The 72,089-nt window shown below is 47.1% G+C and overlaps 2 protein-coding genes across 2 annotated transcripts in view; one reads left to right on the top strand and one right to left on the bottom strand.

The window, feature by feature from the left end:
• LOC138758876 (ubiquitin domain-containing protein TINCR-like) overlaps positions 1–5,968 on the top strand; it is a 34,318-nt gene extending 28,350 nt beyond the window's left edge. The window contains exon 2 of the mRNA XM_069928399.1: positions 5,663–5,968. Within this exon, the coding sequence (XP_069784500.1) occupies positions 5,663–5,677 (15 nt within the window). The 3' untranslated portion in view covers positions 5,678–5,968. The remainder of the gene's footprint in view (positions 1–5,662) is intronic.
• A 12,763-nt stretch (positions 5,969–18,731) lies between these two features.
• LOC138756834 (mitotic interactor and substrate of PLK1-like) lies at positions 18,732–54,574 on the bottom strand. Its single transcript, XM_069923225.1, has 6 exons — positions 54,553–54,574; positions 54,043–54,428; positions 30,298–32,377; positions 24,817–24,938; positions 23,434–23,472; positions 18,732–19,569 (listed from the first exon to the last, which is right to left on the bottom strand). The coding sequence occupies exons 1-6, from the start codon at positions 54,572–54,574 to the stop codon at positions 19,480–19,482; spliced, it is 2,739 nt and encodes a 912-aa protein (XP_069779326.1). The 3' UTR covers positions 18,732–19,479.
• Between the last annotated feature and the right edge of the window lie 17,515 nt (positions 54,575–72,089).

Genomic DNA, 72,089 nt, shown 5'->3' with positions numbered 1-72,089 from the left:
TGGCATAGGGAATACTTAAAGTGGTATGTGAGTGGAAAGTAAAAGGTTGGGAACCACTGGCTGCCCGCCATCGGTTGTGGTTGACCATGGGGACTGTGCCTCTGGTGGCCTCTCCAGGGCGCAAGATCTGTCCCCCATCCCCCCATGCCAATAAGGAGCGATGAAGGTCGATGCAGTTTGGTGGCAGCAGCATCGCAGGAGTTGCCGAGCCGGGACTGAGTGCAGCAGTCAGCTGCCTTCTGGCCTCCGGATTTATCCACAGGGTTCACTCCCAAAACCTTTCCCATGAGAGGGTATGAGAGAGAGAATCCCGTGATAAGACAGCGGAGGTTTCCTCTCCTTGATGAGTTCCCATCCGTGGTTAATGAGCCCCATCTGCCTGGTGCAAATGGTTTCAAGGTGCCAGTGGCCTGCTTTTGCCCTTTCTCCTGTAGACTGATCCTTGTGAAAGGAGGATAGGGGTGGTGGAGGGGAAGATGTGGCTGGTTATGGGATCACACTGAAGTTGGCAGAAGTGTTGGAGGAAAATGTGTTTGTGGGGCCTGGTGAGGTGGAAAGTGAAGTCTAGGGGATCTCTGTCCTTGTTCTGCCTGAGGGGAGGTGAGGTAAGGGAAGAGGTACGAGGAAAGGAGGAGATATGGGTGCGGGATTTGTCAATGACTGTACGGGGGAAGCCATATTTATTGGGCAGACTAGGTAGCATTGCAGAGCTGATACAGCACCAGTGCCCCAGGTTGTAGTCCGCTGCTGTCTATAAGGAGATTGCACGTTCTCTCTGTGTCTGTGTGGGTTTCCTCCCACGGACATAGGGGGTTGGGAAATTAATTGGTCACATTGGTGTAATCGAGTGGCATGGGCTCATGGGCCAGAAGGGCTGTTACTGTGCTGTGTGCCAAACGTTTCTTAAAAATTAAAGAAAGAGGACATTTTGGATGTCCAGGAGTGGAGGGCCACATCCTGGGAACAGGTACAGCGGAGGAAGAGGGATTTTGAGAAAGGGATGAAGTCCCCACAAGAGATGGGCTGGGAAGAGATGCAAGGAAAAGGCAGTTGGTGTCCCCGACCCGGATCCTGATGAAGGGTTCAGGCCTGAACCATCGGCGGCTTTTTTACTCTCCGTGGATGCTGCGTGACCTATTTTGTAGGTTTCGTTGTTTACCCTCAGGGAAGAGGTGTAAGGTGGGGACATGGGATTGGAGAGATGGAGTGGTGGGGGTGAGGGTGGAGACTACTCTGGACAGAGTGATGGGGGTGGGATATGGTCAATGAATTTAACCAATCGATGTATTGTTTTCACGTGATACATCACGGAGAGTGGGTGGCAGTCTCCACAGCCATCCGACTCCGAAATCTACCTCTCCAAGCACGTACATTTAGACAGAGATAACAGGCTGTTACAGAAAATAGGATTCCATCAGCTGGAAACTACATCATGGCCTTTATTACAATTTTTATACATTAAAATCTTAATTTTGTCTGAGTTTGAAGAAGAATGTGTTGATAACCACAGTTGGCATCCTTGGCTATGGTTAAGGCCACAACTTAACCTAAATAATATCTTGCCCAGCAGGTGCTGCATTAAAACCAGCTTTTCGCCAATCTTGTTAGTGACAGCGTCAATCTTTCATTTCTTCCACACATCCCTCCGTGTTAACGCTTTGGATTAACGCACCTAATCTATTTTCACTCTGATTCACCCGCCCTCATTTACTTACACTTAGGGTCTGCATTCTACAGGTTTAGTGAATGCATGCCGTGAAAAGGGGTGATTATAGGGGGGTGGCATTGCCAGATAGATATTCCTCTTCATTTCTCATCCACATTGGTTTGATTGATCCTTCCCGGGGAAGGTGGCTTGTTTATTGATGGCCCCAGCCCAATTAAGAATAAGGTGCCTGCAGTGATAAACCACTAGCCGACTACAGGGAGCGACCTGCGTACCTGCAGAAGAGCACTGGAGGACAAGGCAACACCTGACTGGCTGTCAATCAGCCGACCTGAAAGGACCAAAGTCCCACCCAGTCAGCTGCCAATCACCCTCCGGGATATAAGCTACATCGGGCCCCCCTTGAGGACAGTCTCAGAGCCAGCACAGCTACTCTCACAGCCAGCTCTGTGGAAGTTTATGTCGAATAAAGCCTGTTGAACGGACATTATATTTGGTGTCTGCCTTTCTGCTCGATAGCGCACCACAATGCCCTTTATCCAAAGGGTTATAAATAGGCTCAACCCCCAATTGCATTTGTTGTTAAAATCGCTGCTTGCTGATTTCACTTCCACTCTGGATTGTTCGCACCTAGCATATGCTTCCTTCACTGGTGTGACCTAATACTACGCTAGGGGGCTGCTTAGATTTATTATAAACGAGGCTGATACCATTCCCGGAAGGTGGTGAGAGGGTACCCTGCTGAATGGATTGGTGTGTTTGAGAATTTAGCCATACTACAACATCAGAAAGGTTGAATGGAACTGGGCGCATTGGGATCATACCTCCCGATGCACTGGGACAAATCGACATATCCAACAGCTACTGAGGCTCTGTCTTGCAGCGTACAAATAACTTGTAGAGGGAAATGTATTCTTAGGGATCTCCTTTTTTCTATTGGTTTAGTGTCAATCCATTGGGCAAGTTAGGGGCACCACATCAGTTTTTCATACAGAACCACTTTCTCCTAATTGAAACATTTTGACCATCAATATTATGACCAACAATCTAACTCCCCACATTTTGCTTCTAAAATAAATGTACCAATATAATATAGGTGTAAATAAATATATTGTGATAACGAATTGAAGGATCTCTTATTTTATCGATTTCATTATGATGTAGTTTGCAATCTGGTGGCGTGAATCCAGTCAGGTTTCTCCTTCACTTTCACAGACGTTAACAGCACCAGGTGGGACCTTTCCACGTCGGATAGGAGAACGAATACACAACTAGGTGCATCACCCCCCAACCACAGCTTCCCATGTGACTGGGTCAAACCACCAGAGATGAACCCATGGCGCTCATTAAAAGTATAAATTAAGGGCTTATGTTAATTTGGAATTCCCAAGGCAGGGGGAGGCAGCACACCATCTTTTAAGGAATGGAAAGCTTCCTGTCGCTCCAGAGTCCACTGAATCTGCCCCAGCACACCCCACAACTCTGATATTCTCAGTACAGCCTCCAACTCCCGATAGTTGGATATCCACTGCCAAAAGTATCCTACCAAACTAAGAAATGACAACACGTCTCTTTTGTTAGTCTGTAACGGTAGAGGAAGTATAGTTTGCACCCACGCTGGGGCAAGTCGTCGCGTGGCCATCCTGGCACTCGAATCCCAGATATTGTACTTCAGCCAGACAAACCTGATGTTTTTCTTATGAACAACCATGTCCTTTTGCAGTTAAACATTTCAACAAGGTAAGAGAATCTTTAATACCCATATCCAGGTTAAGCGAAGCCACCAGAGGGTCATCAGGAATCAGGGTTTACCGTTTGTTGCGATAAGTAAAGGCACACACAAATGCTGGCTGATCGGGTGAAATGGTAGATAGAAAAAGGCTGTGCATAAATCAACGATTGTAAAAACCGTGGCTTCTGCAGGGATAGCAGAAAGTATAACGGCTGTGTCGGGAACCAACAAAGCGCTAGGCACAGCTAACCAATCACAGGTCCTCCTCAACCCACGATGGGGTTACTTTCCAGCCAACCCATTGAGAGTCAAACAAGAATACCATTTTAAAAAATAATTAAATTTTGAATACCTTTATTCCACACTGAAAAAAAAACCCATTAAAACCAAACTACACTGGGCACGAAGAGAGTTTGCTGGATGGCGAGGAGGTAGGGATGCGAGAGAGCGACGTACCGTGTATCACAAACGCGGGAACAGATTGGAATTCGAAATTGAAAGTACAGATTCGAACCATCGGAACTGGAAAATCGTAAGTAGGGGAGCACCTGTAATCACACCGAGGTCTTGCACAAATCGCCACTCATTCTTTTTACCTGATTTAGGGATGGGCAAAATAGGAGTATATGTGTGCAAATGATCACACCCTGGTTTATCAAAGCGTTAATCACAGGAGAAATACCCTCCTTGGCTTCAGGTGCTAATCGGTATCATCGGTTGGTAGGTAATTGAGCATTCTTCTTGAGGGTAATCAATGCAGCTCTGCCGAATAGACCGCACTTGCGTGGTCTTTAAGAGCTGCCCACAAATCCATAGGTTGAGTGGCAGTAGGGCATTGCCGTTGGTACAGGCTGGTCAGTTGTCACTCCCCCACCCACACATATCCTTCTTGGCCAGTGACAGAAAAGTTGGAGAAGGAGGGGGTGGGTTAACAGATGTTTCCGCTGTGCCACGAGGTTAGCATAGTCCAGCGCTGTTACAGCGCCAGCCACTCGAGTTCAAATTCAACGCTGTCTATAAGGAATTTGTACATTCTCCCCACGTCCTCATGGGTTTTCCCTGGTTTCCTCCCACCCCTCAAAACGTACCGGGGTTGTAGGTTAATTGGGTGGCACGGCTCGAGGGCCAAAAGGGCCTGTTACCGTGCTGATCGTCGAAATTTAAATAAATAAAGATCTTCAATCCCAAGTCCCACACGCATAGATGAAAAAGCTGGCCGGATCATCAGGGGTGATATCAGGCGTATAATTTTGTAGCTGTTTATATCGATCTTTCTGATGATCATTGAATTGTATGTGTATCCCAAACCCTCTGGCCCGTAAAAATATTTTTAAAGCAGTCAGAACCTCTGAGCAGTTTATGTAGGACTTGAAGTGGGTGAATGGGTAGACTTCGCCACGCAATGTGTAACACTGAGTTCCTTAGAGACCCCTGTTAAATGGAAAAGGTGAACTTAGTCAGGGTCGGTAGATACCCATTGGTAAAGTTCATCTACAGCAGACTGGTGAGGGTCTCCAGGACCTGCCAACGAAACTCCATGGGCGCAGAATCTGGCTTATCGAACTTGCAAATTGATTTGCTGCACTCTATGGTCATTCCAGAAAAATCTCTCGGGTTGACAGTACAGTGTGGCTCCCAACTTGCACAAAGTCTGCTGACCCAATAGGGGAAGGGGGTGTTGTTTGGGATATAATATGCTCTATGTCTAGATAATGGCAAGGTCTTGATTAGGAAACACCAGAACATTCATCCTATTTACTCTTTGTCAAAAATAGAAATCCACCATTGCCTCTCCTGGATGCTGCAAAGTCCCAGTCCCAGTCACCTCTCCAATTTCCCCAGCCTTGTGGACAGCCTGCGTTATTGATTGCTGTCCTCTGTCCGCCAGCCAGTGAACCATAGATTCATTTTCCTGTGCCATTTTCTCCTCAATCCCCGTCTTCCCCTGGGGGAAATGGAGAACCCGTCCTGCCACCTGGGCCATAAAGCTCTGTAGGCCCACCACCAACATGGTTACGTCCCTGGGTAAGGGGTTAGCAATATTACAAATCTGGCTCAGCCTCTTACAGAAGGCATCAGATGCATTTAAGGGACTTGGGGCTTCTAATCTTGGTGTGAGTCCAAGGCGTCAAGACTGGTATGCAGTCCATCATCGCTTTGGGATCCACAGAGGGCATCAGACTCCCGATCAGAATTTGGTTTGTGACCTGCTTTTTACTTTTGGATCTGTTTTTTAAACAAATTCCTCTCTCTCTCTCTTCCAGGGCTTGTCTTTTTAGTTAGTAAATTTGAATCCTGTTCCAAGAGGGATTCTGCCGACTACGCCAAGTCTGTCAACAAGATGAACCCCTTGGAGATCTCAAGTATCGTTTCACCGACTTTATTTCACGATACATCATGGAGAGTGGGTGGCAGTCTCCACTGCTATCTGTACATGGAATTAACCCGTTGAAAACTACATCAAGATCTTTGTGACAAATTTAGTATGTTAAAATCTTAGTTTTGTCTAATTTGAAGAGGGTCAATCCCTCATAATATTTTGCCACTGAGGGTAAGGGGTGAGTGACAGGAGGAGATGGGGAAAGTGAGGTGCAAGAGTGATAGGGGAGTAGGGGTGAGGGGGTGGGGTTGGGGTTAGGGGGTGGGGCGAGGGGGTGGATGTGGGGATGTGTGATGGAGTGATGGGTTGGGGGTGAGGTGTGAGGGAAGTAGGGTGAAGGGGTGGTGGTGAAGGGATGGGTTGAGGGTGAGATAGGGTGGAGTGACAAGGTGGGGTTAGGAGGGTGGGTGATGGGGTAGGGGGTGATCAATACAGTAGGGGTGAAGGGGTGAGGAGATGGGCTGGAGTGACAGGGTGGGGTGAGGGGGCTTCAGCTTCTTGTCCAGCCTCGTGAGCTGCTGAGTTACTCCCTCCACAGGGACGGAACCATTTCCCCGCTATGTCTGCGAAGACTGAAATCCTGGAACTGGAGAGAGCAACGGGATTGCTGTGGCCAATTGGTGATGTTGTGGTATGTGGTGATATGTAATTACATCACTAGGTCACCAGGGGTCATCCTGGTGACCTTGTATATAAAGCAGTCCAGAGTTACAGTCTAGCCTTCCAGGTTTGTCTTGCAGAGAGACAAGACCTCTTAGTGTACATATTAGTTTATTAAAGCTGTCTTATACTCGTACTGCTGTTGTGGTTATTGTCAGTACAATTTAATAAACTAATATGTTCCTTTATCTTGTGAATGGGGAGAGGAGGATAGCATAGTTGAGGAAGAGGTACAGGCTAATAGGTCATAAGTGGATATAGGTGGGAGGGTAGAAGAGAAAAAACGATTGGGGAAGCGAATAGCTCTCTGATGGGAGAAGAAAAGGGGGTGGAGAGCTGGAGGAAGAGGGATAGGGATAAAGGGAGAAATTGCCCTCTGTTTGCCATAAGGAGGGTGTATTGATTCACCTCGAGTTCTCCCCCAGCTTCTGCAGCCGCACAGATCCATCGGCAACCCGAGCTCCAATCCAAACCTCTGTTACTATCAGGAAGCCTTCAACGCCTGAGGCCCTTCAGGATCCCCTTCTCACCCTCAACACCTTCTTGAGTCCCCAGTCCTGATACCTGGTCCACGTGAGGCAATCTCTAACAGCCCATGCGGGTGGCCTGACTGTCGGTTGCCACAGCCGGTGTGGGTCTTTCAGCAGCTGAGCCCTTCGCTGGTCCGCTGCTGTGGTCTCCTTCCCTGTAGGGTCATCTCCTCTGCTTCTCCATCTCAGTGGGGTGGGGTGGGGGTGGGGTGTGTTCTTCCCATGCCTGGCGTCCTGCACAGGTCCGCTGCTCTCGGGAGTCTGCATCGCCTTGTGGCCGCTGCCAAGAACAGGTGCTGCTATTTCGGGTACAGACCTCTGCGATCACAGGATTTTTACTGACAAGCACTGGGGGCTCCTTTAACAGGCCATTTAAAGCCTGTACGGAACCATGGACAATCACACCAGATGGTTGTACCCTGTGAAGCAGTGCTCCGCTCCACTCCCTGCTTTCCTGGGTCCGCACCAGTAGCAGTGCTGCCATTAAGCAGCTCTGGCAGCACCGCCACTTTTATATAGATCGATATTTTGAAGAATAAGGGAATTAAGGGATAGGCCGTAACTATTGGGGGAAGGGACAGGCAGGTAGAGCTGAGTCCCCAGCCAGATCAGCTGCGATCTTGTTGGACGGCGGACCAGACTCGATGGGCCAGTTAGCCGAGTCCTGCTCCTTGTGATCTGATGGTTCCTCACCTGCAGTAATGCTGAATGAAGCAGCGAGAGGAAGATACAAGGTCACGTCCAGACTGTTGTTGCTCAAGCTGGAGAAAATTTACTGCATTTTCTAACGTCTGTAGAGGTTAGCTTTTTACTATTTTCAGGGTGTACTTTCAGTGCATGTGCTTGATAACATATTCTGTCTAGTTGTCTGGTACCACATGATTTTTTCCCCCTGGCCACCCTGCGTGCTCCTGGTTGTGGCAGGATGTGTCCTGGTAACGCTTACATCCTGCTGTGATGGGTTTCCCTTGGGGTTCAACAAGAAAATCTGTAGATGCTGGGGTTGAGTGCAATGCCCCAACATGCTGGAAAAACTCAGCAGGTCACACAGGATCCATAGGAAGGAAAGGGCGACCAAAGTAACGGGCCTGAGCCCTTCCTCGGGAACAGCCCGGAGAAGAATGGGTATTTTGGACATGGCGAGGTCAGTGGCAGCTCATGGAGAGAGCAGTCTAGAGTGAGTGAGGGGGTCCTCTGGTATTTATGCATGGAGATGTGGGTGGTCTGTAGAATTCAGTGAGAGAGTGAGGGTCCGCTGGTGTCTGGGAATCCAGATGGGGATGGTCTGCGGAATCGGAAGAGAGCAGCAGTCCAAATGCTGTGTATGTACCTGAGACCCTTGTGGGGGCCCAACTCACAATCTCCATCAGCACGAGAGCATCACAGGGTTGCCCTTGCTCTACTCGCTTTACACCTATGATGGCGTGACTCAGTACGACCATTTAAACATTTACTGATGATAATGGGTTGTATAAGAAGGGACGATAGAATACAGGAGGGAGATTGAAAACTTGGCTGAATGTCGTGCCTGTACGAACAACAACCTCTCACTCAATGTCACCAAAACCAAAGAGCTGATTGTAGACTTCAGGAAAGGAAAATCAGAGGTGTACGATCCAATGATCACTGGGGGATCAGAGGTGAAGAGGATAAGAAAATTTAAATTCCTGGGTCGCTATCTTTCCTGGACCCAACACACTAATCACAAGATCACAAGATAAAAGAACAGAAACAGGCCACTAGGCCCATCGGGTCTGTTCCGTGACTATGCTCTAAGCTAAACTAAACTCACCACTAGTTCCAATTACCAGCCTTTTCCCCATAATCTCTTGATATGAGATACTTATCCATTTCCTGTTTAAATACTCCTGGTGATCTGGCCTCCACTGCTTTGTGAGGCAATGAGTTCCACAGATCCACAACCCTCTGACTATAGAAGTTTTTCCTCCTTTCTGTTTTGATTGGACAACTTCTAATTTTAAGACTATCACCCCTTGTTCTCGACTCACCCATCAAGGGAAACATTTTATCCACATTCACTCTGTCGAAACCTTTCAATATTCAAAACATCTCTATGAGATCGCCCCTCATTCTCCTACACTCCAATGAATACAGCCCAAGAGCTGCCAAACTCTCCCTATATGCCAGCCCCTACATTCTAGGAAACATCCTGATAAATGTCCTCTGGATCCTTTCCAACAACATCACATCTTTTCTAATATAGGGGGTCCACAACTATACACAGTTCTCCAAATGGGGTCTCACCAGTGCCCCATAGAGTCTCATCATCACCTCTCTACTCTTAAACACTATACCTCTCGAAATGAACGGTAGCATAGCATTCGCCTTCTTCACTACCAATCCCTCCCGGGCATTAACTTTTCGATTATCCTGCACAAGGACGCCTGGATCTCTTTGCACCTCCGAGGATTGAATTTTCTCCCCATCCAGATAGTTCTCTGTCTGTTTATTTCCGCTGCCAAAATATAGAACTGAACACTTCTCAATATTCTACTTCATCTGGCGTATATTTGCCCCGTCTCCCAATCTGTCTACCCTTCTGCAATTTTGCGGTTTCTTCATCAGTTCCTGCTCCACCACCTATCTATCTTGGTGTCATCCACAAATTTGGCCACAATCCAAATTGTTAATATAAATTGTAGTGGTATCGTGAAGAAAGCACGTCAGCACCTCTACTTCCTCAGGAATTTGGCATGACTTCGGAAACCCTGCCAAATTTCTACAGATATGTGGTGGAAAGTGTACTGATGGGCTGCCTGGTACCAATAGCTCTGAATGAAAAAGGTAGTGGACACACAGGCAGAACTCTCCCCACCATCGAGAACATCTGCAGGGAACACTCGTGTCGGAGAGCTGCAGCAATCATCTAGGACCCACATCACCCAGCACATGCTCTGCCCTCGCTGCTGCCATCAGGAAAGAAGTATAGGAGCTACAAGATTTGTACCTCCAAGTTTAAGAACAGTTGCTACCCCTCTACCATCAAACTTGTGACTGACCGTCTCATTCTGAGACTAATTTACGGACTCTTACTTTGCACCTTATTTATTACTGAATATTTGCACAGTCAGTTTGTTTAGTTTCTTTCTTTCTTTAGTTGAGTACAGTTTACAGTTAACCATTAATTAGAAATTCTGCCTGGCCAGCAGGGCTGTATGTACTCTGACAATAAATCTGAACTTTGAACCTCATCTTGGGATTGTGTCTCAACTGCTTAGATTACCCCTGAGCCATTTTTTGCTCGAGCATTAACTACTTTGCAAAGCATTACTTGGGTAATCTTCATTATGAACAAGGAAATCAAATGCAAACAAACCCAATAGGCCACTGATGTTCAGACACAATTAATCGAAATAATCCCGACGGCAAAAAAGTCATTTAAATCCAATAGGTTTAAAAGTTCACTTTGTTCTTGACGTGATTAATGACAAATAAATTGATAACTAGCTTATTGATTGATTTTTTTCTTTTCAATATTTTTGTTAACATTAAAATTTCACATCCAAAAATACATGGATATATATTAAAATTCAAGAAGATACGTTACGCTTAAATCATATCATTTGATCCAAGATTCTCCACATTTTAATCAAACAGATTATACTGTATTGATATTTTATTATTAAAAAAAAGGAAAATCTAAACCCACAACCAAGAAAGAAGCTGTTTGACCAAAGAAAGACAGAATTTCCATCAGAATCACGTCATTGGTCAACATTTCTACCTTCGTAACAAATCAAAGATCATAAAGGTAACTCAAAGAGGCCCCCCCACAGTGTTCGAAAATTTACATTCAAATCGGAAATTGAGGATGCCTTTTAAATAAATAACCACTGACCAGCTTCAGGATATACAAGTGATAAAATGATCTGACCCCAGTAACGAAATAAATTAGTGACAGACTAAGGCATAAATAATGCAGGGTTGACTGATTAAGTTCCACCACAGTTAGAACACTAGTATCTACCTGTCAATGACAGAAATGGCTCAGGTGTGGGAGTGCGAAGAGCAGGTCAAATCGTCCCTGTTATCAGTGATGGTGTCACCAGATCGAGTTCTGGTGAGCCTGCGCCACCATTCAACAAGATCACGGCTGAGCTAGCCCTGCATTCAGCTCCAATGACCCTTAATTACCCTACTATATAAAATGTATCCAACTCCCTCTTAAATATATTTATTGAGGCGGGCAGACTGCAGTCGGGCCCACGGAGGGAGAAGGGGAGACACTTCAGTGTCAGAAGGTCCGGAGGAGGGGAACATCCCTGGGGCAGGATGGACACGTCTGAGCATCACGAAGAGTTAATGATGAAGGAGACACTGCCCCCTCTTCGTCCGCATGAAGGATCCATCTAGGCCATGCGATGTCAGGAGACACCTTTGGAATGAAAGGGTGAGTCCGGGGAGTTGAGGGTAAAGCAGAGGATGCAGCAATCCCTTGTCCAGTGATCTCCCCTCAGTGTTGCTCTCGAGACAAGACATTGGCAAGAATGATATCAGGGAATGAGGGTATAGATCCCTGAGATCCAACAGCCAGGTTTTTGGATACTATGAAGGCCTCCCCAGGATGGGAGATGATTGGGCAGGGAGTGGGGGTGGAGTGATCTCGAAAGGTCTTAAGAACAATCGTGAGGTGATGGTGGGATCGTAATAATCTCAGGAAGATAAAACCATTCATGACCATGGACCTCAACCTAATGACTTTGAACGGTTGGGTCAACACTGGTTGGGTGGTTATGAGGTTGCTAGGAGATAGAGTCATAAAGACTGCGCCACTCAGCAGGGAATCTATCCCTTCAGCCCACCATGCCCGTGCAACCATCACATACTGCCCCCCTCTAAACCCATCTCCACCTTCTTAAATGTTGCGTGGATCCTCCTCCTCCTCAGTCTGTCCATCCCAGGCTGCAACCACCCTCTGTGGAGAAAAGATCTTCCTCAGATCCCCTGTAACCTCTTCCACCTCACTCTGGCCTGATAGACCTGTCCCGGGGAAAATCTCTTGTTGTCCACTCCATCCATGGTCATAAGGTCATTGATTTATCCAGATCAACAAAGGAACATCAGGCCAAACTCCTGCTGACCAAGTTTCCAACCTGAACTTCATCTGCAAACTTACTAACCATCCTCACCATCTAAACCATGCCAGCCATTCTAACCATCCTAACATTCTAACCACCCTAATTGTGGGGGCCTTCAATCAGGCCAACCTGAAGAAGTCTCTGACAAACTATCACCAACATGCCACATGTGAGACCAGGGGAGCCAACACAGTCGACCACGGCTACACCACCATGAAGAATCCATACCGAGCCATACTACAACCACACTTCGGCAAGTCTGATCACCTGGCTGTACTTCTACTCCCGGTGTACAAGCAGAGACTGAAGACCACAGCACCAGTGGTGAAGATGGTGAAGGTATGGTTGAGGGAGGTGGAGGACCTTCTGCAGGACTGCTTTGAATTGGTGGATTGAAACATATTCAAGAACTCATTCATAGACGTCAATGAATATGCAAGAGGTTCACCAACTTCATCAAGACGTGTGTGGATGAGTGTGTGCCCACGCGCAAATACCAGGTATTCCCCAACCAGAAGCCCTGGATGAATCAGTGAATAGGCAACCTGCTGAGGGCGAGAACAAGGGCGTTTAAGGCTGAGGTTCCAGATCTTTATAGAAGTCCAGGCACGACCTGAGGAAGGCCGTCCTCTGAAGCAAAGTGATAATTTTGGAGGAAGCTGCTCCCATGCTCTTTGTCCTGGTCGATGACTACAGCATCCTTGTTGACCTCTGCTGCCACCTTCAGGAATCTTTGGATTTGTACTCTAAGGTCCCTGTTTTCAACACTCTCCGAGGTACTACTATTCACAGTTATACTTTCCAAAATGCATCACTTCACCCTTGGAGAACCTCAGCAGGTCAAACAGTGTCCTTTATGTAGCAAAGGTAAAAATACATCACCAATGTTTCAAGCTTGAGCCCTTCATCAAGGTAAGAGAGAATGCTGGCAGATGTCCGAACAAAGGTGTGTGGAAAGGGGGTGGCAAAGGCAGGAGATGATACATGGAGAGGTGGGGGGGGGGGAAGACAGAAAAAAAGGTGTTGTTCCTCTAATCTGCGGGTGGTCCTCGTAAGGCCATGGACAATCTGTCTGGACACCCTCCAGCCAGGTGGCCATAACATTGACTTCTCTGCTTTCTACTAAACCTGCTCACCTTTTCTTTCCCCCTTCCCACTTTCCTACCCAGCCATCCCCCTCCCCCTCATTGCTGCTGTCCCCTCCCTCCTTTCTTCACCTATCATCTCCTGCCTTTTCCACGCACCCCCCCCCCCCCACTCTTTAGTTTGAATGCCTTCTGGAATTTTCACATTCTTTGATGAAGGGCTCAAGCCCGAAACGTCGATTCTGTATCTTCACCGTTGCTACATAAACAACACTGTTTGACCCGCTGAGCTTCTCCCGCATTTGATGTTTTTACTTTAACCCCGGTGTCAACAGATTTTCGTGATTTACCTTCACTTCCCACTTATCTGGATTAAATTCCATTTGCTAACTCCTGGATGAGTCAACCAGTGAAGGCATGATGGTCTGAGTTCCCCACCAGTTTCACACCAGAGATCAAGAGAAAGCTGACCGTCCTCAATAACTACTGGCTGGGGGCACTGACATCTTCCATGATGATGTGCTTTGAGAGGTTGATCATGGAGCAGATCAACTCCCACCTCAGGAAGGAGCTGGACCTACTCCAGTTCATCGATTGTCACAACAGGTCAACAGGAGATATCATCTCACTGTCCCTCCACTCTGTTAGATCATCTAGACCAGTGGTTTTCAAACTGCCTCCCTAAACTCACATTCCACCTTCAGCAATTCCTATGCCCTAAGTGCTCTGCGATTAGAAAGGGATTGGTGAAGGCGGGATGTGGGTGCAAAGAAAAAGTTTGAAAACCACTGTTTTAATCGTCCCTAATGGACTCGTTATGTGCACGGTTTCAAAACTCCAAAGGAAATGGGACAATGACAAGTTTTCTCAAGCAAAATATTTCAGTAACATTTGGGTCTAGAGCAGTGATTCGCAATCTTCCCTTCTCACCCACATCCCACCTAATCACAGAACACTTATAGCATAGGGATAACTTAAGGTGGAATGTGAATTTAGGGGACAGTTTGAAAACCACTGATCTAAACCATAGGAACACCAACATCAGTTCATTGACTACAGTTTGGTGCTCAATACTGTCACACCAACAAACCATGACCAAATGCAGGGATCTGGGACTCTGACTATCCCTCTGCATCTGGATCCTTGACTTTGTCATTGGCAGAGCCCAATCAGTGTGGATCAGCAACATCTCCTCTGTCCCTCTGACCATAAACATGGGGGCACCCCAAGGCTGCAGGCTTAACCCGCTGCTCTATTCTCTCTACACCCATGACCATGTAGCCAAGTTAAGCTTCAATTCAATCTACAATTCACTGCCGACACTACTATAGTTGGCTGAATAACAGGAAATGAGGAGTCAGAATAGGGAATGGAGATCAAGAACCTGGTTGGGAGGTCCCAAAACAACAATCTTGCTCTCAACGTCAACAAGATCAAGGAGCTGATTGTTGATAGGAGAGAGAGGCTGAGGGACCAGCACATGTTTGTATTGATGGGACGGAAGTGGAGGGCATTGGTTCCTGGTAGCACACATATCAGAGAGAATCTCTCCTGGACCCAGCACATTGAGGCAACCGTGAATGCCTCAACCTTCTTGGAAGTCTGAGGAGATGTGAAACATTGACGGATACTCTATCTTCCACGGGTGCACTGTGGAGGGTATACTGACTGGCTGCATCTGGAAACTCACCTGCCCAGGAACGCAGAAGGCTGTGGAAGGTAGCAGACACAGCTTGGTCCATCAGAGGCTCCGACCTCCCAACCGCAGACTTCTATGCGAGGCGCTGCCTCAAGAAACCAGCCTACATCATAAAGGAATCCCATCACCCTGGTCACAACTTCATCTCACTGCTACCTGGACAGAAGGCACAGAACCCTGAAGGCCAGCCCCACTAGGTTCAGGAAGTTTCTTAAGTTATGGACTATTCCATGTCTAGCCAATGCCTCTAGATTCTTCACACATGATTGCACTCTTCTGAGCAAGGGACCAGGGTTGGAGGCAGGCCAATGAGCCGAATGAATTTCTCGGGTTACAGAATTGTCACCACAGAGTTGGCTGCTACCTGCTGTTTGGTCAGTGATGTCCTAATGTGATCAACCATTGTGGAGTTGACTCATGGTTGCAGAGTACAAAAACAGGCCCTATGACCCACTTTCCCCTGCTAACCAGCATGTCTTCCTCCATTTGACCCCTATCCCATCCTTGAACCTTCTAAATATCTTGGAGAGGTATAATATGATTAGGAATAGTCAACATGGCTATTGTGAAGGGCAGGTTGTGCCTAATGAACCTGACTGAATTTTTTGAGGAAATGTCTAAAAACATTGATGAAGGAAGTAGTTGTCGTGTAGATGGATTTTAGCAAGGTATTCGATAAGGTTCCCCATGCAAGGCTTATTGAGAAAGTAAGGAGGCAGGGGATCCAAGGGGAGATAACTTTGTGGATCTGGAACTGACTTGCCCACAGAAGGCAAAGACTGGTTGAGATGGGTCATATTCTACATGGGGGTCGGTGACCAGAGGTGTTCCTCGGGGATCTGTTCTGGGATCGTTACTCTTCGTGATTTTTATAAATGACCTGGATGTGGAAGTGGAGGGATGGGTTAGTAGGTTTGCTGATGGCATAAAGATTGAGGGGTGTTGTGGATAGTGTGGAGAGGTCACAGCAGGATATTGATAGGATGCAAAACTGGGCAGATGGAGTTCAACCCAGATAAGTGTGAAGTGGTTCGTTTTGGTAGGTCAAATATGATGGCAGAATATAGTATTAATGGTAAGATTATTGGCAGTGTGGAGGATCAGAGGGGTCTTGGGATCTGAGCCCATAGGACACTCAAAGCAGCTGCGCAGGTTGGTTCCGTGATAAAGAAGGCGTCTGGCATATTGGCCTTTATCAATCTTGGAAGTGAATTTAGGAGCTGAGAGGTAATGTTGCAACTCTAGGACCCTGGTCAGACCCCACTGGTTCTGGTCACCTCACTTCTGGAAGGATGTGGAAGCTGTAGAAAGGGTGCAGAGAGGATTTACAAGGATGCTGTCTGGTTAAGGGAGAAGGCCTTATGAAAACAGGTTGAGTGAACTCAGCTTTTTCTCCCGGGAGTGTCAGAGGATGAGAGGTGACCTGATAGAGGTGGACAAGATGATGAGAGGCATTGATCATGGGGATGGTCAGAGATTTTTTTCCCAGGGCTGAAATAGTTGTCACAAGAGGATGTGGGTTTAAGGTGCTAGGGAGTGGGTACAGAGATGTCGAGGTTAAGATTTTTTTTACATAGAGATTAGTGAGTACCTGGAATTAGCTGCCACCAACGGATAAGATAGGGTCTTTGAAGAGACTTTTGGATAGATACATGGAGCTTAGAAAAATAGAGGGCTATGGGTAAGCCTGGTAATTTCTATGTAGGGACATGTTCGGCACAACTTTGTGGGTTGAAAGGACTGTATTATGCCCTACATTTCTATGTTTCTAACCTTTGTAATTACACCTGCTTCTTCCACTTCCTCTGGTGGCTTGTTCCACCCAAAAGGTGGTCCCCAGGTGCTTTCCCTCTCCCTTTAAATCTGCGCCCTCCACTTTTACACTCCCGCCCTGGGACAAAGACCTTATTTATGCCCTTCATGATTTTATAAATCTCCAGAGTACGACTCCAAGGAAGCCACACTGAACCTGTGGTTCTCGAACTTTTTCCTTTCCACCCACATCCCTCCTTAAGCAATCCCTTACTAATCACAGAGCACCTCTGGCATAAGGATTACTCAAGGTTGGATTTGAGAGGAAAGAAATAGTTTGAAAACCACTGTATTAATCATACCTAATTAGCTCATTATGCGCAAGGTTTCAGAACTCCAAAGGAAATGGGTCAATGACAATTTTTCTCAAGCAAAATATTTCAGTAACAATTGGGTCTAGAGCAGTGATTCTCAAACTTCCCTTCCCACTCACTCACCACCTTAAGCAATCCCTTACCAATGAGCACCAATGGCATAGGGGTTACTTAAAGTGGGATGGGAGTGGGAAGAAGAAGGTTGAGAACCACTGCCCTAACTCTAACCAGCAATACTTCCCATTTCTAAATGCACAAAATGCATTTGCTTTTCTCTGCCTGTGATGCCACCAAGAAAATCAAGAAACCCCATTAGAAACATTGAGCATCTATTGTTTCCGCCACCTTCTTCAACATCACCACCTCCTGCAACCTTTGTAACCCCCGATGCCACACGGCCTCTTGTCTGGTCCAGTGGCGAACCCAAAGTCCGGCCATACGAGTCTCACTCTTTGGCCCCTGGTTCCTGACCCTTGATACCATCAGGGAGCTGTCAGCACCTGAGGCCCCCTTGCAGATCCCAGTCCCAACATTGGGTTCCCACGAGCTGGTCTCCAGCAGCCCACGGTCTGGTGCGAATCTTTCGGTCACTGAGCCCCTCGCTGGTCTAAAGCCTCCTGCCTTGAGGGGTGTCCTGTCCCATCCCTTGCTGGTTCCCTGTCATGCTCACCTGAGGGATATCTCCCAGGCATCTCCTCAGTAGGGGAGGGGTTGGTGAGGGTGGGGAGGTGTTCTCCCACTCTGCTTTCTGTGCTGAACAACCGGGGCAGTCAGACCCCATGAGGGAGAGTGCTGGGAAGATGTGCCTAAACTTCTCCTGTTCTCCACTAACAACAACGAGGCTCTTACCACCAACATGTCAGGAATACCTTGACAGGTGCTCTGTGGAGAGTACACTGGCTGGTTCCATCTCCACCTGGTTTGGGAACTCCTGTCTAGGAACACAGAAGACTGCAGAGGGTAGCAAACACAGCCAGATCCACCATAGGCTCCGACCTCCCATCCAGTGAAAACTGTGTGTGGCACTGCCTCCAGAAGGCAGTCAATAACCACAAAGGGCCCCATCACCCTGGTCAAAATCTCTGGACAAGGTCTTATACCTGCTGCATTTGCATTGCAAAATAACATTTTTTGTTGTATCCATGGTTTGGCAATTTGATTCTTTGTTCTTTTCTATGCTATGCTATGCCTTGCACGGAGGGAGTTTACAGGAAGAATTGTGAATGATATCCATCCTGGTATTGTATGGCCCTGTCTATTTTTAATAATCTCCTTGGTGACAGATCTAATAGGAAGTCTGACACAAACTCTCCTTACACACAAACTTCACAGTACCTTCCAATAATATTCCAGAATGCAGGAAATTCCTCTGTGAGGAAGGACATTCCAATCCAGTGAAGTATCCTGATTGGAAAGTTTGCAATATTTAATAATATCAGAAGTGAAAGTCTGTCAAGACAGGTGCACGCACGCACACACAAACACACACACACACGGACGCACGAACACACACGGACATTGAACACACACAGACACACGAACACACACATGGGCGCAGGTGCACACACACGGACACGAACACACACAGACACACAAACACACACAGACACATGAGCAAATACAAACATACATACAGACACATGAAAACATGCAAACACACAAACAAGGACGCATGTATACACACACACTCACACACACACAACCCCACCCACCCATCGTCAAGGGAGTGGCTGCAGCAGTAACCCAAACGGTGCTCACTGTGATCCAAATGCCAATTTAATGTTTTTAAATAATGGGTCACAAGCATCAATTAGTGTTATTGTAAATAATTGATTGATATCAATGGAAACAAAAAAGCAAGGGCTTTATTCATAGCTCTTCAAGAGATTCAGGGTTTGACGACAAGGTAAGGTCTGGTGATGACGGGGAAAGAGGCTGGAAACCCAGCTGTGAAGGCAAAATATTCTGTTCCCTCCGTGACCACAAATGACGGCTGTCAAACAAGGGCCTGTTGTTAATGATATTGGGTCTGGAGCTGGAGATCAGAGACGAGACTACAACCCTGCTGATGTGTTTGCTGAACAACTGAGCCCATTGATCGGAGAGGAGGGTTCTCGGCCCGAAACGTCGACTGTCCACCCCCTTCCGTGGATGCTACCTGACCCACCAAGTTCCTCCAATACATCGTGTGTTGCTCCAGTTTGCTGGCCTCGGCCGACTTCTGGTTCGTTTCTTCATTGACTGGTAATTGGATGATTCGGCGGGCGGCATCTTAAGCCTTGTTCAATTTATATCATGAACGAGCTGGGGGAGAGAAGGAGCAAGAAAACTAGCCCTCAAGAAACTTTGTTCTGGACATTTGCAGGTCCCAGCTGGATAAATATCAGCGTTTACTCAGAGAAAGAAATCATTCCATAGTGCTACAAAGAACTTCATTTCTATTCCACAGCAGCGCTTTGCAGAATGTTATCATCAACACGGACAAGTATTGAACTGCCGGCTTCATTCATCCTGACGGTTATTGAATATTCCTGCTTCCCAGCGATGGGCCAGGGCACTCTTGTGGCAGGTGACTCTGGTCGACTGGAGTACCTGCAGGCAAGAAACCACAAGTCAGGAGAACAGGAAGGTACAACTGAGAGTGGTGGCCCTGGCATAATACAGGACACATGATCTGGAGCGCCTGTTGACAAGTTAACAAAGCTCTCACGGAGAGAAGAAATCAAAGTCAACACAGCTGAAAATACAGTGGCAAGCATCTTCAACAGCAAGGCAGTTAGTGCAACAATATTGCAGCACTAGCGACCTGGTGACCTGCATGGGTCTTGACCGGGTGCTCCAGTTTTCTGCCACGTTCCAAAGACGTATGGGGTTAGTAGGTTGACTGGCCGTGTGGGTGTATTTGGGTGGCACAAGCTCGTCCGGTGCTCTTTCTCTATTTCTAAACCAGGAAGAGAGCAGCACAAGAGCGCGTTGAGAAGGGAAATCATTTTAAGAAATGATGGGAAAGTGTTGTGCCTTTTTTTGACCCGAGTCTGGAATCCCACCCAGTCTCTGGTCCCTTGTCATCGTGTCACCTGACCAGAACTGGGAGGATGTTCCAAGGGACGCCCAGCAAGAGGGGCTCCGACTTTGGACCCCCTGCCAGCTGAGGTCAGCAGTCGGTGGAGCTCCTTTTTACTCGAGTTACCTCCAAGCTCATGTCCAGCCCTGTATGTAAGTGATGCTTGACAGTCATTCCTTGCATATGGGGATATTTGGGGGAAAGAATGGCCCCATACAGAAAGGTTTGGGACTTTCTGGGAGCATAGAAGAATGAGGGGAGATTTAATATACATAATTATGATGGGTATAGACAGAGTGAATGCAAGCAGGCTTTTTCCACCGAGATAAAAAAAACTAGAGGACATGGTTTAAGGTGAAAAGGGAGAGTTTAGGGCAGTGGTCTCACCTTTTTCTTTCCACTCACAAACCACTTTAAGTAATCCCTAGGCCATGAGTGCTCTGTAATTAGTAAGGGATTGCTTAAGGTGGTATATGAGTGGGAAGGAAAGGATGAGAATCATTGCTCTAGACCCAATTGTTACTGAAATGTTTTGCTTGAGAAAAATTGTCCTTGGCCCACTTGGAGTTCTGAAACCATGCACATAATAAGTCAATGAGGTACAATTAAAACAGTGGTTTTCAAACTTTTTCTTTCCACCTATAGACCACTTGAAGCAATCCCTTACAAATCATAGAGGACCGATGGCATAGGGATTACTTCAAGTAGTCTGTGAGTGGAAAGAAAAAGGTTGAGAAGCATTGGTTTAGGGGGAAAAGAAGGAGGAATGTCATACAGAGGGTGGTGGGAGCTTGGAAAGACGTGCCAGCTGAAGTGGTAAACGCAGGCTCAATTTTGACATTTAAGAAAAATTTGGACAAGAACATGGATGGGAGGGGTATGAAGGGATATGGTCCGGGTGGAAGTCAATGGAACAGGGCAGAATCATAGGTTCGGCACAGACTAGAAGGGCCAAAAGGACCTGTTTCAGTGCTCTGGTGTCCAATGGTTCAGTGGTCTTGGATTGGAGACAGTGTGGAAGGTTGAAAATGTCATTGGGTACTAAGGGAGTGCGAACGGATGGGGTTTGTTTCACCCAGAGGGGAGGAACCATTTGACGTGATAAAGTCTTTGTTTAATGGTTGGGTTGACTCTGCATTCATGGGGAATAGTGAGGAGTGTTTGGTGAATTCTAATTCAGAGTTGTGCTGGATGGGAGGGGTATTGAGCAGTGTACGGACTGTGTTTAAGGTTGGTTAGGGATTTCCGTGGGGTGTTTGTGGAAACTGAATGGTGCAATAGGTGCAATGTCTATATGGTGGGGCAGCTGGGGGAAAACAAGGTGAAGGGGAGTAGGGGTGGAGGGGAGTGGTGGGTAGAGTGGGGGTGGCGGGGAGTGAGGGGCAGGGAGGTGGTGGAGAGGAGTGGTGGGGTGAGGGTGAGAAAGGGGTGGAGGGGAGTGGGGGAAGTTTGGCGTGGGGCTGCAGGAGGTGCAGTAGAAGTGATGGACTGGGGAGGGTAAGGGTGGGTTGTGGGGTGGAGGGTGGGAGTAGGGGGAGTCTGGGGTAGGGTGTGGGTAGTGGAGGTGTATGGGAGTGGGAGAGAGGGGGTTGGGGTGAGGGGAGTGTGGGATTGTGGTGGGTGGGGGTGGAATGGGGTTGATGAGGGAGAGTGGGGTGGAGGGGAATGGGTGGTGATGAGAACTGGGTGTGGGGGATGAGGGCGGTGGGGAGTGGGGGCTGGGGTGGTGAAGAGTGGGGTGAAGGAGACAGGGTGGAGGGACTGGGGGTGGAGGGGAGTGGGGGTGGTGGGAGTTTGTGGTGGGGTGTGGGGTGGTGGGGAGTGAGGGTTGGGAGTGGGAGTGGAGGGGTGTGAGTGTAGAGGGGAGTGAGAACTGGGCTGGTGAGTAGGGGTGATGAGGAGTTGGGGGTGGAGGAGAGTGAGGGATGGGGGTTGTGGGGAATGGGGGTAGAGGGGTGTGGGGGTAAAGGTGAGTGAGGGTTGGGGTGGTGGGGAGTTGGGGGGAGTGAAGTGAGGGTTGGGGGTGGTGGGGAGTGGGGGTGGAGTGGTGTGGGGTAGAGGGGAGTGAGAGCTGGGCTGGTGTGGAGTGGAGGTGATGAGGGGTTGGGGTTGGTGGGGAGTGATGGGGAGTGGTGGGGTGTAGGGGAGTGAGAGTTGGTGGTGGTGGGGAGTTGGAGTGGAGGGGTGTGGGGATAGAGGGGAGTGAGTGTTGGGTGTGGTGGGGAGTGGGGATGGGGTAGAGGGGAGTGAGAGCTGGGCTGGTAAGTGGGGGTGGTGAGGAGTTGGGGGTGGAGGAGAGTGAAGGTTGGTGTTGGTGGGGAGTGGAGGGGAGTGAGGGTTGGGGTTGGTGGGGAGGGGGGGTAGTGGGGAGGTGGGGTGGAGGGGAGTGAGGGTTGGGGTTGGTGGAGGGGTGGTGCGGAGTGGAGTGAGGGATGGGGGTGAGTGAGGGTTGGGGTTGGTGGGGAGTGAGGATTGGGGCTGTGGGGAGTGGGGATGGAGGGATGTGGGGTTAGAGGGGAGTGAGGGTTGGGGGTGGTGGGGAGTGGGGGGTGGAGGGGAGTGGGGGGGTGGAGGGGTGTGGGGGTGTAGAGGGGAGTGAGAACTAGTGGTGGAAGGGAGTGGGATGTGTTGGGAAGTGGTGTTAGGGGGCAATGCTTTGCTGAGGGGTCACAAATGGATTGTACTCATCCCCACTGCTGAAGCTCTGAGGGACAGAGCAGCAGGTGGGGGGATGGGATCTGTCGAGATCCTGGGGCAGCGACAACCACAGAGCAAGGAGTCACACCGGAGACTGGAGGCTCTGTCCTTGACCACTTTTGATACCCTCATGGTGACACTTGATCTCACTCTGTCCCAAAGTCACAGCCAATCTCCTTCACTCCTCCTCTGAAGGCTATGACCAGTCCTTGTTGGGAGAGCCAGACCAGCCAGTGTCCACTCCCTGTTGTAGGGTGGATGTCAGTGCTGTTCCTGTGCTGGAACAGATGGTGGTATGGCCAGACGTGGTCTAATTCTGTGGCCCTCTCTGAGTGTAGTGCCTCCGTTTCCTGATATCACACCACGCAGTGGACGGGATGGCACAGTTTTGCCGCTCCATCAGCACTCCTGGGTGCTGGGCACGCAGCACTGTGGAGAGCACATTCTTCCCCCAGACGGCCGGGCTTCACCCTCTCACTGAAGGGTAGCCAGTGACCATCCTGTCGAGGTGTCCACGTGACTTTGAGGAAGCCAAGCTGCAGGACTGGGTGGGAGGAGAACATCATTAGTGGGCGCAGCATAGCTGCGTGGGGCAGAGGAGGTGATGTTGCTCAGGGGCCATTGTAGGGTAGCAGCCAAGCAGTTAGTGAAGCTGGGCGATGTTTTGACTTTGGCAAGCAACGGAAGATACAAACCTCAATGTTGATGTCATCAGAAGCCTCGATACCAGCATACTGAAGTTAAAAAAGAAATGCATCAACAATTTAAGTGTTACAAAATAAACTACAGTTAAAAGCAATAAAGATTGATCCTCATGTTAGAAACACTCTAGCCCCTCCCTGTCTCTGAGATGTTCTGCACGGAGATGTTTTAGCTATCTATGGTGATGGTCTCTGCAGCTCCATTCCACCTGACCTTTACACTGGGAGTTGAGGAGGTGGGGCTCACCACATCTAAAATTTAGAATTTGGACATACAGCACAGTAACAGGCCCTTCTGGTCCACAGCTCCACGCCACCCAAATGCACTCATGTGACTAATTAACCAGTCTCATTAGCGGGATGGTGGGGAAGGGGGACTGTGCATACGCGAGTGTGAGCAAGAAGGGTGTAGGTGGGAAACGCTGGAGATAAAGGAGAAGTCTGCAGGTACTGGGGTCTAGTGCAGGCCACAAAGGTATTGGAGTATCTCAGGGGTCACGCGGCATCCAGGCTCCTGGCCCCAAACGCCGACTCCCTTTCATTCACTTCTTGCTGAGTTTCCCTGGCACCTGTGTGACTTCCTACATTCAGTTTTCTCCTCCCAAAAGCTAGAGTACTTCCCCGCATCCCAATCATCAGTCTGGTCCAGTAAAAGCGTCAGTGAAGCTCATTCTTTCCCTTTCCCCTGCTGGCTCTCAACTCTCCCTCACCCACATCTTGATAACACGATATGCCCCCATAGCTTCTCATCAGCCTGGAAATCCACTCACTTTGACAAGACCCCGGATTTATTGGAAAAACCCAACACTGGAGAAACTCAGCAGGGCAAACAGCGTCCTTTATACAGCAAAGATAAAGATACATAACCGACGTTTTAGTCTTGAGCTGCTCCAAGGTATGAACAAAGGTATTTTGCTCATACTGTGATAAAGAGTCCAAGCCCGAAATGTCGGTTATGTATCTTTATCTTTGCTGTATAAAGGACGCTGTTTGCCCTGCTGAGTTTCTCCAGTGTTGTGTTTTTACTTCAGCCACGATGTCTGCAGACTTTTTTGTTTTACCCCAGATTTATCATCAATAAGCAGGCAAGTTCGCTTGCTAATCCTTCAGAGAAAAGCCTGCAGACGGTGGGGTTGAGGGCAACACACAGACAAGCTGGAGAACCTCAGCAGCATCCATAGGATGCAAAAGGGTACCCAGCGTTTCAGGCCCGATATCTGAGGAAGGGCCCAGGCCCAAAATGTTAGTTTCCCTTCACGTCCTGTGGACGTTGCGTGACCTGCTGAGTCTCTCCAGCACGTTAGTGCATGGACCAAGAGAGCCAGAATCTCAGCCACGTTTCCAGGTAATGGAAAATAACTGCAGGCTTTAACTTACTGAGGATTTGTCCTTTTTCCCTCTGCATTCCTGGACAGGCTTTACCCAGAGATCTTCATTCGAAGCTCCAGCTCCTGAAGTCCGCTCAGGACACACTCGGGGACTGTGAGACACAGATCCTGCTGTGGGAAGGAAGTTATGATAGCCTTCAATCTCTGGGTACTGAGGGGCTTTGCTCCACCCACACACGAGTAGTGAGGGAGCTGACAAACGGCAATTACCTTGGAGATTGCTCAGGCCACAGCTGGCCACATCTAAAAGCGGTGTCTTAAAAAAGCAGCCTCTATCCTCAAGGACCCCCGCCACCCAGGCTACCATCAGGGAAAAAGGTCCAAGAGCCTAAAGACGAGGACTCAGCGGCACAAGGACAGCTTCTTCCCTGCTGCCATCAGATTCTTGAATGATCAATGAATCAAAGCCCTGCCTTACTTTGACTTTTCGTGTACTATTTTTAATTATTTTGAAAGATGGTTTATGTGAATGTTTGTGACGCTGCCACAAAACAACGAATTTAATGACTTGTTCAAGACAATAAATTCAGATTCTGATTTGGCTGCAGTTAACAGCAGAGGGCCACATCTTCATATCTGACCAGGTCCATCGTGCCTGTGCTCATAACAGTGGATCTATTGAGGTTGTGCCAGCTCCTCAGATGCGCTGGTGCTCCTGTTGGTCATGGCTAATCAATCATTCCCTCAGCTCCATCCAGACAGAGTGCAGTCATGTGTCTCCCCCCCCCCCCCCCCCCACACTGTCGTGCAGGGTTCCAGACCTCCTGACTCCTGGGTGAAACAAAAACTTTATTCTCCTCAATTTTCCCTTAATTAATTTGGACAGGTCCAGGTGAGGACAGCACTGTACCCTACCAGTGACATGGTTTCAAACCTGACCTCGGGGTGGCTTCACAGTGTGGGGCGGGAGTTCACTGGAGTGACTGGGGAGGGGATGAACCAGAGGGGCAAGGAGGGATAAACTGAGCAGTAGCCCAGCAAGAGGAAGAGTGAAGAGGATGTCAGATATTGGGCAAGTCAGCCTGACAGGAAGGATAGAATAGGATGAGGAAAGGTGACTGGACGGGAAGAGGGAATGGTGACTGGACGGGATGGGGGAATGGTGACTGGATGGGATGGGGTAATGGTGACTGGATGGGATGGGGTAATGGTGACTGGATGGGATGGGGGAATGGTGACTGGATGGGATGGGGGAATGGTGACTGGACGGGAAGGGGGAATGGTGACTGGACGGGAAGGGGGAATGGTGACTGGACGGGAAGGGGAAATGGTGACTGGACGGGAAGGGGTAATAATGACTGGATGGAAAGGGGGAATGGTAACTGGATGGGATGGGGTAATAGTGACTGGATGGAAAGGGGGAATGGTGACTGGACAGGATGGGGGAATGGTGACTGGAGGGGATGGGGGAATGGTGAGAGGAATATAGGAATGGACACAGGAATGGGGGAATGATGAGAGGGACAGAGATGAGATAATGGTGACAGGGACAGGGGGAGATCTGGCCAAGTCCTGAAGGGCAGGGATGAAAACCGGACTTGGTGAGTGAACTGACCTCCCATCCATTGCAGACATCTGTGTGGGTGCTACCTCAAGAAAGCAGCCAACATCAGAAATGATATGAACAGAAAATAAAATAAAAGGGATAAAAATAAAAGAGAAGGAATATAAACTCAGTTTATTTGCAGATGACATCATAGTATACTTAATAGAACCAGAAATATCAATAAAATAATTACATAAGAAATTGAAGGAATATGGAGAAATATCGGGGTATTTAATCAACTCAATTAAAAGTGAAGCGATGCCAATGAATAATGCAGATTTCACAGAGTTTCGAAAAGAATCACCATTTAAATGGCAAACACAAGCAATCCGATTCCTAGGTATTAGATTAGATAACAATTTAGGCCATCAATATAAATTAAATTATCAGCCATTAATGAAGAAATTACAGGATGACTTAGAACATCGGAAGGATTTACCACTAACACTGATAGGAAGGGTAAATTGCATTAAAATGAATGTCTTCCCAAGGATACAATACCTATTTCAATCGTCAACAATTCCCTTAACAGAGAAATTCTTCAATGAACTAAAGAGAATAATAAGGAAATTTTTATGGAAAAGGGGGAAACCGAGGATAATGCTAGATAAATTAACAGAATGGTACAAACAAGGGGGTTTGCAGCTACCCAACTTTAAGAATTATTATAGAGCAGCAAAATTAAGATATCTATCAGATTTTTATCAAAAAAGGGAAAAACCAAATTGGACCAAGATAGAGCTAGACAAAATAGGGGAGAAGGTACCAGAACATATGCTTTATAAGTGGGATGAAAAACTGGTGCAACATAGAAATTCACCAATACCGCACCATCTGCTCAACATTTGGAAGAAGATTCACGTAGAAAGGAAAAACAAATTACCAACTACCAAGATTATTATTGACGCAAAATCAGCTAATCCCTTTCACAATAGATAACCTTTCCTTTAGAGAATGGGAGATAAAAGGGATCAGAAGAATAGAAAATTGTTTTTTGGGAAATAATTTATTATCTTTTGAACAAATGGAATAAATATGGTATAACTCACGGTACAATGTTTGCATACCACCAATTGAAAACCTACTTAAAGGACAAATTGGGAAGCAGGCTGAGGTTACCAGAAGGAAGCAGCTTTGAATATGTGATTACAGACACAATGATAATTAAAAGATTCATAACAAACATGTACATCAAGCTGCAAGAGAAAGAGAACGAGGAAATAAGCTGTAAACCCAAACAAGATCTAAACATAAAGATAAAAAATGAAATATGGGAAAAGTTATACTCCAGAACTGAACCTTCCTGACCAACCTCCCATTTGGGACCTTGTCAAAGGCTGGACTGAAGTCCATGTAGACAATGTTATGGTCTTTGCTTCATCAACTTCCCTGGCCGGCTCCTTGGAAAACTATAAGATTGTGCATAAAGCCATGTTGACTATCCATAAACAGTCCCTGACTATCAAGTATATACGATCTCTTGAAACACTTTCCAATAACTGAACCGCTACTGGCGTCAGGCTCCTCCAGTCTAGAATTTTCTGGGTTATTCTTTGAGCCCTTAAATATCTTTGCGAGGAGACCCTGCAATTTCTATATCAGTCTCCCTCAAGGTCCGAGGGAATATCTTGTCAGGCCCTTATCCACCCTTATTTGCCTCAAGACAGCACACACTCCCTCCTCTGTAACTGACCTTGGTGCTTGTTTGCCTCATTTCTATAGACTCAGTGTTATTCTCGTGAATCAATTCTGTTGCAAAAAATCCATCCTCCCATTTGTATTGGGAAGGGTTGTGGCCGTCATGTGACAGCATAACCCCCTACCTCATTGGAGGACACACCAGCTGTCAATCAAGGTTTGGTTCTGCCCCACCCATTAGATCATATACCCATGAAAATTACTTGGACTGGACTCTCCAGCTTGCCTGTACTTGACCTTGAGCCATTGGCTGTTGTAATTAGATTAAACCTCCTGCCACTGAGCTATTGGCCCCCAATAAATGATGTGGGCTTGTCCCTCCAGTCACTATAAAGGTGCCATGTGCTCTTTGTTCTCTCTCTTTACCAACTTGGGACCACCCTGCCTCACTACAGGCCGAGAAAAGTGGAAGATGCTGGAGAAACTGTTGGTAAGATATGCACTGTTAAAAAAGTTGGGAGTGTTTAATTAGAGCACAGAGCCGTGCCTGCACTGAGTCAAGGGGTGGTGGGGGATTGTAGTGATTTTCCTTTGATCATTGTATTTACAAGTTGTGTGTGTTGCATCAGTTACCATTTCCCACACTTGCCTTCTGTAAATACAATCCTTCCCTACCAAAACTGTGTTCAGAGTCTTTGCCAAACCGGTTTCCTCACTCACAACAATATCTCTTTTAGCTCCATACATAGCCGACCACTTTGATCTTAAAGTGGATCAATTGTGTCCCTTGCTACTTTTTTGCCCTTGATATATCTATAGAAGCCCTTAGGATTTTCCTTCACATTGTCTGCCAAAGCAACCTCATGTCCTCTTTCAGCCTTCCTCATTTCCTCCTTGAGTTTTCTTGCATTTTTTGTACTCCTCAAGTACCTCATTTGCTCCATGTTGCCTATACCTGCTGTAAACTTATCTCTGCTCCTGAATCCCCAAGACCCCTCGAAAACCAAGATTCCCTATGCCTGTTAATTTTGCCCTTAGTCCTGCCAGGAACATGCAAACTGCACTCTCAAAATTTCACCTTTGAAAGCCTTCCTTGCCAGAAAAAAACCTCTCCCATGCCATGCCAACAGGATCCTTTCTCATTTCCTCAAAATTGGCCTTTTACCAATTTAAAACCTCAATCCACGGACCAGACTTATCCTTCTTCATGTTTATCTTGAAACTAATGGCATCATGATCACTGGACCAAAAGCATTCCTCTACAAACATCTCTGTTACCTGTCCTGTCTCGTTTCCTGATAGGAGATTCACTCTCTCTTGTTGGTGCCTCGATATATTGATAAAGGTAACTTCCCTGAACACATTTGACACTCTAACCCATCCAGCCCTTCTACAGTGTGGGAGTCTCAGTCAATTATATGGAAACTTAAAGTCACCTCCTATCACATCTTTCCATTTCCTGCATTTTACTTGACTTCTCCCACCTGTGGCAGATGCTTTTTGTCCACTGGTGGAAGAGACTACCTCACAGTTGTCCATGAAGGACAAAATCCTGGCTCCTCTAATGTGCTGTTTGACAACAAATGAACTTGCCCTGTTCACGTACCCTGAGCTCAACATTGCACAACCAGTAGGCCACTGACAGCAGATGATGATGCTTTCCCTCCAAACCTCACATCAAGCTGTAAATGCTCCTTCCTCAACCATTACAAGACTGCAGTGGTGAAGAAAGCAAACTCACCGCAATCTCTACCAAGGCCATCCTGGAACATTGATGACTCCAAAGAAATGGAGAGTGGTGGCAGAGCTCCGACCCAGAGCACTGCAGAGCATGGTGAAGTGGGCAATCTTTGTTGAGAGGTGCAGAAAGGACTCTGGGTTGTGCAGTGAGAGCTGATGTCAATTTGGAATCTTCTGCAGGATTGTGGGAGGTGTAATGTGTGGAGGATACACAGTCAAATTCGAGTGAAACCTGGACTTTCACTCCTCCCAACTGAAATGCCAACTCGCTGAATGACCCAGTGGCCAACGCTGGTTGGTAGAATTGCAGGCCACTTAAACAGGGCTTCTACAGCTCGCGGACATTTTTTCCAAGTCACAGTTAATCAGCCGGAGTGATTGTTCAGCCCACACAGCCAAAGCACCTACCTGAGGGTAGTCTGGCAGCTACTTCGACCTCTGGGCCCAAATGTACCTGAGGGAAGACTGCCAGCTACCTCAACCTCTGGGAGCACACGTACCTGAAAGAAGATTGCTGGGTGCCTCAACCTCTGGGCCCACACGTACCTGAAGGAAGACTACTGGCTGCCTGCAGCCTCAGTCTCTGGGCCTGCAGCTCCTCCTCCCGGCGCTGTTCTTCCTTAATTTCCCGCTCAATCCGGACACTGGTTTGATCCTTCCAGGACCGCAGACTGTATGGCTGCCACTCCGAACTCTTCTGACCCAGCTCGTTGCCTTCTATGGAGTTGGATTGGACTGAGCTGCTTCCTTCAGATGCAGTGGGTGATTCTAGAGGTTCCTGCTCTGCTGGGCTGACTGACCTCAGCTGCCAGCCTGGTTGTGGAACCACTGGGACAACATCTGTCTGCTGCTCAAATACCTTTTTGCGTTCTTCTACTTCTTGGGCTGACCCTTTATCATACCAGCCTTTGACTTTACCCTCTTCCTTCAGCTTCTCTTCCCTCTTTGAGTCCATTTCAATTTCCCTCTGGACAAAGAAGGCCAACCGGTTCTTATCCTTGTTTTTGAGGAAAGGAGCCGTGGCCGGTAATTGGGAAAGAAGTGGCTTGGTCTTGATCTGCACCATTTCCTCAGAGCTGACTGACTTCCTAATCCCCCGTTCCTTGCGAAGAACCTCTTCCCTTTCCAAGGATAACCGGATCTCTTTTTCAATGGGCGTTTCCGACTTCTGCTCGGAAAGCTCAGAAGCACCACTGCTGTCAGTGGCCAAGTTCAGCATTTCATTTGATGCCCCCCCGTCACTTGTGTACCCATAACCATGCTCGTTGGTCATCTCACCCAGTCCAGAATCAAGGTCGTCGGTTAAGGAGCAGATGGGCAAGTTTTCATGGACAAGTGTTTCACCTTCATTTTCTTCCAGAGTCGCAATCTTCTCAGCAGTGAACAAGTTATTCCTCTCGGGACTTTCAGGGCGATGCTCTTCCTCTCCTTGATCCTCGTGGTAATCAGAGCGGACCGCTCTCACCAACGTTGCCTGACTAGCGGCTGTGACCCCATCGTCCTGCCGGGGCAGTGGAAGGGTTGATTCGGAGGGGGTGGAGCAATGGCCAAAGACCCTGAGAGGGGGACTTGGACTGGTTGGGTCTTCTTGCCCTGACTTCTCCATCTGGAGGAACTGTTGACGAGCAGCCACAAAGTTTATCTGCTGAGTGTTGACGCCTTCAAGCTCAGAAGTGGGGGATTCTCCGTGAAAGGAGAGCGAGTTGGCGTTTTCAGACACCTGGAGCTGGTCCTGGGCAGAATGTCCAAGTGGCGGCTTTTCTCCCAGACTTAATGCCGCTGTTGAAACCAGTTTCTCTACAATGGTGGTACTCCTTTTAACAGCTTGGTTTCTTATAATCTCCCTCCTCTCGTTTTCCAGAACTTTCCGGTCAGCCGTTTCTCTGATGATCACCGTTTGATACTTCCTGTCGTTGTCACTCGTGAAAAGCTTTGCTGGCTTTTTCTCGGTGTCGTATTTCCGAAGGTCAAAGTTGGCTTCTTTCTTTATGATAGTTAACTTTGCATCCTGTGCCAAGCCCTCTCTGACTGCAGAGAGCCTGCTACCTGATTCACCGTTAACCAAAGAGCCCTGATTGCCTATATCCTGGCTTTCACAGACAGCAACCTTCACGGCACGGATAACGGTGTCACCAGATGGGCTGACTAAATTATTTGGAGTTGTTGGGTTCAGACTGGGAGAGAACAAATGGGTTCCATTTTCACGACTTGGTTTAGAACCATCAACGTCAATCAAAGCCATGCTCTCCATATGGAAGGCATTTCCCTCATCTTCCTGCATTGAGCCAGGTGCTTTGTCCTCCAGACACTCCTCCGTGTCTCTCAGGATCTGTGAGTGTCCAGGGAGGATAACGTTGTCTCTGCCTTCTGCCAAGACGAGGTCATTAACAGCCGGCTCCTCCCTTTGATGCTCGGTTCCCCCAGGAAGCTGCTCGGCGTTTTTGGTTTGAGTGCCGGCTTTCGTGGCAACCTTGCTCCACTCAGCTGCACCATCTGGATCTCCCGCCGGATGCGTGGTGGGGTCCGGGTGCTCTTTGGGTGCCAGATCCCTGGAGGTAGTGGCCCTGTGTTCTGGTTCCAGCTCGTTCGCTGCGGTCTCTGGGAGCCCGGAAATCCTCGGCTTCTGCTGAGGAGGAACGGAAAACTTGTCAGAGGATCTACATCGTATCACTTGGAACCTACAGCCAGTAAGCTTCCAGGGAAGATGTATTAGTCAGCTATTCTCAGATGAAGAATACATCTCCTCCACAATCATCCTCAACCTCAGGAACCCTCAGGACCATATCCCCCAATGTACTTCCTGTGCACCCCCCCCACTTTGTGCCAAACACCACTCCAACTCCATCTACAGATGACACCACCAGGATCTCTGATAATGATGAAAAAGAAGGGAGATGTCAGTACAACAACCTCTCCCTCAACACCAACAAGACCAAGGAGCTGGTCATAGACTGGGGGAGGGGTGGCGCTCACACCCTGGACCGACCGCATCAACGGTGCTGTGGTGGGGGGTGGGGGGGAGATAGTTGACAACTTTACATACCTAGGGGTAAATGTCTCCAGTGACCTCTGGTCCACCCCCATCGATGCAGCAGTCAAGGTCCACCAGCGCCTCCACTTCTTCACATTTGGCGTGCCACCTGCCCACCTCAACACCTCAATGCCCATTAAAGGAATCCTATCAGGATGCAACAATGCACAGGATGGGAATGGCTCTGCCCAGGGCCGCACCATATTGCAGAGGTCACACCCACTTCCCCATTTCTCCATCACCTCCATCGACAACTCCCACTGCCTTGGAATAGCAGCCCTCATACTAAAAGACCTGTCCCACCACAGCCACACTCTCTTCATCCCTTCCCATCAGGAGGAAGGGTCTTGAGTGTGAGATCACGCATCACCAGACTTGAAGTCAGTTTCTTTTCTGCCATTAGCAGATCCTTGAATGAACCCAAAACAATAGAATCTCATTACCTTTGCTCTGGCCCATTTGATCTCTCTGTAACTCTGCACCTCTGTTCTGAATCTTACTTGTTGTGCTATGTACGGGATGTCTAACGGGACTGTGCACAAAATGACCCCTGTCACTGCATCTGGTACATGTGACAATAAACCTTCTAAAGCACAAGGGTGCTCACAGAGCTCTGTGGCCAGGTTGGACTTCTGTATTTGTTCATGTTGAGTTTCATGCCCTGCTGACGTTCAGTGTGAATGCCAGTCTGAGTTCCCAAATGAACTTTTTCCAGAGGTTTCCACAGCACAGTTGAGGTGCAGGAGACTGGAGGGTGGATAATGTTGCTCCTTTATTAAATAAAAGGCTGTAAGCTGGGGAATTACAAGCCAGTGGGCTTAACATCAGTAGTGGCTCAGCTATTGGAAGGGACCACCTGTATTTGGAAAGGTCACAACTGATTAGGTTATGGTCAGCATGGCCTTCAGCCTGGGAGATCATGTCTCATGAGCTTGACTGAGATTTTGGAGGAGGTGACGAAGAAGATTGATGAGCGCAAGGTGGTAGATGCTGTCTGCATGGACTAGCAGGGCCTTTTAACAAGGTCCCAAATGGTAGGCTGGTCCAGAGGTGAGGTCACATGGGGTCTAGGGTGGGCTGCCAGTTGGATGCAGAATTGGTTTTGTGGTATGGGAATGGAGTATTGTTACTTAGATTGGAGTTCTGCGGCCAGTGGTGTGCCCCAGGGATCGGTGCTGGGTCCACTGGTGATTGCCATTTACATATCAGCACAGAACAGGCCCTTCGGCCCACAGGGTTGTGATGACATTTATTAAATGGTTAGCATTTAAGTAAGGTGGATTGGTGAACAGTGACGAAGGTTAGAACAGGATCTGGATGAACCAGGGAAGTGGGAGATAGAGTTTAATTTGGACGAGTGCAGTGAAGTACTTTGGGATAAATCAAGGCAGCACTTGCAAGCTGCACAGTCAGGCTCCGGGGAGGGTGTAGAATGAAGAGACTTGGAGATACAAGCCCTCTCTGTCTGCAGAGAGCCTGCTACCTGATTCACCGTTAACCAAAGAGCCCTGATCGCCTGTATCCTGGCTTTCATAGACAGCATGAAAGTGGTGACGGAGGTAGGCAGGGTGGTGAAGAAGGTGTCTGACACGCTTGCCATCATCAACCTGGGCACTGAGTGCAGGAGTGGGGACATCATGTAACTGCTGTACAAGATGGTGGGGAGACTACACGGAAAATTGTGTGCGGTTCAGGACTCCCAGATACAGGAAAAGTCATCACCAGAAGAAATAATCTGGGACAAGAGAACCAATTGGAAGCAATTGCTTGGCATATTAGTTGACTAACAGTCAGAGTTCTGGACCATTGATCCAGAAACATGTTTGAATCCCAACACAACAATTGGGAAATTTAAATTCAATTAAACTCCTTAATTTTGGAATCACCTTCACGAACACTGAACAACATCAGCACGTTAGGCTTCCCTGATCACTCACAGAGCCTTTGCCTTCAACATTGGTTTCTGAACATGTACAACATTGACACGATGGCATCCCATAATCTATGGGCACCACAGGCTCCCCTGGGCCTGGCCGGGTCCCTGGAAGGGGGCAAGTGGTCAGATCGGTTGAACCCGCAGCACCTTGGCCAGGCCCAGGAGCAGAGCATTCTGCTTCTGTGACTGATTTCCCCATCCTCACTAGATGTCCATAGACCAGGAGCATAGGGATGGTGTGTCTCTAGAACACACTCACTGTCTCCAAAGAACACACACTCACCATCTGGAATATATACTCACTGTCTCTGGAATACACATAGTCACAATACACACTGTGACACACTCACTGTCTGTATCACACACACACACACACACACACACACACACACACACACACACACACACACACACACACACACACACACACACACACACACACACACACACACACACACACACACATAACTTTATTCCCAGTTGACTGGTCAATTTGTCACCAATTATTCCAAGCTTTAATTTACAAATATTCACACGTCACAGGGAAATTTAATGCCGTTATATCCATCCCTTCTTTATGCGCAGCTTCAAAGAGCCTCAATAAGTTATTCGAACAAGACCTTCCCTTCGCAAACCCACAAAGACTGCCTGACTCTCCCGAGTGAATACTCGCCCCTTCAATTGGTGCAGATTGTTGTGTCCTTATCCCACTGGGTGTGCATTTACCTCTGGCAGAAGGATGGGTGGTTGTTGAGTTCCCGATAACCCTGGCACTGGATCGCTCCACAGGCTGTTAATGTTACGGCCCACTGACCTCTCTTGCCTCTCTTCAGCTGCGTGAACACACGCACACACTTTCTCATCAGAGATGTCCGGATGATAACGCCTGTTTGGAACCTCTTACTGAGCAAAGCCTACCCGAGCACTTAGTTTGATGCCTTCATTGGAAGCACGTTAACCGCTCACAGAACTGGTGAAATGGTCATGGCAAGATCAGCTTTGACTTCCCAATAAAAACTCCAAGACAGACACTGAAAAATTAATTCCACCAATCTTGTGTCCAAATTATGTTCATTATAAATACACATAACAACAGGAAAATCCAGGGGACGTTAATCAGTTAATCAGGAAGAGTTTCACTGCTCATGTTATCTCCAGGGCAAGGGTGCTGGTCGTTGGGACTGTGTGCACTTCTGATAAGCAGAGTTCCTGGAATCCTCCCAGCCAGCTGGTCACTGGTGAGTGCTGTACACTCCAGAACGTGGTCACCTTCCCGAAGACCAACAAACTCAGGGCACGACGATGTCAGCCTCGCACCGTGGTGTCTCGGTGCTTAAGCCCTGCGCAGATTATTTTTAAAGCAGGGAGAACGTGTGAAGAAAGTTTGGCCAAAGGAGCAGGAGGTCCTGCCCGCTGGGAGTGAGCTGAGAGCGGGCGCCGGATCAGGGCTTTCTGCCGCTTCATCATGGTGAAGCTCAGCGGAAGTGGAGCTCACAGACGGGGGCAGGTCACGCAGCATCCATGGGAAGGGCTCAGGCACAGAATCTCCTCGACATCCTGTGGATGCTGCGTGGCCTGCTGGGTTTCTCCTGCACCAGACCCCAGCGACTGCAGACTTGGTGGAAGTGGGTCAGCTTTCACTGCAGAGGCAAGAAGGCACAGAACACACTCAGCAACTCATTGAAAAAATGGGAAAGTTAAAATCTTTTTGCATTTAATGCATTTGTTCTAAGTTGCATAAACAAATGCTACAAAATAAAGTTAAACAAGATTAAAAGTAAATCATGAAAATTTGCAGACACCGGGGCTGAAGTAAAAACAGAGTAGCGGAGAAACTCAGCAGGTCAAACAGTGTCCTTTATGTAGCAAAGGTCACTGACGTTTCGGGCCTGAGCCCTTCATCAAGGTATGGCAGGCACCTGAACAAAAAGGTGGGGGTGGGGGGGTGGGGGTGGTAAAGGCTGGAGATGATAGGTGGAGAGAGGAGGGATGGCTGAGTAAAGGAGGGGAGAACTGGGAAGGGGGAATGAAAAGGCGAGCAGGTTTAGCAGATGAGGTGTTGTTCTCCAATCTGCAGGTGGTCTGGGTGGGATAGTAAGATAGTGCACAGACAGACAAGAGAGTGTGAATCAGAATTGAAATGGTTGGAATGTTGTTGTGGAGCGATCTCAAAATAAGATTAAAAGTAAGTTTGACTGAAGAGTTAGGAATTAATATTGAGGGTATTTCATAATTCTCTGTAAAAGTGGAGTGCTTCTGGTCACGGAATGAGATGAAGAGTGAGAGCAGATTTTCCCTTGAAGATGAGGATTCTGGAATCAGCTTGCATAAAGCCACAGGACTGGAGAGGAATGAAGCAGAGGTGAGCAGTGGCCAAGCCTTCCAAGGGGACATGGTGTGAAGTGCAGCAGGCCGATCCCGGCTGTGTACAAGCCGGACAAACCCAACTCACAAATGGTAGTTTGGAGCACCACATTCAAACTGCTTCCCCCTTGCCTCAAACCGATGCCCTCTGCTGAGGCAGTTTCCTACCTGAAAAATATTGTGAACCCTCTGTCAGGATCCCCTCCACCTCCTTTACTCCAAGGAAAATAAACCCAGCCTTGCTTCACAACCATCCCAGGTGAATCTCCCCCGCATCCTCTCAAGTCACGTCTTTACACCGTGGCAACCAGAATCCTGCCCAGTATTCCAGTCAACGAGTTATAAAGTTGTGCCATTTACCTTCCTGCTCAGTTACTCTGCCCTGATAATGAGGACGAGGATTTTCAAAGCCTTCTTCACCACCCTATTGACCTGTGCTTCAGGAATTATGGCATGTGTTCACTGAAATTCCTCAAAACTCCCCAAGGCAGTCCTGTTAATTGTTTATCTACAGCCTTTATTAGTCCTCCCAATGCGAATCACCCAGCACGAGTCAGGACTAAAGGATAACAATTATGAGTTTATTGTCATACACAATACATTGTACAATGAATAGACCCACTGGAATTCTTATTTGCTGCAGTCAAACAGGTACATTTCATACATTGAAAGGCCTGGACAGAGTAGATGTGACAAAGTTGTTTCTAGGACAAGGAGGATCAAAGGGCGCCCATTTAAAACAGATACAGAGGAATTTCTTTAGCCAGGAAGTGGTCAACCTCTGAATTTGCTACCATGGGCAGCTGTGGAGGCAAGGTGGAGGCAAGGCAGAGGTTGATAGGTATCTGAAGTGTGTGGGTATCAAAGGTTTTGTGGAGTAGGCAGAGGAGTGGGGCTGAGTGGGAGAATGGATCAGCTCATGATGGAATGGCAGAACGGACTCAACGGGCTGAATTAAAAACAGATGATAAAGAAAAAAGTCAGAGAGTTAACAAATATTCACAAAGGGCCACTGCTCCTTCACCTGACCACGTCACCTGAACCCACGACTACCTACCTACCCATCATCCACACCAATCTTTCCTACTGATAGACAGGGTAGATCAGGAAGAGTTTCCCCAGAATAGATGCAGATAAAACTGAAGGACAGGCGGTTGGGGTGAGAGGTGGACAATTTAAAGATCTGGGGGGAATCTTGTTTTAACCCAGAGGTGGCAAATACTTGGAACACACTTCCAGAGAGAGTGGTGGGAGAGAGTCACTAGCAGATTGAGGAAGTATCTGGATGAGCACTTGAATCACCCAGGTAAAGACTCTGGACTCGGTGGAAAAGATCACTTGGGGCTCTCTTCCTACCGTGACGGGTATCTACGACATAGCTGCATGCAGAAAGCAATAAGCATTGTGAAGGCCTTCACACATCCCCTCACGTAAACTTTTCTCCCTCCTGCCATCTGGTAGAGGGTACCATCTGCCCTTATGTCCAGTTTGGGCAACAGTTTTTTTGTTCTCCCAAGTCATCAGGCTCCTGAATTCCCAGAACATTTATGGATAAAGTACCATCTTAATATTTTAACTTGCATTTATGTAAATCTACTCTGTGGTCCTAGAGAAATGCTATCTCGTCTTCACTGTGCGAACGATAAATAAAGATAACTTGACCTGATTTAGAAGATGGGATTAATAGGAATGGGTATCCATTGGTCAGCATGGAGCATTTGGGCTGAATTGCCCTGTCTCCTTGCAAGTACGACTCCATAACACCACATCTACGCTCGTATCCAAATCATTCACATCCGTGACAAATGGTAAGACCCCAGGATCCCTGTGGACACCACTGGCCACAGGCTTCCAGTCACAAGGAATCTTCCAGCATCACCCTCTTGCCTCATTACCCAGCCAATTTTGGGCCCTCTTTGCCAATGCTGGATCCCGTGGTTTCTGATTTCTGGACCATTCTCCCACGTCGGACTTGGTCCAAGGCCTTACTGAAGTCACGTCAACCACATCAACCACTCTGCATTCATTGATACCGTTGGGACTTTGAAAAATTCAATAAAAATTATGACAAACCTGAGAAAACTATGGTGATCATCTTTGATTAATTCTTGCCTTTCAATATTCTTCTATCTCTCAAAGATCCCTATCCCCCTCTTTGGCTTGGCTTCGCGGACGAAGATTTATGGAGGGGGTAAAAAGTCCACGTCAGCTGCAGGCTCGTTTGTGGCTGACAAGTCCGATGCGGGACAGGCAGACACGATTGCAGCGGTTGCAAGGGAAAATTGGTTGGTTGGGGTTGGGTGTTGGGTTTTTCCTCCTTTGCCTTTTGTCAGTGAGGTGGGCTCTGCGGTCTTCTTCAAAGGAGGTTGCTGCCCGCCAAACTGTGAGGCGCCAAGATGCACGGTTTGAGGCGTTATCAGCCCACTGGCGGTGGTCAATGTGGCAGGCACCCTATCACTGATGTTAGATTCACAGACCTTAAAATACCTGGCTTATTTCTGCTCCCCTTCTTGGCAGGGAGACCTCAGGCAGTCTGGATCGGGAACAGCACTTCTAAGACCATTACATTGAACATGGCCCTCCACCCCCAACCCCAGGGCTCTGTGCTGAGTCCACTGCTGTTCACTCTACTGACTCATGACTGTGCAGGTCGAACTATATCATCATTTGCTGATGACTTGACCATGGTGGGCCTTATCAGCAAGAACGAGCGTAGAAAGATGAGGTGCAGTCACTAACGGAGCCAACAGCCTGCATCTGAACATTAATAAAACAAAAGAGATGGTTGTCAACTTCAGGTGGGCCTGGAGGAAAATCACTCTCCACTGATCAGTGACAGCTCCACCGTGGAGGTAGTCAAGAGTACCAAATTCTTTGGAGTGCACTTGGCGAAGAATCTCACCTGGTCCCTCAACACCAGCTCCATAGCCAAGAAGGCCCAGCAGCACCCCTACTTCCTGCGAAGGCTGAGGAAAGTTCATCTCCCCACCCTCCATCCTCACCTCACTACATTCTATTCAGAGTATTCTGAGTAATTGCATCGCCGCCTTGTTTGGAAACTGCACCATCTCAGACCGAAAGACCCTGCAGAGGATCGTGAAGTCAGTGGAGAAGATAAAATGGGGGGGGGGGGGGGTCACTTCCTACAATGACGGACATTTACAAGACACGATGCAGGCGGAAGGCAAACAATATTGTAAAGGACTTTTCACACCCCTCTTGTAAACTTTTCTCTCTTCTGGAATCTGGAAGGAGGTAACCATAGAATTCGGGCCCACATGTCCAGAATGTGCAACAGTTTTCTCCCCTAAGCCATCAGGCTCCTCAATTCCTAGAGCATACAAGTATATCATGGTTTTTATTGAATTATGTTTTAATATTTGACTCCTATTTTTTTTTTTTATTTTTTTTTTTCACACCATAAACCACATTAACCATGATACATACTTTTTCCTTTTCAAATATATACAGTGCCATTTTCTCCCCCCCTCCCTCCTCCCATCCCACCCTCCCTACCTCCCCCCTCCCGTCCATTTAAAGTACAAAATCTAGGATACATTAAACCAGTCAAACAATGTTGTCATTCAATAAAAATAAACAAGAAATTCCACTGAGTCAATTCTTTTCATTTCCTTCTCCTTTCGTTAATTTAGGTAGTGAATGTCCCCGGTAGGTTTTCGCTATTATGTTTCATGTAAGGCTCCCATATTTGTTCAAATATTTCAATATTATTTCTTAAACTATATGTTATTTTTTCTAATGGAATACATTTATTCATTTCTATATACCATTGTTGTATTTTCAAATTATCTTCCGATTTCCATGTTGACATAATACATTTTTTTGCTACGGCTAGAGCTATCTTAACAAATCTTTTTTGTCCATCCTCCAAATCAATTCCAAATTCTTTGTTTTTTATGTTACTTAGGAGGAAGATCTCTGAATTCTTTGGTATATTGTTTTCTGTAATTTTATTTAATATTTGGTTTAGATCTTCCCAAAATTTTTCTACTTTCTCACATGTCCAGATTGCATGAATTGTTGTTCCCATTTCTTTTTTACATCGAAAACATCTATCAGATACTGTTGGGTCCCATTTATTTAACTTTTGAGGTGTAATGTATAGCCTGTGTATCCAGTTATATTGTATCATACGTAACCTCGTATTTATTGTATTTCTCATCGTTCCAGAACATAACTTCTCCCATGTTTCATTTTTTATCTTTATATTTAAATCTTGTTCCCATTTTTGTTTAGTTTTACCATTTGTTTCCTCATTCTCCTTTTCTTGTAGTTTAATATACATATTTGTTATAAATCTTTTGATTATCATTGAATCTGTAATCACATATTCAAAGTTACTTCCCTCTGGTAACCTCAGACTGCTTCCTAATTTGTCCTTCAAGTAGGATCTCAATTGGTAATATGCCAGCACTGTATCTTGAGTTATATTGTATTTATCTTTCATTTGTTCAAAGGATAATAATCTATTACCTGAAAATCAATTTTCTATTCTTTTGATCCCTTTTTTCTCCCATTCTCTAAAGGAAAGTTTATCTATTGTAAAAGGGAGTAACTTATTTTGCGTCAATATTAGTTTTGGTAATTGATAATTTGTTTTATTTCTTTCTACATGAACCTTCTTCCAAATATTGAGTAGATGATGTAATACTGGAGAACTTCTATGTTGTACCAATTTTTCATCCCATTTATATAATATGTGTTCAGGTATCTTTTCCCCTATTTTATCTAATTCTAATCTAGTCCAATCTGGCTTTTCCCTTGTTTGATAAAAATCTGATAGGTATCTTAATTGTGCGGCTCTATAATACTTTTTAAAGTTTGGCAGTTGTAAGCCTCCTTGTTTATACCATTCTGTTAATTTATCTAGTGCTATCCTCGGTTTTCCCCTTTCCATAAAAATTTCCTTATTATTTTCTTTAACTCCTTGAAGAATTTCTCTGTCAGGTGTATTGGCAATGCCTGAAATAGGTATAATATCCTTGGAAAAATGTTCATTTTAATACAGTTTATCCTTCCTATTAGTGTTAGTGGTAAATCTTTCCAATGCTCTAAATCATCCTGTAATTTTTTCATTAGTGGATAATAATTGAGTTTATATGGTTGGCCGAGATTTTTATTTATTTGTATACCTAGGTATCTTATTGCTTGCATTTGCCATCTGAATGGTGATTCCTTCTTAAATTTTGAGAAATCCGCATTATTCATAGGCATTGCTTCACTTTTATTTACGTTAATCTTGTAACCCGACACTTCTCCATATTCCTTCAATTTCTTATATAATTCTTTTATTGATAGTTCTGGTTCTGTTAAGTATACTACAACATCATCCGCAAATAAACTGATTTTATATTCCTTGTCTTTTATTTTTATCCCTTTTATATTATTTTCTGTTCTTATCAATTCTGCTAGTGGTTCTATAGCTAACGCAAACAATAAGGGTGATAGTGGGCATCCCTGCCGTGTTGACCTGCTTAAGTTAAATTGCTTTGATATATATCCATTTACTGTCACTTTCGCCAATGGTCCCTTATATAATGCTTTAATCCAATTAATATACTTCTCCGGTAAACTGAATTTTTGCAATACTGTGAATAAATAATTCCATTCTACACTGTGAAAGGCCTTCTCTGCATCTAAAGCAACTGCTACTGTTGGCGCTTTACTCCCTTCTACTGCATGAATTAAGTTAATAAATTTACAAATATTGTCTGTTGTGCGTCTTTTTTTAATAAATCCAGTTTGGTCTAGATTTACCATTTTCGGTACATACTCTGCTAATCTGTTTGCTAATAGTTTAGCTATTATCTTATAATCTGTGTTAAGTAATGATATTGGTCTATATGACGCTGGTGCGAGTGGATCTTTCCCTTGCTTTAGTATTACTGTAATTATTGCTGTTTTACATGAATCTGGTAAGCTTTGTGTTTTATCAATGTGGTTGATTACTTCCAGGAGGGGAGGAATTAATAAATCTTTAAATGTTTTATAGAATTCTATTGGGAATCAATCCTCTCCTGGTGTTTTATTATTTGGTAATTTTTTTATTATCTCTTGTATTTCTACTATTCCAAATGGTTCTGTTAATTTATTTTGTTCCTCTATTTGTAGTTTTGGTAGTTCAATTTTAGTTAGAAATTCATCTATTTTCCCTTCTTTCCCTTCGTTTTCATTTTGGTATAATTGTTCATAGAATTCTCTAAAGTTTTCCTTGATCTCCTTTAGATTATATGTGATTTGTTTGTCTTTTTTCCTTGATGCCAATACCATTTTCTTAGCCTGTTCTGTCTTAAGCTGCCATGCTAGAATTTTGTGCGTTTTTTCCCCTAGTTCATAATATTTCTGTTTTGTCTTCATTATGTTCTTCTCCACCTTATATGTTTGTAGTGTTTCATATTTTATTTTTTTATCTGCCAATTCTATTCTTTTAGTTGTATCTTCCTTCATTGCTAATTCTTTTTCTATATTTACTATTTCCCTTTCCAACTGCTCTGTTTCCTGATAATAGTCCTTCTTCATCTTGGTTACATAACTTATTATTTGCCCTCTAATGAACGCTTTCATTGCATCCCATAGTATAAACTTATCTTTCACTGATTCCGTGTTTATTTCAAAATACATTTTAATTTGTCTTTCAATGAATTCTCTAAAATCCTGCCTTTTGAGTAACATGGAGTTTAATCTCCATCTATACATTCTTGGAGGGATGTCCTCTAACTTTATTGTCAATATTAAGGGTGAATGGTCCGATAATATTCTAGCTTTATATTCTGTTTTTCTTACTCTATCTTGCATACGAGCTGATAACAAAAATAGGTCTATTCTTGAGTATGTTTTATGTCTAGCCGAGTAATATGAATATTCCTTTTCCTTTGGGTGTTGTTTCCTCCATATATCCAAAAGTTGCATTTCTTCCATCGATTTAATTATAAATTTGGTTACTTTGTTCTTTCTGTTAATTTTTTTCCCAGTTTTGTCCATATTTGAATCCAAATTCAGGTTGAAATCCCCTCCTATTAATATGTTCCCTTGCATATCTACTATCTTCAAAAAAATATCTTGCATAAACTTTTGATCTTCTTCGTTAGGTGAATATACATTGAGTAGATTCCAAAACTCCGAATATATCTGACATTTTATCATTACATATCTCCCTGCTGGATCTATTATTTCCTCTTCTATTTTAATTGGCACATTTTTACTAATTAATATAGCTACTCCTCTTGCTTTTGAATTATACGATGCTGCTGTTACGTGTCCTACCCAATCTCTCTTTAATTTCTTGTGCTCCAATTCAGTTAAATGTGTTTATTGCACAAATGCTATATCAATTTTTTCTTTTTTCAGTAAATTTAGCAGTTTCTTCCTTTTAATTTGGTTATGTATTCCGTTAATATTTAAAGTCATATAGTTCAGCGTAGCCATTTTATACTTTGTTTATCTTCCCTTTCCGTTTCTCCATCATTACCTTTCCTTCTTATCCATTTCTGCTTTCTTGTTTTGAACACTTTATAACACAACATTTCTAAAACATCAAACATTTTCCCTATTCTCCTATTTAAAACTTCTTTAACCCCATTCTCCCCTCCCCCTCCTGAGTTGTCCTTTATCCCTTGTCGGACAACCACATCTCCCCTCTCCATTTGGATTTGCGAATTCACTCGCAAACGTCAGCTGATTTTGCAGTGACCGTAACTCCTCTCCACCCAGCCCCCCCAGAAAAGATTTCAATTTTCATATGTAACAAAGGTCACTCTTTTAATTCCCTCCTTATTCCCTCTATTCCATTTCCCTCCCTTATTAATTCTTGTCTATACTCTATATATTTTCCTCTAAATACGGATACATTCATGTATGCACACTATATATATATATACACACATACATCCCTTTACACACATACATATAGATCGTGGTCATTTTTACTCTTATTACATGTCTTCATCTCTCTGCTTGTTTTGTAGTTGTTCTGCAAATTTCCTTGCTTCCTCTGGATCCGAGAATAGTCTGTTTTGTTGCCCTGGAATAATTATTTTAAGTACCGCTGGCTACCTTAACATAAATTTATATCCTTTTTTCCATAAGATCGTTTTCGCTGTATTGAACTCCTTCCTTTTCTTCAGGAGTTCAAAACTTATGTCTGGATAGAAAAAAAATTTTTGACCTTTATATTCCAGTGGCTTTTTGTCCTCTCTTACTTTCTTCATTGCTTTCTCCAATATATTTTCTCTTGTTGTATATCTTAAGAATTTTACTAAAATGGATCTTGGCTTTTGCTGCGGTTGTGGTTTCGGGGCTAAAGTTCTATGTGCCCTCTCTATTTCCATTTCTTCCTGTAATTCTGGTCTTCCCAAGACCCTGGGGATCCAATCTTTTATAAATTCTCTCATATTCTTGCCTTCTTCATCTTCCTTAAGGCCCATTATCTTTATATTATTTCTTCTATTATAGTTTTCTATTATATCTATCTTCTGAGCTAACAGCTCCTGTGCTTCTTTAGCTTTTTTATTAGATTCTTCTAATTTCTCTTTTAAGTCTTTTACTTCCATATCTACAAATGTTTCTCATTTTTTCCATATTTTCCACTCTTTTTGCCAATTCTGATATGGCCACTTCCATTTTATTCATTCTTTCTTCTGCATTCTTAATTCTTCTTTTTATCTCATCAAATTCTTGTAATTGCCATTCTTTCACTGATTCCATATATTCTTTAAAAAAAGCTACATCCATTGTCTTGCCTTTCTCTTCTTCTTCCACTTCTTTCTGTTCTTCTTCTTCTTCTTCCTCTGGGTTGACCATCTGTTGTTTCCTTGTTTTCTTTTTACCCTCTTTTTTCTTGTTGTCATTATTGTCTGTGTTCTGCATCTGCTGCTGTGCTGCAGGTGTCTCTCTCAGCTGTGGAGATCGACTCCGCAGCTGTTCCCCCCTCCCGTCAGTGTGTTTTTTTTCATGCGCATCGCACACTTTTACTCGGCTCTGCGAGCCATTTTTGTAGTCCCGAGCCCGGGACCTCCACTGACCTGTGGGAGCGGGCTTCTCTCTCCGCGGCGGGCCTCTTCGGACAGGTAAGGCCTTCACCTTCTTCTTCCGACGTCTTTCCTTCTTCTTTTCTTCCCGTTGTTTTTGCTTTTTCTTTCTTCGCTGCCATTTTCTTCACACTTTTACTTTCACTTTGTTTTGGTTTTTAAATTTGTGCCTTTGCTTTTTCTCTATCTTTTTTAAACTTTTCTGGAGAGGGCTGGAGTTCCCCGACCGGCCACTACTCCATCACGTGACTCCTACTATTTGACTCCTATTTATGTAAATTTGTTCCATGGTCCTAGAGAAACGCAATCTCGTCTTTAGTGTGCACTGCATTAGTAGTTATGGTTTGAACGACAAATAAAGGTGACTTGACTTGGCGGTGTCTTAAGAAAGCAGCCTCTGTCCTCAAAGACAACCCCCACCACCACCCAGGCCATGCCCTCTTCACACTGCTACCACTGAGGAAAAGGTACAGGAGCCTAAAGACGAGCACTCAGCGGCACAAGGTCAGCAGCTTCCCCTCTGAATGAGCAATGAACCAAAGACACTGCCTCACTTTGACTTTTTGTATTCTATTTTATTTTTGTAAGGCGGTTTATACAGATGTTGCCCTGCGATGCAGCCGCAAAACAGTTGTGACTTGTTCATGACAATAAAGTCTGATTCTGAATAAAGGTGGCTTAATTGATGGCCAAAACAGATTTAAAAATCTGCATCACAGACCCAGAAACCTCCTGCCATCTCTCCTGGTATTACTTTGTAATATCTGTTTTAGTGACACCGCGTTCTGGAATTTTCCCTCTGATTCTCCACTGACCGTGTCCTTCTCTTAATACAGGTAACAGTATTCAGTTAACAGTTTGGCCACGTCCTCTGGCCCCACACTCAGCAGGGCCCCTTGTGCTCGTTAACCCGATTACCCTTTTGCTCTTCACATTAATTCTCACAAAAATGCTTTAACATTTTTCTTCATGTTGTCCTGGCGCGAAATTTTCTGTCCCCTCATTTCTTATAGTTTCAAAGCTCCTGTCGGGTCTCTCATTTGTTTGTTTTTGTTGATCCAGTTCCAATCATTCACCATAGAAAATTACAGCACAGAACAGCCCCTTCGGCCCCTCTAGTCTGGGCTGAACTATCATTCTGCCTGGTCCCACTGAGACAACTTCATCAGAGGAGATGGGAAAGAACTCAATTTAAGATTTTGTGCGGCCAATGCGTTCAGACTCCAATTGTATCGTGCATGCAGTCGGATCAGCCTATAACCAAGATGGAAAGGAAAGGGCCCATAAGCGCGGTATGAATAGGTGCCAGTCAGCGACGCAACTTCCCGTTCCTAGCGGCAGGAACAGTGAGCCAACAATAAAGCAGTGAATTCTGGAACGAACCTGTTGACTGCTGGTCTCGTTATTGGCTCCGTAGCGCGAATGCTACAATTTTGTGATTACTGTGGAGCAGGACAGGGGGGTGGGGGGGGGAGGTAACCAAAGATCGCCTGGGGCATAGATCAGTGATAGCAGTGCCTAGGTGGTTAAATCCAAGTCCAGATCAGGAACCATCCCAGAACATTGCGGAAAGGTAGGAAGGAAATTGTTGTGGCCCTGGCAGACATTTTTAACTCATCAATAAAAGACAGGAGAAGTTCTGAAGGAGAGGAGGATGCCACATATGGTGCTATTATTTAAAAAAAAGGGCTGTAAGGATAATCCGGGTAACTATGGACCTGTCAGTCTGACGTCAGTGATAGGAAAACTACTGCAGAGGAATGTGACAGATAGAATCTGTCAATATTTGGATGCCCAGTGGTAAAATAAGGTAACCAGCATTTCTTTTTTGTAGAGGCACAGACAAGGGCAAGCTAGTTGATGTTATTTATATGGATTTTAGTAGCAAAGTATTTGATAAGGTCTCACATGGTATGTTTTATTTTCTGGAAGACCAACTAGTCAACCGATTTGAAGAATTGGCTCAGTGATCAAAGTCTGAAAAGGGCTGCAGAGGGCAGTTTTTGCAGACTGGAGCAAGTGACCAGTGGAGTCCCTAAGGGTTTCGGTACCAGAACCTCTGCCTTTTGTAATATACATACACGATTTGGATGTTTGTGCAAGGTGAGTAAATTTACTAATGACAAAAACACATGCTACAATGGACGGCGCAGAAGGCTACCTGGGTTTGCCCCAGGATTGAGGTCAGATGGTAGTACTTGGCTGAAACATGGCAGGGCCTACTCTGTCAACAGCAGTGCCCCAAAGACTGTTATGGAGCCGAGGGACAGGAATACAAGTACATAGCTCTAAAGATGGCAGACAGAGAAGTGTTTGGGGTGCTTGCTTTCATCATTTGGGCTGTGGGATACAAGTGTTGGGTTGTCCTGTTGGCAATACAAAACGGTAGTGAGGCCACACCTTTTCTGAAGATGACGAAGGTTGATGCTGGCAGAGATATAGATGCTGTACATATGGATTTCAGCAAGGCACATTCCATAGAGTTCTGCATGGATGACTGGTCTGGAAGGTTAGATCACATGGGGTCCAAAATGAGATAGCAGAATGGATAGAATATTGGCTGCATGGTAGAGGGTGATGGGGGAAGGTTGTTTTTCAGACTGGAGGCCCATGACTGGTGGTGTGTCTTAGGGCTCGGTGCTGGGCCCATTGGTTGTTTGTCATTTGTATCAACCATTTATATGAAAGCGTACATGGCCCGATTAGCAAGTCAACAGATGACACTGAAATGTTTGGTATTGGTAGTAAAGATAGTTGCGAAAAATTGCAACAGGATCTTGATCAGTTGGGCAGGGGAATGGTTGATGGAATTTCATCAGTGAAATGCGAGGTGCTGCATTTTAGGAGGTTTAATGAGGGTAGGACCTACACAGTGAATGGTAGGGGCCAGAGGAGTGTTATAGAGCAGAGGGATCCAGGAGTGCAGGTACATAGTATCATGAAAGTGGTGTCACAGGTAGATAGGGTGATCAAAAAGGCACATTGGCCTTCATCAGTCAGAATATCGAGCACAGACGTTGGTGAGACTCCATTTGGAGCATTGTGTTCAGTTTTGGTCACCGTGCGACAGGAAAGATGTTGTGAAACCGGAGAGGGAGCAGAGAAGATTGACGAGGATGGTACCAGGACTCGGGTGCCTGAGCTACAGGGAGAGGCTGGGGCTTTCATTCTTGAAGCCCAGGAGGATGAAGTGTGATAGGGTACATAGAGGGGTACAAAATCATGAGGAAAAGATCGGGTGAATGCAGAGTCTTTTGCTCAGAGTCGGGGAATCGTTAATCAGGGGACATGTGTTTAAGGTTCAGGGAGAGAGATTTAACTTATTTTACACTGAGTGGTGGTGTATGGAAGGGACTGATGGAGGAGGTGGTTGAGGTTGGTACTAGTATTGCAAGGTTTAAGAAATATTTGGAAGGACCCATGGATAGGATGGGTTTAGAGAAATATGGGCCAAAAGCTGGCAGGTGGGACGAGAGTGGGTGGGACATTTTGGTCGGCATGGACAAGTTGGACTGAAAGGCCTGCTTCCGTACTGCATGTATGACTCCATAACAACACCATCCCCTGTGGCCCAGCATCACTGTCAACACTCTGTATACATACATACTTGTATATCACAGGTGCAGGTATTGGCAGGTTGGGGCTGATCTCAGTCAGAATTACAGGCATTTCCACGGTTGTTTGAATTCAGAATCTTTGGAGCAAATGCAGTTATAACAGCACAGTAGTCAATGGAGTGAGTTAACAAGCAGGCCATTCAGCCCACCAATTTCTATGCCATCCAATTGGCTGAGGCGGATTTGGAAGTTAGATCAAAAGGTACTGGGGTAAATAAACAATGATGAATGAAATTTATCATAATCTGCAACCAATATACATTTCCCTGAGAAACAGCACCACTGGATAAAAAGGAATGCAGGATAGGATCTGAATTTCACTAGAAACATTCAGGTTGTTCTCCTGGGACCAATGAGGGTTTGCAGGAGATCAGATGGAGGGTTAAGGTGGGTTAATGAAGGGGATCCATTCCTGTAATATGATCGGGGACGTGTGTCAAAGTGAAGGGGAAGAGGTGTGGGAGGGTGTGTGGAAATGGATGTACTAGGAGGATGATGAATGAAGGAGCAGGGTGTCCCACAAGGTCACGGCTGTGCATGTGCAGTTCACTGCAGGAGAGTGACTGTGTTTTCAAAGCAGCTCACTGGCTGTTTCCTGAAAAAACTTGATCAACAAGAGAAATAGCGAGCCCTTTCATTTCCCCGCTCATTGGTGAATGAAGAGCTGTCAGCAATCTCAGCCAACACAGTGCCAGCCTCAAGGTATTTACCCAGGCTGAGGTTTGCTGCTCATGACTTCTCTGTACCTTACGTGACCAGCACAAGGCAACAGGTAAGGAGAGACCAACACTCCCTGGATTACAGCCCAACTTTCCACCAGCCCCAGTAGAAGTCCCCAGCAGGCACTAACTCCCCTTGTCGTCGTCCCCCCCCACCCTTTCCAGCATCCTCCCAGGATTCACGACAGGGCAGACCGAGGCAGAACCTGATCCCAACTGCTGCATTAACTCCCCAGTTTCACCCTTCCAGTAGCACTCCCTCCCACACCCTTCCTGCCACTGAGCACCAGCTTGTCTTATCTCTTCCCTGGTTCCGATGAGGGATCCCACACTTGAAACGTTCACTCCATTGTTTACTTGACCTGCTGATTATATCCAACATTTTCTATTTTTAGAACAGAGAACATTCCAGAACAGTACACGATCAGTACATGATGTTGTACAGACCTACTCCACAACAGTCTAATCCTTCCCTACCTCATACCCATAACCTTCTATTTTTCTTGTATCCATGTGCCTATCTAAGAGTCTTTCAAATGTCCCTATTGTACTGGCCTCCACCACCACCCCCGACAATACATTCCAGACACTCTCTGTGTAAAAGAACTTGGCTCTGACATCTCCCTTAAACTTTCCTCCCCTCAGCTTAAACTGATGTCCTCTGGTATTGGCCACTGCGCCCTGGCTCCCTGCTCTTTCTATGCCGCTGATCATCTTGTGCAACTCTATTAAGTTTCCTCTCATCCTCTGTTGCTCCAAAGAGAAAAGCCCTAGCTCTGTTACCCTTACCTCTTAAGACACGATCTTCAATCCGGGCATTCTCCTGGTGAATCTCCTCTGCACCCTCTCTAAAGCGTCCGGATCATTCCACGATGAGGCGACCAGAACCAAACACGAAACTGTGGTCTAACCAAAGTTTTACAGAGCTGCAATATTTATTTCATAGTCCCATCATATTTATCTTTTTTATTCTGTACAAGTGAAAACGATCCCCGTATTGGTTCATTTTCTGCCTTTTACACCGTAATAGAGTCCAGGGCTTCACAGATCCTCCTTTAATTGGCGACTTTTTCAACATCACTTCAGCATATTCACTGGGGAGCTGCTGCAGGTATGTTGCTTGAAAGGGCAGGAGTTTTTTTTTAAATTAATATTACTGGCGTCTTTCAAGATTGAGCCCTCCTTTCATTTCTCAACTTGTCTGGCACCGTTAACAACAATATCCTCCCCCAATGTGGTCTTGGTCACATTTAGCTTCCCCACATTCATGGTGCAGAGAAATGGTCTGTCCTTTCAAATCTGCTGCATCATATTGAAGCCTTGGCATCAGGAGAAAATACACCCTGACCACATCCAGTTAATCCTCAACCACGTCTAAATTCCCAGTCACCCAGAAACTTACCCCATCAAAGCCTTTCCCTCACTTCCTTCCTCAGGACACACCTTCTGGCACACCTGTCCCAATGCCTCCGTGTGACTTGGTGCCATATTTGGTTTGGTTATCTGCCTGTGATGCATTTTGTGACTATGTTTTAGGTTCTTTCCAAATAGTGGTCCATTGCTTTGGTTCTTTCATGGGATGTGGGCAACCAAAGGCAGCACTCCCTCAGGAGTTTGTGACAAGTTATCTTTCTTGGGTTACTGCAATGAGGCAAAGTTGCCGATGAGATCTGACTCATCCACGACGATAACTCTCCATCCGGATAATCTGATGTGGTGACATTCCCATCTACTACTGTACCTACTTAACCTCCGGAAAGGAATGGAGAAATACGGCACAGAAACAAGTTGTTCGGCCCACTGCCCGCACTGACCACCAACCGCTGGACAATACGCAGCAGATGCAGTCAGAGCCAGCGTCATGGGAAGGGTAGACCAACAACAAGCCTGCATTTATATAGCAACGGTAGTTGAGCAAAGTGCGGCACGGGAGCTTCAATGAATAGAATGGCAAAACATCATATAATGAGAGAGTAGATCAAAATAACTGTTAATACTGAAAATCTGGAATAAAACACAATATGCTCAACACTGAACAAATTGGGTAGCTATGGATTGAGTAGCAGCCATAGAAACGGATTCTTGGAAAAAGGTTGGCTTAAAGTGGTGGAGAACATGGGGTGAGGGATGGATAGGACCAATAGCATATCTGTGAGAGTGGAGCCGGGGTTGCTGTGGCCTGGGTTACTAATGGAGCACTATATATATAGGTAACGAGGTGAGATGTTCGGCAAGCAGGGCTAACAGAGGGAGAATCCTGCACCAACATCGCAGGAGGAGTTGCAGCAGTTCTCACGCAGATCGGAGTGAGCTATCAGGGTGACAGGACGGTAACAGGCCCTTCTGACCCATGAGCCCACGCTGCCCAAATACGCCCATGTGACTAATAAACCCACTAACCCCACGTCTTTGGAAGGTGGGAGGAAACCAGAGCACCTGAAGAAAACTTGTGTAGACACAGGGAGAGTGCACAAACTCCTCACGGGCAGTGGATTAGAACCTGCGGCACGAGCGCTAGTGATGTGCTCACCATGCCACCCCCAAGTCGGAGAGTAGATCAGGAAGGCCTGTCCAGTCGGGGGTGATGAGCGGGAACCCATGCATACATTGTTGTTACAACAGGACTGGAAGAGGATGAATGGGATGAGAAAGAAGGTGGCAGGCAAGAGGAGTCAGACTGGCCTGCAGACTAAAGACGGATCACCCCAGGCACATTTGGTTACACGGGCGTAGCAGAGGCCACATTGTGAATTCTGAATGCAGCACACAGGACTGGCCGAAGTGCAGGTGAATCACTGTTTCCCCCTGAAAGGACAGTTAGGCCCCAGATGGTGGGATGGGGCTGAGATGATGACAATTAGGCCCCAGATGGTGGGATGGGGCTGCGATGATGACTGGTCCCAGATAGTGGGATGGGGCTGCAATAATGACTGGTCCCAGATGGTGGGATGTGGCTGCATTGATGACTGGTCCCAAATGGTGGGATGAGGCTGGGACAAGATCATCTACTGTATCACCTGCCCTTGTACAGTGATTAGTCAGGACTGAACAGAGGGTCACAGAGGGAGTGGTCATCTGTAACGCTGAAAGAAGTGTTTGTCTGATGGAACCTGTTAGAAGCTGGTGGAAGTTATGAAGTATCAGGAGCTTGGCAGGGTGGATGAAGATTGGGGTGTGAGAACACGAATTCTCCACCAGATCCTGCCCGTCCCCATCCAGCCGGGGCAGGGCTTTCTCCCACCTCCTCCCATTGCTTTGCCCCGTGGCTTGGGCAATGGCAGGGTAACGGTCACGATAAGGTATCCTTATCCCGTTACAGGTTCTGGGAAGTTCACTGCCACGGGGAGAACTGGCTACGGTGTTGGCCAACAGAGTGAGCGCTGAAGTTCGGCTTCAAATACCCGGCGAGTCGGGAAACGGTGCCGGGGACCGGGAGAGCGCTGGGGCTGGTTCTCGGTGATAATCAGTGGAGCCGACAAGGGACCGCAGCGGGTGCGCGCCCGCGGTTCGGACCGACCGTACAACAGGGTGCAGAGCCAGCGCCGGGTCCCGGGCGGCCGCAACCCAAGCCCCTTACCTGGTGCTTCTGTGGTCGCGGTGCGCGGCGGCCGCGATGGGCAGCGCAGGGTCCAGAGTCCGTGTGCCGGCGGGGCTCAGCCCGGCAGCGGAGGGAGGGAGGGACAGGGCGCGGCCGCTCCGCTTCCAGGAAGGCGGGGTGTCGCCGGGCGAGGATCACAGTCACTGGACCCGAGGGTCGGCAACAAGAACGGGGCAAAGGCACCGCTCCTCCGGCAAAAAACGCCCGCTCCCCCCGCAAAAATCCCGCTCTTTTCCGCACAAACACCCGCTGTTTCCGCAAAAAAGCCCGAATCTTCCGCAAAAAACCCGCTCTTCCCGCGAAAACACCTGCGAAACACCCACCCCAGCTCCTGGGGTGGAAAGAAATGGAATGTGGCTTTGATCCTAATCAATAGGTGATGAATATATTGATGTTTCAAAGATCCAGGATGTGGAGACTTTGCTAGGGCCCAGAAGAGCTTTGTCAATATTTGTGTCCACTTCACATTTACTAATCCCACTTACCCACCAGCCCAGTCCTTCAAATTCATTCCAACCAACAAAAGGTTGCTGTGGTCCACCGCCTGACTGGTCCATGCAAACCACAGCCACTGCACCGATTTCTTCAGCCCTTCAAAAATCAATCAAATTCCAGAGGACCCAGTCTCTCTCCCCTGCATTGAACCCTGATGACTCCTCCCCCAGCGGACCCTTGGTTAGATCAGTGATGAAGAATGCAGAGTGGTTGATCAAGCCTAGTGCTGGGGAGAGGGCGGGGGTGTTATGACTGATTGTCCTCACTGTGCTCCAGCAGTGGGGCTGCAAATGATCTCGGGCTGTCAGTGTCTGCCTCACAGACTACTCTTTTCGGGCACTGGGTTGGTCAATCCCCTTTTGAAGCAGGTGGGAACCTCTGACTGCAGCAATGAGAGGTTGAAAATGCCCATGAACAGACCGGCTAGTTGATTGGCGCAGATTTTCAGTGTCCTGCCAGGTACCTCTTGAAGGATGTTCTGATTTTGGCCTCAGAGACAGGTTGTCAGCCTCTGCAGGGATTGTCGATGATACAGTTGAATACAGTATAAATGGTGTTCAGTTCATTGGGTAATGAAGCATCACAGCCATTTATGACATTTGGCTTCACCTTATAGGTGTAATGGTCTGCAATCCCTGCCGCAGCTGGCGAGTATCTGTCTCCGTCTCTCACTTCCCCAAGAATTGCCTCTTTGCTGGTGAGACTGCCTTCCATAGGTCATACCTGGACTTCCTGTAGAGATCTAGATCATTGGACTTAATCAGCATTGACCTCATCCTCAGTAGGTTGTATAACTTTTGATTCATTTACGACTTCTGGTTGGGGAACTCCCAGTATGTGCGCATGGGCACACATTCATCCACATAGGTCTTGATGAAGTTGGTGACATATTAATTCAAGTTGGAAGATGAATCTTTGAATACGGTCTAGTCCTGTAGGTGCTCCTCGGCCTCCTCAACCAGACTTCCACTGGTACTGTGGTCCTCAGTCTCTGCTTGTATGCCAAGAGTAGAAGTGCAGCCAGGTGATCAGTCTCTTGGAAGGCATTCTTCAGGGTAGAGGAGGCAGTGGTCGAGGGTGTTGCCTGCCCTAAATCCTTTTTGCCACTGGCACCCTGTCCCAGGAATTAACTGGGTATTTACTGGGGCAGGGTCCAGTGGAAAAGGAGCACTGTCCAAATGCCGGCAACAAATTACGTCATTTCACGCCAGGATTAACGGCCTCTCCCCATACTCCTATTCCTGGCGTTTGCTGACGTGCTGATAAAACCAGTGGAAAAGGGACAGCAGAAAGTCACCCGTTTCCAGTTGACGGTAGCACACTCCAGTCTCGGGGAGGAGTGTGTTCAGTGAAAAAAACAATTAGAGTCCCAGTCAAGGGTGGCCCAGTGGAAATGGCACAAAGGACTTTTATCCTGGGACACTGGGACTCCACTGGAAAAGGGGCTCTAGTTTCTCAGGTAATGTTTTAGTGATAGTTTGATAGAGACCTCCTCAGGTTAGCCTTGTTGAAGTCTGCCACAATGATCAAGAAGGTGTCAGAGTATGCTGTCTCATGGTTGCTGAGCTCAGCCCCTCCATTGCTAGTCTGATGTTTGCCTGGGATGAAAGGTACAGAGCAGCCAGGATGATGGCAGCAAACTCCCTCAGCAGATCGAATAGACGACACTTGATCGCCAGGTCGGGGGAGCAGGACTGTTCATCATGATGAATTGATGTTGACACAAACACTGCCCCCTCTGCTTTTACCTGATGCCTGGTAGCTTTCACATCTACTGTGATGTAATGCTTTGAGTTGGTCATGGCCAGAATTAACTTGTACCTATGTAAAGATCTGGATCCTCTGCAAATCATCTACCACCACAATCGCTCCACAACAGATACAAAATCACTGGCTCTCCCCTCAGCCCTGGATCACCTGGAACTCGTACATTCAGCTACATTTCATCAACAACAACTCAGCCTTCAACACCATCCTCTCCTCAGTCAGCAAGCTTCAAAACTTGGGCCTCTGCACCTCCCTCTGCAACTGGATCCTTGACTTCCTCATCGGAAGACCGCAGTTAGTGCGTATCAGTAACAACAGCTCCTCACTGACAATCAACACAGGTGCTCTTCAAGGATGCGTGCTAAGCCCACTGCTCTACTCGCTCCACACCCGTGACTGTGTGGCCAGGCAAAATTCAAATGCCACCTACAAATATACAACAGTTGTTGGCAGAATCACAGATGGCAATGAGGAAGTGTACTGTCACGATCCCAGAGGACTCCAAAACCCAACAGCAATAGAAATTCACCAAGACAATAGTTACTTAAACAAAAGTTGCTTTTAATTTTCTTTAAACATAAAAACATGATCAAACTTTAACTTATTACTATTAACTTAACCTAACTTAACCCCCTTCTAATTCTAAGAACATGTGTATGTAATGTGTACAAGTTCAGGAAAGTTCTTTGTTTCACAGTCCACTCATTAACTTCTCACTTCTCCGTTCATTGGTATCAGGCAATTCTTATACTGTGCACAGAATTTAACATTTATGAATCTTCACCAGGCTCTGGTGCTTAAAGGTAAATGGTTACCGCTCAGGAAGGCTCTTGTTGATTTCAGAGAGAGATTTGTTGCTCATTGGACACACACAAATCAATTTCCTCCAATCAGTCATTTCAGTGTCTTGCCGAAGAAACGTACCCCTTTTTGTGTTTTCCACATAATAACCTCTTCTTCCAGGCCACCAAAGAGTTCCTCTTATTTCAGGAGAAACAGTCTAGCTGGCCATTTCCTCTTGTAAGGACTACAAGGGTTTTGAACAGGCTGAACTCAGAACTCACAACCCATCTTCAAAATGGGGTATTCAACAAGCTGCCAGCCTCAACTGCTACTGTAGAACTGACCACCTTCTCTCTCTCTCTCTCTCTCTCTCTCTCTCTCTCTCTCTCTCTCTCTCTTTCTCTCTCTCTCTCTCTCACACACACACACACACACACACACACACACACACACCCACACACACACACACACACACACACACACACACACAAGAATCCTGTTTGTTTTTTTCCTGTATCTGCTTGTAAAATCTAAATATCTCTCCCAAGTCCCCAAACCCAATCTTTGAAAGATCTTATCAGCACTTGAGCCTTGACTCTGTTCCAATTTGCACCTCCTTTTGAAATTCTTTCCAAAGCAGTTCCATAGTCTCTGCAAAATTTACCAGAGCCTTAATGTCCAGCTTCAGCAAAGTTCTTGCATTTTAAATGAGATGTCTTTTGTGAAGTGTTACTCTGTTTGTGAAGTATAACCTACACTAAACCTCCCACAATCTATCTCTTTTAAAGACATATTTATCCATAACCATAATAATATGACCTGTAACAATAAAGGAGGGAGATGGATCAGTTTGTTAAATGATGTAAATGACAACAACTTTGTGCTCAACGTCAGCAAAACTAAGGAGCTTATTGTGAACTTCAAGAAGGGGAAATCAGGAGAACTCAAACCCATTCTCATCGAGGGGTCGGCAGTGAAAAGGGTTAAGAACTTCAAATTCTTGGGTGTCAACATCTATCCTGAATAAGCACAGACACTACCTCACTTTTCTTTTGCACTAATTTATTTATTCGAAAATGTAATTTATAGCAATATTTGTATCTGCTGCAAAACAACGCATTATGTGACATGTTTTCATGACAATAAATTCCGATTCTTTTTATGATTCGATGCCCGCAGGTAAGAGAATCTCAGGGTTGTATGTGGTCATGTATGTACTGTGATAATAAATCTGAAATCTGATTCTTCTTCTGAACTTACCAGCATTACCTTGGGAAATGATGGGAGGGGGCCAGGTCTTCATTTGCAAAACATTAGCCCCTTTCAAACCCCGGCGTCCCACAAAATCAGAAAATCAGGGTCCCGGGATAGTAATGGGGGTTTGGCTTTTTTTCACATTTGACCACTCCTAACTGGGACACTGGACGCTTTCCCTGGGGTTAGGGCTGTTCTACCTTCAAATCCTGATCAATGTATATTTGAACAAACGTAATCATCCCTAATTATAACATAATTAAGCTTTATGTACAGCACAGTATGAGCCCTTTAGCCCCTGTTGTTGTGCCAACCTATATAAACCTTTATAAGGGACAGTGGGAAATTGCCAGCAATAAATAGCAATAACGGACAATTTTTAAACAGTGTGGGAAAGTTGGTAGCGCTATCACGTACATGGGAACAAGCGATGGCGACCTGCCCTCCCAGAATACCGTGTGGCAGAGAAGGGCTGTGTGCATGGCTGCATGCACGGAGCACTCATGGAGGCGTTTCTCTGCTGCACAGCATTCTGGGAATTCAGTCGCTTTTCCCACAGTCTTTATAAATTGTGCACTATAGTGCTACCAACTTTCCCGCGCTGTTTAAAAATGGTCCGCTATTGCTATTTATTTCCTTGCTCTCTCCCACTGTGACTTTCCCATGGCAAAGTTTATACCTTCATTTTAATCTTTTCTTCCTCCATGTTCCTGCACTCACACAAAAAACTTGGGTCATTTCAATCCCACAATGCAATTACCCATTCTACAGTTGCCTGATTGCAACGCCAGCGTCTGCAGACACCAGTGATTGTACTGGGGGTCGAGGCCATCAATCTCCGCCATGAGATGACATCATCTGCCATCATGATGAGATTTTCCTTTCACACTGGATATTTTAACAGCCGATTGGCCATTAATTCCTGGGATCACTTGCGAGTGTGAAAGGAGGTCATGTTGTTCTTTCTGATTCTGAATAACTTCAGTCTCCTGCGGTACCTTGAAATAAATCCAAGTGGAATGACCCCACTGTCAGACCTATCAGCATCAGCCATGGCCCACATTCAATCCTGACCTTGGGTGCTGTCTATGTGGAGTTGCCACATCCTCCCTGTGAACATGTGGGTACTCTGGTTTAATTTCCCAAAGACTTTCTCATTGGTAGGTTCATTGGCACCTTTACATTGTCCCTGCTGCATTGGTAGGTGTGGGATTCTGGGAATTGGAGACTATATAATGGGATTGATGTAGCATTCATGTCTTTGGATTGATGGACATTGTGGATGGTTGGGCCGCAGAGCCTGGTTCCATGCTGTTCGTCTCTACCATAAGTCAGTGTCCCTCAGGATCTTCTCCCTCCTCTCATATCCCCTCCCATTATTTGACATGGCTTTGTTGCAACATCTGCTCCAATTCATCCTTCCCGAGGAGTAGACTGGATTGGCTCAACATAGCCACCAGCTGAGACATAGGTGGATGCCAGCTCCAACAAAGGGTTTGAGGTAGTGGAGCAGGCAGGAAGAGACTGTCCTCCAGAAAAGTCTCCCATCACAGTCCACCAAAGAACTCTCCCATCACAGTCCTGCAGAGAAGTTTCCCATCACAGTCCTGCAGAGAAGTTTCCCATCACAGTCCATGGGTCAAGGAGTTAGAACCACTTTGCACTCCCTGTTATATTTACATGGGCAGAGAACATTACAGCACAGACCAGGCCTTTTGACCCACAATGTTGTGCCAACTTTACAAAAATCGCCACTACAATCTAAACCTTCGCTCCCTCACATCTGCAACCCTCTATTTTTGTTTCATCTGTGTGAAATAGGAAAGTCAGCAGATGCTGTGATTGTAGTAGAAACACTGAACTGCTGGAGGAACTCAGCCAGTCTTTTCGGTGTCTATAGAAGACAAAGATATTTTGCCAATGTTTTGGGCCTGAGGCCTTCTTCGAGGAATAGGGCTCAGGCCTGAAATGTCGGCAATATATCTTTGCTTTGTATGGCCGCTGAAAAGATTGCTGAGTTCCTCCAGCATTTTGGTTTTTGTTTCATCCAATGTGCCTATGAGCCTTTTAAATGTTCCTATTGTACCAGCCTCCACCACCCCTGGTCATGCATTCCAGGCACCCACCGATTTCTATGAAAAGGAAAACTTACCCCTGACGTCTCCCCTAAACTTTCCTCCCCTCACCTATACTGATTTCCTCTGATATTTGCTATTCCTGCCCTGGGAAAAAAAAATTGTTTCCCAGCACCCCCCCAACCCTCCACCCCATCTATGCCTTTCACAATCTTGTAGACATTTATTAAGTCACTGCTCGACCTTCTTCCCTCCAAAGAGAAAAGCCCGAACTCTGTTAACCTATCCTCATAAGACATGTTCTTCAAACCAAGCAACAATCTGGCAAATACTTTGATGAGGTGTCTAAGGAAATTCAGTATGAGGAGGCTATACTCTGTGAGGTGTCTGAGGACATTCGGAATGTCACCAAAATCTCTTGTAAACTTCTACAGGTGGACCATGGAGAGCATTCTGGCTGGTTGCATCACTGCCTGGTAAGGAGGCGCCAACTCTCAGGCCAAAAATAAACTCCTGAGGGCTGTTAACTCACCAGGCCACTTCATCAAGGACATCTACACGAGGCGGTGTCTTAAAAAGAGCAGCCTCTATCTTCAAAGACTCCCACCACCCAGGCCATGCCCTCTTCACTCTGCTACCATCGGGGAAAAGGTACAGGAGCCTAAAGACGAGAACTCAGTGGCACAAGGACAGCTTCTTCTCCGCTGCCATCAGATTCCTGAATAATCAATGAACCAAAAACACTGCCTTACTTTTCGTGCACTAATATTTTTACTTTTTATAGCAATGTTGCAAGATGGTTATAATACGAATGTTTGCAATATTATGCTGCCATAAAACACCGAATTTCATGTCGTGTTCATGACAACTGATTCTGAATCTAAATCTCCTCTCACCTCTCCAAAGTTTCCACATCCTTCCTGTAATGAGGTGACCAGAAATGAACACAATATTCCAAGTGTGATCTAACCAGTTTTATAGAGCTTCATCAATAACTCATGGGTTTTGAACTCAATCCCTCGACTAATGGAGATAAGCGCTCTTAACCACCCTCTCAACCTGTGTACCAACCTTGAGAGGTCTATGGATTTGGAGATGGTTGTGGAATCATCCAGTACAGAACCAGGCCTACCACCTCAAAGATTTATCCACAGAATCCTCAACAGAATGTCCCCTGCTTGTCAGCTGCTCCTCGAGGGCCCTGACACTTGGACGAATCTGTTTTTGTGGAGGGTTCACCCTGGGTCCCATGTGGCCTGACTTTCTGGACCAGCCTATCTCCAGGATCTCATCACAGGCCTTGCTAAAGTCCATGTATAGAACATCCATTACCTTGCCTTCAACAATCCTCTTGGTCACCTCTCAAATAACTCCAATCATTTCAAAGGGTGATTGGTTTTGAATTATTTTGAACATAGATTTTGATTGTGTTACCACTCTATGGTTTACAATTCTGCCAAGTCCTCTCAGATCAATGAGTGGAGTTCAGGCCAGTGTTATTGAACCCAGCATGACACAAAGTGGATGACATGCTAAGTTTCACATGGCAAACACAGTCCATGTCAAGGGAAAAGAACCCGGCTTTGTTATAACTCATGACTGTGTGTAGGAAGAGCTCAATACCTAGTTAAGAGCAGCAAGTTTCCTTGCACAGTCTGACACTGCACTTTTAGACCACAGAGGGTTAACCACGAATCAGCGGGTTCCTAGAATGTTTCCAGGGAGGGAGAGAGCAGTGAATAAACCATTCTCCCATTGTTTCCCCTCTCATACCAAGATGCAGGAAGCAGGAGAGGAGGCGGTGAGGGGAGGAATTGCCCAGGGCAGCTGTGAGGAAAGTTCCCTGTACTCTTAACCCTTGAGGAGGCTGTGCTGTGTCCCTCTGGTCAGAGGATGTAATGACACTGAGATTACAATCCAAAGGGCTTGTCTCATGATGGGAATGTGCTGAAATAGTGACATCGCAGGATTAGTCATGGCGACTTCCTAAAAGCTAAAGCCATGGAACAATTCCCATGGATGTTTATGTGACCTACGGAGTTCCTCCAGAACATTTGTATGCTGTTCCAGACCCAGTCTCTGCAAAAGGCGTATTCATCCCTTCATTTTGAACAGGACAGAGGGACACAAGCAGAGGAATGGGATTGTTGGGATTGCTCTTTGGGCTAGCATACCCAAGATGGGCTGACTGGCCTCCTGTGTCACATAAATCAATGAATGAATGAGATGGGAGGGGGGGTGGTGATAGAATCTATCTCCTCTTCCCCTGACAAACACAAATCTACAGAGGGGGGGGGGGGGACTGTCCTGTCCCCACCCCTCCCCCAATACACAAGTCAGCCCTCGTTCATCCCCTTCCCATCCAGGGGGACCTCACTGTTCCATTCCCTCTGCCCCATTTAGCATGACTCTCCCTTCATTCACTTCTCTCATTCCCCCTCCCTCCCCCATCACTCACACACATCCACCTGGGTCTTCCAGTCCAGAGCCTCTGAAATGCCTGCCTTCTTCCACAAACATGGCTTCCCCTCCACCATTATTAACTCGGCCCTCATCTGCATCTCCTCCTGCTCATCTGCCCTAGCTCCCTCGCCCCAAGAAACAATAAACACAGTATCCCCCTCGTCCTTACCTACCATCCCACTAGCCTCCACATCCAACACATTATCTGCCAGAATTCCGAGCACTTACACCACCAGACACACTTTTCCTTCTTCTCCTCTCTCAACCTTCCATAAGGTCCGCTCCCTCCGTGACTCCCTTGTGCACTTTTCCCTCCCCACCCATCCCCTCCCCCGGCACCTTCCACTGTGGTCGTAGGAGGTGTAATACCTGCACCCACACCTCCTCCCTTAAAATTGTCCGAGGTCCCAAACGGACCATTCTCGTGAAGCAACACTTCATCTGTACCTCCAAAGAACTCATTTACTGTATCTGGTGCACCCTCTGTGGCCTTCTCTACATCAGAGAGACCTGTCGCAGATTAGGAGATCGCTTTGCCCAGCACCTCCTCTCCATCCGCAACAAAAGTGACCTCCCCATAGCCAACCGCTTCAATTCTGAGCCACACTCTTAAGCTCACGTGTCTGTCCGTGGCCTTTCACACTACCCCACTATGAACACCCGCAGATTGGAGGAACAACACCTCATTTTTCGTCTGGGCCTCCTCCACACTGCTTTCCACTAATTAGCTTGCCTTTGCCCCCCTCCCCCTTCCCTTTTAACTAGTTATTCCAGTTCCTATCTCCTTTCTCTCTCCACCTAGCCTAGACACCTTTCCCCCTTCCTGTGGTCCCCCACCCCACCTCCACTTATCATCTCCCACTCTCACCATCTCCCTTCGTCCTTCTGTTTGGACATCTCTCATGTTCCCCCACACCTTGATGAAGGGCTCAGGCCCGAAACGTTGGTGATGTATCTTTACCTTTGCTACATAAAGCCACTGTTTGACCTGCTGAGTTTCTCCGGCATTTGTGTGTTTTTTTTTCCCCCTGGGTATCACCATCCTTCCCAGCACACTCCCTCCTGCTTCCAAATGCCCATCATCCCCTCACCTCACCTGGTTCTACCAATCCCTCTCCAGTTGTCTCTGTGCTCCCCTTCCTCTCCCCCACCTAAACCAATCTGCCCGACATCCCCCAACTTCACCCTGGCTCCACCTATCACCTGCCTGCCCCTGTCTAAGCCCAGCTCTCTTCTCTCTGCTCTCAGTCCTGATGCAGGATGTTAACCCAAATTGTTCACCATTCCTTCCTGGCATCTTGCTCCTTGCTCTAACCCCAGCATCTGCAGTCTCTTGTTTCTCCAATGGATGCATCCTGATCCTGTTAACTTGTTGTTAGCCACAGCATTTTATGACTGCCATCTTATTGAACACATTTTCTGTGGTGAAGCTTCCCATTTTGGTCTACTTTTTAAATTTAGACATGCAGCACGATAACAGGCCATTTCAGCCCATGAGTCCATGCCGCCCATTTTGAACATTGGGCGGAAACCGGAGCCCCTGGGGAAAACCCAACAGACACGGGGAGAATTTACAAATCCATACAGACAGCATGGGATTCGAACCCCAGTTGTGATCACTGGCGCTGTAAAAGTGTGGCGCTAACAACTACACCAACCGTGCCGCCCTTTTCCTTAATCTGACCTCGACCTTGACGTGAGGTCACGACAGCACATCCCGCAAGACTAAACTCTCTTCCTTCCCTCCCAGAGGAGATGCAGTGGGTGGGATCTTCCTCCTGCATCTCTGACCCTCTCCACTCCCTGACCAAGAGCCACATGCCCGTTTGTGGCCTTCTCCCCATCGGAGAGACCTGGGCACAGACTTTCTGCCTGCGACTCTCCAACATTGACATCGACCTCCAGTTTTGCTGTTCTCCCTCCCTTCCCCATCCCTCCTTTCCCTCTCCACCCTCTTCCCTCTCCATTCACAGAGCCATCCCCCCTCCCTCTGTTTGCTAGCTGTGCCCTCCCTCCCCTATCCACCTATTACCTCCTGCCTGTGAGGCTGTGCTCCTCCCCCTGCCCCTCCACACCCCCACCCTTCTGTTCAGATAACCATATAAACATTGCCTGCCTACATTCAGTCATGCCTTGATGAAGGGCTCAAGCCTGAAATGTCGGTTCTGTATCTTTATCTTTGCCACATGAAGTCCACTATTTGATCGGCTGAGTTTCTACAGCATTGTGTTTTAACTTGGGTGTTAACCCAGGCTCTTCCAATACCCCCTGAGGTAACTGATTGATACACCACTTACCTCTATCCTTGTTTTCTCAGACCTGCAAGGCTCCTGGCCAGGTCGAACTTCTATCTCTCTCCACAGGATTGACCTGGACCCATATTAAGAATGATTTTCTAAAGCAACTTCACTTTCTACCTTCCACCATCCACAAGTCAGGGAGGTGGTGGAACACCTTCAGAGGCAGTAGCAGGGAGCTGGAGTCTACATGATAAAAAGCCCTGAGAATGTGCAAATCCCTTTCCTGCACTGGCAAGAGCAGGGCGCAGTGGCGGTCCACTTTACTGCCTGGTGGCAACGGGGTGTGTCTGGTGGTGTACTCCTCTGTACACAGGAGTCCTCCACCTTAACATTGGGGGCCTGGGGTGGAGGATGCTGTGCCGTGGAATAGCTGCACGAGTTGATTCACTGGCTCCGTAGCCAGGAGGAGACGGTGTAACACATCTTCGTGGAGTGGGTGAGGTTGCAGCCCCTCCACCCACCTGAAGAGGCCACTCCTCGAGTTCTAGCTGCGCTTCAGTGCTGTGCTTCTGATTGATGGCTATCCGGTGCAGTGAGGGGAGCGGAGGTGGTGGGGGAGGGGTGGTCAGGCATTCGAAGGATCTCCTTGTGGAGTTGCTGTTGGGGTTGGCGCAGCTGGCTATTCGCAGGTCGAGGCAGCGGACAGCCGAGGGAGTGGAGCAAGCTGACGGCTTGCCCTCTTTCAGGGTTATATACTGGCCCACGTAGAGATGGAGCTGGAGCACACAGTGTCTGACGGGACGGTAGCCGAGTTCCGGGGAACGGTGGTTAATGATGAAAATTGTGTTTAAATTTGATGTGTAATAGAGAGGCGGTAGTGATTACTGCTTCTCGTGGTTTTGTGCCAAGTTAATATGTGTTTTGTGCCTTGTCATGCTGTAGTTTTAATAAAGTTTGTATGTTAAGAGATTTTAAAAAAAGGAGCAAAGAGCACCTGCAGGTTGCCCCCTCCCACTGTAGAGGATATACCACCCTCGTAGCTGGGTCTAACTCCCTCCCCACCAACACAATTGCCACAACGTCCATCTGAGGCACATCTTGCCAGGATTGATGAACCCTGTCTTCCCTCTTAGCCTGTAACAGGCTAGGCATTGGTCACTGACTCCTTTTAGACTGTGACATGTCCCGGCCAGTCCCAGATTCGAGTGCGCTTCAGAAAAGGTTCAGAAGAAAAATTTGGCCAACGAGTGGATTAGTCTTGAGTTTGGGGAGTGTTCGAGCTTCACTGCCTCTTTGTCAGATCCATACAGATTCAACCCTCCTCGAAAGTGCCCTGACTGTCATGTGGGTGTATTTGGGTGGCACGGCCTCATGGGCTGGAAGGGCCTGTTACCGTGGCTGTGTCTTGAAATTTTTAAAAAAGTGCCTCGGCATGGTTATCCCCACACACACACACACACACACACACACACACACACACATACACACACACACACACACACACACACACACACACACACACACACACACACACACACACACACACACGTTCAGCCTCGTGGAGAATGGCCTATATCATCACTGCCCTTCCTTTATGCTAAGTTTTGGATTCCTGGAAAAGCTCGTCCTTGGCCACAGTCACTGTGCACATGACCCAGCGAGCACAGCCCAGCAGGACAGGGGGAGTTGGCCTGGAAGTGCTCTGTGAATCATCCTCCACAAACAACTAGAGGTCATTTATGTCCTGATGCTTCCTTTGAACTGTTGTGTTACTCTTGCCCAGTTATCCTGTTTGATCTTGGAGTATTTACACAATCCTTATTTTCTTCTGTTCCTCCAAACTTTCACCTGATACTTTCACTCCCTGTGCTTTAATTTTGCTCTTGCCAGGCCGAGAGTCTGCGCCCCCTCCTCCATTTCTCGAACGCTCTGCACGAGGCACTGCTCTGCATTCCCTTCCCTTCTTGATGGTGGTTTTCTCTCATGTCTCGATCCATAGAATTTGAGCTGCTGAAAGGCCTCTCTGCGGAGAGGAGGATAATGGTGCTGAATCTCACTGACACTCCCCTTGTCACCACTTGCCCAGCAAGGGAAGGGACTCCTGAAATCCCATAGCCAGGTGTGACGCAAACCACAAAGTCCAAACTTAGCGCTCCTGAATTGGGCTCTGAAATATCACTGCCTAACTTCAGGAATTTGGCTGTTACATTGAACTGACGACAAGTGAGTTTGACCTCATTCCAATCTCACAGTGACTCAGACAAAAGCCCAGCTCCCTCACTGAACGTAGTGGGAAAGTGAGCACCTGAAACCACGCAGAAATGTTATTGAGCAAGTGTGGGTGTGGGTGGGGAGAGACCATAGATGTGTGTGTGGTGGGGAGACAGATGGTATCTGTGGGAAGAGATGGTCGGTGTCTGTGGGGAGGGATGGTTCATAGTAAGAGACAGTTCATGGTGAGATGGTTCACGGTGAGAGATGGTTCATGGTGAGAGGCGGTTCACGTTGCGAGACAGTTCATGGTGAGACGGTTCACGGTGAGAGATGGTTCACGGTGAGAACCAATTCACGTTGTGAGACAGTTCATGGTGAGACGGTTCACGGTGAGAGATGGTTCACGATGAGAGACATTTTACAGTGAGAGATGGTTCATGGTGAGAGATGGTTCACGGTGAGAGACGTTTTGTGGTGTGAAATGGTTCACGGTTAAAGACGTTTTATGGTGAGAGATAGTTCATGGTGAGAGTCGTTTTACAGTGAGAGATAGTTCATGGTGAGAGACGGTTCATGGTGAGAGATGGTTCATGGTGAGAGACGATTCACAGAAACGGTCCAGCAGAGTCTGGGTTGGGGCCCATTATTTGCGATCTCAGACCTCGGGGCAGTTATCCTCCTGCATTATCTGTACTTCTCTCTGCATCGGCACTCCCACCTGCTTGGCATTTCCACCACTGTCACACCTCTCATTGTTTGCTTTCCAACTCCTCAAATTAACTAATCAAACAGATGTCTTCCTTTGCAACTTATCAGTTCAACAATCCTGGCCTCACCCTCGAAGAGATAGCTCCTTTTGTCCTGACCACCCCCACCCCATCTCCATTAGGTGCTGTGTTTTCTCTGATGAAGGATCTTTGACCGGAGATGTCAGAAGATGTTGCTTGACGCACGGAATACTTGATTTCACCTTTGATTAAATTCATTTGCATAGCACACAAAATATTGTGATGTGTGGAAGGATTTCCAGCAGCGATTAACTCCAGCGTGTAGTGAGGACTGCCCAGGGTGCGCCAAGCAGTGAAGCAGTTGGTCAGTGGTAAACGCGAGGTGGAGTTTGGGATGGTGGGGCAGTGGATGTGACTGTTTAACCGTTTCCTTGCCACATGACTTGGTCGGGCGGTGTTCTCGCTGTGTGCCTTGAGGACACTTCTTGTGAAGTTCAACAGGAGGAACTGACTGTTTGGGCAGCAATGACCCAAATCCAAATCTGCACCTGAGTCAGGACATTGACTGAAATACTCCAATTCATAATTGGTCATTTTAAATTTCTTCATCCCCCTCACACCAAACCATGTGCAGTGCCGAACCAGAACTCGATAAACCGAGAGAAAGAGAGAGAGAGAGAGATGGTCAGGGTTGTGGTCCAGACGTGTCTGTCCATGAGGTGTTGGAAGTGGTGCTTGAGAGGTAAAGAGGTGAGTGTGAGATTAGTGTGGGGGAGAGTGTGGGGTGAGTGTGAGGTTGGTGTGGGGGAGAGTGTGAGGTGAGTGGGGGGTTAGTGTGTGAGTGTGGGGTGCATGTGGTGGTGAGTGTAGTGGAGAGTGTGAGAGTGAGTGTGGGGTGAATGTGAGGTGAATATAAGGTGAGTGTGGTGTTGAGTGTGAGAGTGTGTGGGGGAGAGTGTGATGTGAGTGTGAGAGTGAGTGTGGGGTGAATGCGGGGATAAATGTGGTGGAGAGTGTGAGATGAGTGTGGGGTATGTGTGAGGTAAGTGTGGGGTATGTGTGGGGGACAGTGTGAGAGTGAGTGTGGGTGAGTGTGAGGTGAGTGTGGGGGACAGTGTGAGAGTGAGTGTGGGGTGAGTGTGGGGTGAGTGTGACAGTGAGTGTGAGGTGATTGGGGGTGAGTGTGGTGTGAGATTGAGGTGAGTGTGGGGTGTGTGTGAGTTGGGGTGAGTGTGAGATGAGTGTGGTGTGAGATTGAGGTGAGTGTGGGGTGAGTGTGGGGGTGAGTTTGAGGTGAGTGTGAGGTGAGTGTGGAGTGAGTGTGGGGTGAGAGTGAAGTGAGTGGGGGTGAGTGTGGTGTGAGATTGAGGTGTGTGTGGGGTGAGTGTGGGGTGAGTGTGGGGGTGAGTTTGAGGTGAGTGTGAGGTGAGTGTGGAGTGAGTGTGAGGTGAGTGTGAGGTGAGAGTGGAGTGAGAATGAGGTGAGTGTGGGGTGAGAGTGAATGTGGGGGTGAGTGTGAGGAGAATGTGGGGTATGTGTGAGGTGAGAGTGAGTGAGTGTGGGGGTGAATGTAAGGTGAGTGTGGGGTGAGTGTGAAGGTGTGTGAGGTGAATGTGAGGTGAGTCTGGGGTGAGTGTGAGGTTAGTGTGGGTGAGGGTGAGGTGAGTGTGAGGTGAATGTGAGGTGAGTGTGGAGTGAGTGTGAGGTGAGTGTGGAGTGAGTGTGAGGTGAGTGTGGGGTGAGGGTGAGGTGAGTGTGGGGTGAGTGTGAAGTGAGTGTGGGGTGAGTGTGAAATGAGTGTGGGTGAGTGTGGGGTGAGTGTGAAATGAGTGTGGGTGAGTGTGAGGTGAGTCTGGGGTGAGCGTGAGGTGAGTGTGGGTGAGGGTGAGGTGAGTGTGAGGTGATGCGGTGAGTGTGAGGTGAGCGTGGAGTGAGTGTGAGGTGAGTCTGGGGTGAGTGTGAGGTGAGTGTGGGTGAGGGTGAGTTGAGTGTGAGGTGAATGTGAGGTGAGTGGGGGTGAGTGTGGGGTGAGTGTGAGGTGTGTGGGGTGAGTGTGAGGTGAGTGTGGAATGAGAGTGAGGTGAATCTGGGGTGAGAGTGAATGTGGGGGTGAGTGTGAGGTGAGTGTGGGGTGAGGGTGAAGTGAGTGTGGGGTGAGTGTGAAATGAGTGTGGGTGAGTGTGAGGTGAGTGTGAGGTGATGGGGTGAGTGTGAGGTGAGTGTGGAGTGAGTGTGAGGTGAGTCTGGGGTGAGTGTGAGTTGAGTGTGGGTGAGGGTGAGGTGAGTGTGAGGTGATGGGGTGAGTGTGAGGTGAGTGTGGAGTGAGTGTGAGGTGAGTCTGGGGTGAGTGTGAGGTGAGTGTGGGTGAGGGTGAGGTGAGTGTGGGTGAGGGTGAGGTGAGTGTGAGGTGATGGGGTGAGTGTGAGGTGAGTGTGGAGTGAGTGTGAGGTGAGTCTGGGGTGAGTGTGAGGTGAGTGTGGGTGAGGGTGAGGTGAGTGTGGAGTGAGAGTGAGGTGAATGTAGTGTGAGAGTGAATGTGGGGGTGAGTGTGAGGTGAGTGTGGGGTATGTGTGAGGTGAGAGTGAGTGAGTGCGGGTGAATGTGAGGTGAGTGTGGGGTGTCTGGGGTGAGTGTGAGGTGAGTGTGGTGTGAGTGTGAAAGTGAGTGTGAGGTGAATGTGAGGTGAGTCTGGGGTGTGTGAGGTGAGTGTGGGTGAGGGTGAGGTGAGTGTGAGGTGAATGAGAGGTGAGTGTTGTTGAGTGTGAGGTGAGTGTGGGTGAGTGTGAGGTGAGTGTGGGGTGAGTGTGAGGTGAGTGTGGGGTGAGCGTGAGGTGAGTTTGGGGGTGAGTGTGGGGGTGAGTGTGTGAGTGTGGGGGTGAGTATGAGGTGACTGTGAGAGTGAGTGTGGTGCGAGTGTGGGGTGACTGTGATATTTGAGTGAGGTGAGTGTGGGGTGAGTGTGAGGTGAGTGTGGGGTGTGTGTGAGGTGAGCATGGAGTGAGTGTGGGGTGAGTGTGGGTGTGAGTGTGGGGTGTGTGGTGTGAGTGTGAGTTGAATGTGGGGGTGAGTGTGGGGGTGAATGTGAGGGTGACTGTGGGGTGAGTGTGGTGTGAGAGTGAGTGTGGTGCGAGTGTGGGGTGACTGTGATATTTGAGTGAGGTGAGTGTGGGGTGAGTGTGAGGTGAGTGTGGGGTGTGTGTGAGGTGAGCGTGGAGTGAGTGTGGGGTGAGTGTGGGGTGAGTGTGGGTGTGAGTGTGGGGTGAGTGTGGGTGTGAGTGTGAGTTGAATGTGGGGGTGAATGTGGGGGTGAATGTGAGAGTGACTGTGGGGGGGTGAGTGTGGAGTGAGAGTGAGTTTGGGGTGAGTGTGGTGTGAGTGTGGGGTGACTGTAATGTGTGTGTGAGTTGAGTGTGAGGTGAGTCTGGGGTGAGTGTGGGGTTTGTGTGGGGTGAGTGTGGGGGTGAGTGTGAGGTGAGTGTGGGGGTGAGTGTGGTGTGAGTGTGGGGGTGAGTGTGGGATGAGTGTTGGGGTGAGTGTGAGGTGAGTGTGGGTTTGTGTGAGGTGAGTGTGGAGTGAGTATGGGTGTGAGTGTGAGGTGAGTGTGGGGTGAGAGTAAGGTTAGTGTGGGGGTGAGTGTGGGGTGAGTATGGGTGTGAGTGTGAGGTGAGTGTGGGGTGAGTGTGGGGTGAGAGTAAGGTTAGTGTGGGGGTGAGTGTGGGGTGAGTGTGGGGTGAGTGTGTCAATGCATGGTATATGGAAGCACAGCAAGATCCAACATGCCTCACACCGGACCCCTGAGAGTTGCTAGGGAGACTGATGTCCCCGCTGCCAGCCTGAGCCACAATACACCCCCTCGGCCACTGCATGTGTTTAATGAACACACACTACTGAAGATAGAAGCCAAACAACAGCTTCAACACAGACCAAGAGCAGGGATCCTCTGTCAAGTCTTACCTTCTTCTTCAGGTCCTTCATCTGACACAGTGCTTGCCAAGGATGAGTATACT

The sequence above is a fragment of the Narcine bancroftii genome, chromosome 3 (assembly GCF_036971445.1).
Source record: "Narcine bancroftii isolate sNarBan1 chromosome 3, sNarBan1.hap1, whole genome shotgun sequence".
Taxonomy (NCBI): Eukaryota; Metazoa; Chordata; class Chondrichthyes; order Torpediniformes; family Narcinidae; genus Narcine; species Narcine bancroftii.
Note: the sequence above shows the minus strand (reverse complement) of the source record. Positions and strands in the feature narration are given on the sequence as shown.

What these genes read in the sequence shown, in the direction of transcription:
- LOC138756834 (XM_069923225.1), bottom strand. Translation starts at nt 54,574, where the DNA reads ATGAATTTGAAGGACTGGGCTG. An exon ending in GAATTTGAAGGACTGGGCTG is followed by an intron (nt 54,429 to 54,552) that starts GTGGGTAAGTGG and finishes CCTATTGATTAG; the next exon opens with GATCAAAGCCACATTCCATT. An exon ending in AGCCAGTAGTCTTCCTTCAG is followed by an intron (nt 24,939 to 30,297) that starts GTACGTGTGGGC and finishes TCCTTCCCACAG; the next exon opens with CAGGATCTGTGTCTCACAGT.